The sequence below is a fragment of the Trematomus bernacchii genome, unplaced genomic scaffold (assembly GCF_902827165.1).
Source record: "Trematomus bernacchii unplaced genomic scaffold, fTreBer1.1, whole genome shotgun sequence".
In the NCBI taxonomy this organism is placed as follows: Eukaryota; Metazoa; Chordata; class Actinopteri; order Perciformes; family Nototheniidae; genus Trematomus; species Trematomus bernacchii.
Genome location: NW_022987656.1, coordinates 1,256,019 through 1,327,765, shown reverse-complemented (window position 1 = coordinate 1,327,765; position 71,747 = coordinate 1,256,019). Strand labels below are relative to the sequence as shown.

The 71,747-nt window shown below is 40.0% G+C and overlaps 4 protein-coding genes across 5 annotated transcripts; 2 read left to right on the top strand and 2 right to left on the bottom strand.

The window, feature by feature from the left end:
* Positions 1–28,488: 28,488 nt before the first annotated feature.
* wdr43 (WD repeat domain 43) lies at positions 28,489–45,399 on the bottom strand. Its single transcript, XM_034135245.1, has 18 exons — positions 45,003–45,399; positions 44,038–44,169; positions 43,275–43,396; positions 40,038–40,158; positions 37,893–38,011; positions 37,653–37,755; positions 36,195–36,259; positions 35,598–35,757; positions 35,410–35,496; positions 35,157–35,273; positions 34,232–34,381; positions 33,824–33,910; positions 33,612–33,643; positions 33,341–33,404; positions 32,577–32,690; positions 31,349–31,418; positions 29,556–29,617; positions 28,489–29,433 (listed from the first exon to the last, which is right to left on the bottom strand). The coding sequence occupies exons 1-18, from the start codon at positions 45,207–45,209 to the stop codon at positions 29,284–29,286; spliced, it is 1,962 nt and encodes a 653-aa protein (XP_033991136.1). The 5' UTR covers positions 45,210–45,399; the 3' UTR covers positions 28,489–29,283.
* Positions 45,400–46,630: 1,231 nt separating this feature from the next.
* trmt61b (tRNA methyltransferase 61B) lies at positions 46,631–50,165 on the top strand. Its single transcript, XM_034135127.1, has 7 exons — positions 46,631–47,813; positions 47,905–48,007; positions 48,916–49,106; positions 49,189–49,280; positions 49,605–49,789; positions 49,872–49,955; positions 50,039–50,165. Exons 1-7 carry the CDS (start codon positions 47,085–47,087, stop codon positions 50,071–50,073), a joined length of 1,419 nt encoding a protein of 472 aa, XP_033991018.1. The 5' UTR covers positions 46,631–47,084; the 3' UTR covers positions 50,074–50,165.
* A 1,038-nt stretch (positions 50,166–51,203) lies between these two features.
* spdya (speedy/RINGO cell cycle regulator family member A) lies at positions 51,204–55,404 on the bottom strand. 2 transcript variants are annotated; one of them, XM_034135129.1, is made up of 7 exons: positions 55,163–55,404; positions 53,869–54,143; positions 53,642–53,700; positions 53,454–53,539; positions 53,192–53,363; positions 52,647–53,008; positions 51,204–51,699 (listed from the first exon to the last, which is right to left on the bottom strand). In XM_034135129.1, exons 2-7 carry the CDS (start codon positions 54,107–54,109, stop codon positions 51,693–51,695), a joined length of 927 nt encoding a protein of 308 aa, XP_033991020.1. In that variant the 5' UTR covers positions 54,110–54,143; positions 55,163–55,404; the 3' UTR covers positions 51,204–51,692. The 2 variants fall into 2 exon arrangements, with proteins under 2 accessions (XP_033991020.1, XP_033991019.1); XM_034135128.1 differs by having other exon boundaries at positions 52,651–53,008.
* A 1,308-nt stretch (positions 55,405–56,712) lies between these two features.
* pcare1 (photoreceptor cilium actin regulator 1) lies at positions 56,713–60,866 on the top strand. The gene is made up of 2 exons (XM_034135158.1): positions 56,713–60,077; positions 60,743–60,866. The coding sequence occupies exons 1-2, from the start codon at positions 56,713–56,715 to the stop codon at positions 60,864–60,866; spliced, it is 3,489 nt and encodes a 1,162-aa protein (XP_033991049.1).
* Positions 60,867–71,747: the final 10,881 nt, after the last annotated feature.

Below are 71,747 nucleotides of genomic sequence, written 5' to 3'. Positions count from 1 at the left end.
GATTTTTTGGACGGACACTATAATTTACAGTTTTTTACTATGTAAAATCTGAATTTTCTTTAAAATAAAAAACATCTATATTGATTCTGACTTTTCTACATCCAACTCACAGGTTTATCATTACTTTGAGAAAAAAGATTACTAATTTAACCCTTTTAGAAGGGAAGATATGGTCATTTGTTCTGGGAATGTCATTTTCGAGCCTGAGACCTGAAAAACAGGCTAGGCAGTAAAAGCCCACTACCTCATAATAAAGAAGTTTAAAAAAACACCATGTTTGTGCCTGTACACATTATCTTGAGTATTACTTTTACCAACTCTGATGTTTTAAAAGTGACTCCATAACTCCTAGATATGTTTCGGAGGAGATTAAATTATAACTGGGGTTCAAGCAAAATGCACTTTTGTTTTGCAATAAAAGCAAAGTGCTTGTTGATGTCTTTTTAAAAACCATAATTCACATCCCTTTATGGACTTGATGTAACAAGTGGCCCACTTAAGATCACATTAACAGAAGTTGTTTATCTTGGAGCACTGAAGAGAACATTTGGAGGGGCCCGTCTGCAATGCATCCAAGTCAATTTCCACAGTTGGAGATCCATTTATTGATTCCAAACTTCTAGTGTTTACTGATATTAAAGCCCATTGGAGTGTAAACCTTTTAACAGTTTTTTCCCTAAGTCTGCCTCCCTATCACTGTTAATCAGGCTTTGTCTCCTGACATGGCATCAAACCGTCCTCAGAGATTCGTCGGTATAACAAAAACACTGAGAAAACTTTACCAGACTTTACCCTACAGTTAAAAAGGGATGCACACCGGAGCGCTTGTTGACATTCGAGGATTATAAAGTTGGCCAACTGTCACTGTTTGCACTGGTAGCAATTTCACAAGTAAGTATTTCCTCAGTATATTCGAGATGACTAGGTTTGCTACATTAGCTTGCTAGCTTACAGCAGGTCTGCAATAATATCGTAATCAATCATGCATTAATTGTTAAAATAAGCCAATAAAACATACATTTTAGGTAAGTTTCCAGTGACAGTGATATTTGGCCAACTTTTAAATCACGAAAGTCAAGAAGCGCTCTGTGTGCATCTCTTTTTTGTGTGCTTGTTCACGTTGTGTTGAGCTTATGCAGCGTTTTCTATTTGCGGTGGTTTGTGTAGTAAACACACATGTTTCCTCAAGTTGGTTAATGTTTTTCTAATCGTGCGCATGTGCTGTCAAGTTGGTGAAGATGGTTCTTCATTTGCATATTTTTCGACTAATTTGTGTTTTATATTTCCATCGTTTTTGAAACTGCAGCGCATTTCTCCTATTGTAAGTGTTTTTGACCGTTGTAGCACGTTCACAACTGTCGGCCACCGTACCTTGGAGTGTAAACCTTTCAACAGTTTCTTCCCTAAGTCTGCCTTAGGAAAGAAGGCTTGCTCATATTAAAAAATATATTGAGAAATACTGACAAAACATTACCATACATATACAGAAAAAGTATCCTACAGTTCTTCTTCTGCGAGGATTTTCTACTTCAAAGTAAAAATGTGCGCCGACCCTACTCAGCGCTTAACCTCCCTCAGAGCTGATATCCGTTTCACCTCCTTCGTGTTGTACTTGCTGTTGTTGTGATCCAGAAGTTTCCAGGCAGTAATAGAGGATACAGGGAGTGAAAGGCTTATTCCCGCTCCTGCTGCTCTACATGGGGGCTTGTCAGACTCAGTTTACAGGCTCGCTGCTGAGGTCTAGCCTTGAGCTAATAAAGGCGATACAAAACCTTCATGAATATGTAATTCACCTCCTTACTCTGAGTGCCTAAACCCATCTTCGCATCATGGTTAAATGAGAACTTTTTCCATTGTTAAAGGCTAAGCGTTTTATTTAAAAGTCTTGCTGCGTCTGAACTTAAATGAAACATGGCAGTGCTAGGATGTTCGTTGTCAAGCACATAAGACTTCATTCTGACCCCAAGGTCCTTGCCATTATGTTGAAATGTGATGTCCCTGGCTGTTCATCTCCTGTTTAAATACGCACAAAACACTCTGTCCTCTCTCTGCTCTCAGACTGGCGTCATACTCCAGCATAAATGCATCTAAAATAAATTAAACTGTAATTAAATGATTGGATGGCTCAGCTAGTAATCCCAGCCAAATGGTGACTTTGATATTGAACATTAATGTGATGGATACTCTCATCCTTATGCAATGTGCACTTGGTGTCCTGTGAAAAGCTTGTATCTCCCAAATGTCAGCTGTTCCTAATCTTAGAAGAAGGGCTTGTTTTAATCAGAAGAAGAATATTTTATTTATCCTGGGGGAAATTTGTTTTGTAGCAGTTGCTTTATTGTACATTAATACCATTTCTTTTTTTTAATGGAGTAATTAAAAAACAGTACCCTTAAATGGGGAAAATCAAGATACATTTCACGTACGACTTCCTGTTGGGTTTACAAACTCGCTCCAAAATACTTTTTTTGTTGCATCTTTGCGTTACATATATAGGGTCTGCGTTCTACGTGGAGCTGTTGAGCCATTTGGCCACGCCCATTCATGCAAACCCAACTTTATGTACGTTTTTACCAGGTTTGAATTATCTGCCCAAATTATTTTTAAATTAAAAGCATAGTTTGGATAATAATTTTGTGACAGAGGATAATAGATAAAGTAAATAGAATACAACTCTGTATATAAATAAGGTGTAATAGAAAGAATTTGCAATAAAAAGATAAAATCAAAATATATTTATACAAACATAAGAAGTTAAAGTTAATTGTGCACATTCTATTACAATATAACTGTGAAAATTGCTTGTCTTCGGAGAAAGAACCATCATGATGTTGTCAGGATTTGTTTTAGGTTTGGATGGAGATTATAGCAGATATTAGTCTACATATGGCGACAATGTTTTGATTACAAATTAGCAATTTTTAGTAATTTCAAGGGAAATTTTGTTGTACATTTTTACTATTTTCAGTCAATTCATAGGCAAACAGATTAACCAACCCTTAAGAAAAAGGGTGAAGAAAAAGGAAATGTGTATTACAACCTCAGGGCTTTTGGTTTAAAAGGTGTGTGGGACTGCCTAAGGTACACATAACGTTTGACAGCAGCACAACAGAAGATGAAAACATGTGTCAAACTCAACACAATCTATTGCCAAAAGCAAGGTCTCCAGTTTGTATATGAATAGCTAAGCCGTTTTTACAGACTAGGGGCAGCCACGACTAGTTTTTGTGACTAGACTTCTAGAAGGAACAATACCGGAGCATCTGATTGGTCGACCTCAGTGCTCTTACTGGAGGATTCAAGACTGCTACTAGATAATGGGGCACCACCCATAAAAACAATAAATAAATCCTAAAACCAATCCTTAGACGGATAGGTAGCCAGTTGAGGAAGGCCAGTTTTATTCTTCAATTAAGTATAGAGTGGCTACATTGGCAACTAACTGCTAACAACAGAGACAAATGTTTTTCATGCACATACAAACAGTAGTCTATTATGGCGTATTTCCACTACAGGGCCTCACTCGGCCTCGCTCGGTATGGCTAGGCCTCGTTAGGCCTTGTTAGGACTGGCTCACTTTATGCTGCGTTTCCATTACAGTTTAGTAGCTGGGGCAGTAACTATAGTAACGCAGTGTAGGCGGAGCCGTGACGTCATCTTCAGTGAGAACCACAGAAAAACAAAATCAGCCGTTAGCTGTTAGCACTCAAGCTCACAGCTCCTCATATCTGTTCAGAAACTAGACAAAACAAGTACAAACCACAGACTGCCTGTGTCATGGCGAATACAGTCGCTGGTTTATTTATGTCTGTATAGGCCGTTGTTGTGAGTGTGGACGGTCGGAGCATATACTGCGTTAGCTTAGCCGATCTCCATCTAGAAAACACGCATTTTAAATGTTTTGCCTGCCGTCTGTCTGCAGACTTGTCAAAGCATTAATTCATGGTTTTTACTAACCGGTATCAGTATGTTGTTACTTCGGCATAATTTTGAAACGTGTATTACAATTAAATCACGGTCAAATATGTTCATTTTGTTGTAGTTGTAGCCCCCTTGCCAGCGATTCTCTCTCTAGTTTAGCATATTCAGCCCGACTCAGCCTGGTTGTTGGCCCGGAAAGAACCTCGATTTTATGGGGCCAGCAAAACTGTGAAATAGTACCCGCAGCCGGTAATACGCTAAGTGGAAACACAACCAAAAACGGGCCGTGCCACGCTTAAAGCGAGCTACGCGCTGTAGTGGAAATGCGCCATAAAGAGAGGTAATAAAGACATGGATCAACTTTCTCAAGATCTTTGGGAGAGCTCTTGGCCTTTACCTTGGCTAAAAGCCTTTCTTGAAAAAATGTGCACTGATTTCTTTTTCAAATTGTGGCAGAGCTTCCAAGAAACAAAAAACGAAAAGGTTGTGAGAAGCTTAAGGGCAAACAAAAGTGAGTTGCAACAAATCAATAACAAAGTCTCCCGGTTTGCATCTTAAAAACATAGTAGAATCAGAATATTCATCTTAAGGCAGACTTCCGTAACAACCTATTCTCCTGTCTCCACAAAAACCCTCAGGCAACTCCAGCTTATTCAAAACGCTGCTATTATATCCTCACAAAGAAAACAGAAAGTATCACACTACTGTTTTATAGAATAGAGTTTAAACTACTGCCGTCTGTCCATAAATCTGTCCAAGGTCTTGTAAGATACATCTATTCATTACATCTGCCTCTTACCACATAGACCCCTGCACTATACCGTGTTGCTTATTTAATGAGTTTTGCCTCTGTTTATAAAATGTGTTATGAGTCTCTGCTTTGGGGGGTGTATAGCTTGCAGGGATTTTGGAATTGGACCCAACGAATGTGTCATAGCCAGAGTAATTTGTTGATTTCTCAATAAAAAATGTTGTGAAGTAATTGTAAGAGCAAATACTGCTTTCATTCATTCATATTCCAGCTTTATATTTGTGAGGTGTTGCTGATTTTCATTGTCTTTTTTAAGAAATTGTGATGGTATTCCGTATTTTTTTATCTACGGTATGTTCAAGCCTGGGGGGGATCCTGCGGGCAATTCTGTGACTGTGTATAAGTGTGCGTGTGTGCAGACCATTCTGTGACTGTGTATAAGTGTGCGTGTGTGCAGACCTATCATGCAATTGTCTTGTGTAAATTAATAAAACTGAATGCTGTTGTTATTTGGCAATTTTTTGAGGTGAGGAAACTCAGGAATCAGACGAACCGCACCAGGGAAACATTGACAACGAACTGGCAAAGAACACAAGGGAAGACATGGCATATGACAGGACAAATCACAAAGACACGACACAGCTGGAGAGGACAGGCAGAAACACAAGGGCAGCAGATGAACACAATCAGACAATCACACAGGCGGGAAAACACAAAGACAGGACAAACGGAGAAAATGCATTTGAAAATAAAACTAGGAACACTTGACTCAGGTAGGGGGTAACAAGTGATAAACAACTGCTTTTGTAGCAAGAGGCATTTCCTCCAATGGGCCAAAAACAAGTCCTAAGCACTCTAAAGCACATGTCGGTCTTTGTAGTGTTTAAAAACTGAAATCCATAGCAAAGTTTGGTCTCTTTTTTAACCAAAACATCTGCAGAATTATTCCCTATCTGATTTGTCATGGTTTAGTCAAGTCTGGCAGTATACAAGGTTATAAAAAAGCTTAGTGAATACTTTATTCTGATTGGTCAATTGTTGCAGACTAATGCAAGTCCCTCTGATTAAGGACCATGTTCAGCCTTAGCAATCTGTAAAAAAGAAAGAATCAGAAAACACTACAGAATATCTTTGAATATTTATAATTGTGGAGAAACTTTGGAAAGAAATAAAGAACAAGACAATGTGCGAGAGAATGAAAGAGTTTAAAATGCAATCATAAGAATCCAACTATTTTTAATCAATAAAGTGATGTTTAATTCAATATGTTTGTTTGGGAGAGCACTTATTTAGTTTTTATTTCATCCTCTTCAATGTTTGACATGAAAAGCAGACGTGACATCTGTACTTAACCACACCCCCCCCCCTGCCACATCAAAGCTGGCAAGATTGAATGTTGACTTTGTTTGCTTTGAGCCAATCATGAAAAAGATCATCGTTATATCAAGCCATACTGTCTTTATGTTGGTTCATATATCTCCCAATCCCCTGTACATGCAGAGCGTGATGGCTGTGAGCCGCTCTCCGCAGAAGTAATTTTGTTTGAACTAATGAGCAGAGAGAAGCGAGTCGGCCCGGCGTCTGCTTTTAAACGCCTTTGATGAATGACTCCTGTCCCAATGGCTCGTGCTGTCATTAGCTTGACACCAGATAGAAGTGAAGTCCTGAAAGAAAATGTAAAATTGATTTACCTCAATTTTCATCTGGAGCAAATAGTTCATCCCCTGTAATCCCACGCGACAGTGCACAGAGTGATTAGAAAAAGTGCCAGGCGTGCTTCCCGCCGCGCTCATGTGGAAAGACACCGTTCTAATCAGCAGTTACGCCATCGCTGCACCACTGTTAATGTGATATGAAACAGTCACCAGAGCTGGAGTCTAATCTGGGCCACGTTTCAATGGGACTTATTTGCAAAACTACTTCCATTGTAATGGTATTTGATTCGAGCATATGTTCTGGGCCTACGTGAAAGGCCAGGTAGGGTAGTAATAGAAAAAGAAGAAAGCTTGATTGCCTGAGCCTGGACAAAGTGCTAGTAGGATTACATGGCTATATTTATCACTTGTGGAAAGTCGCAGTACTTCCCATACATTGATTCATTTGTCCGCCACAATTAAATTCTCAACTCCGGTGTGTCTCACTCATTAACAACGCAACACAGAGCAACAAGAACGTTGTCTACAGTAGCCTGTTGTTATTTGAGGGGGGGGTGGATGCGTGGGCCACCCGAATAGGTTAAGGGGCCTTTGGCTTTTCTTGGGGGGGTGCGGTGCGGTGTTTTTATAACATTGTATTATCAGCCGTGGGCAACTCACAAGATTGAGAATGCCCACAATGTTTGGAATAATTTGGAATAGCCCATTTTCTTCACTTCTATACGGCCTTAGCCCAACACAAGAGAAATGTATTAAAAAAGATATAGATATAGACATGTATCAAGCATATTCTTTTGTTACTGATTGTATTACCTAATATTATTTTGAAACCCTCGTTTACCTGAAGCATCTTGTAAAAAGAAAAACGATATAACTGAATCTGAAACATTTTCATCGACCCCAGCAGAGTGCCATTGCCCCTGGGGCTCTCCATACCCCACTTCAAGAAACAATGTTTTATCGGACATCCCAGCATACGGTAACCATATCTTAATTTAAAGTTTTTAGAGAAAAGTTTTGCCCAGTTACAGTGCTATTGAGCATTGTTTACATGTGAGTCCCCTTAACTTGTGTAAATCATGCATAGCAACCCATTCCTGCGACTTTGTCTGACAATTGGTGGCTTTAATGTGCAAACAATTGAACACTTGTATCCTAAATAGCAACTGCAGGTTAAACAATACAAGCTTAATAAATTTAAATGAAAGTTATCCAGTTCCGATTGGTCCCCTCTGAAGGCCCTCTCTTGGCTAATTCAGTGCTTAAGGTAGGGCTTTGTGGTATTTTTACAACACTTGTGGATCCTTTTGACTCAACCCTCTTTAGCGAAATCTTCAAAGGCCTTAGAGACTCCTGATTCTCACAACCTTTTTCATACATATTGGCCCTGATCTTTGTTTATCATGCAAGTTCTACAACATATACCCAATCACAAGTGCAGTTTTACTGGCTCTGGATGAGTGGAGCGGAACAACCTCAGTCATTATGGATAACTCTATTTGCTACTTTTGCTGTAAAATATTTGAATTTAAATGTTAAGTATGTATGCCTTAGGTATGTACTTAGTTGGAAAGTTCTGGGCTGTAAACCATTTGACGTGGGTGTTTGTAGTGGGTAAGTTGTATGAGGAAGTCAGAGAAACAACAACATCAGAGGAGAAGAGTAGCAAACAAATGGAAGAGTGGTGCTAAATGAGAAGAGGATAGAATTCACCCAAAATATGACAAACACCATCATTGTTGTTTTTATTGCGCATTGGCTGTATTCACCATCTGTTACTTTTTCTCTGTTTTGACTTTATGGATTCTGGATATCTCAGCCTGAGGCAGAATGCCATTTAAATGTTGCAGGCAGCTCATCAAGACAAGGTGTTAATGTGGCCAACAGAGAGTGAGGAAGGCGGGACTACAAATACTCTCATGATGAGAAGGCTGCACTTTAGCTTTAAAAAACACACCAGCTACTAGAATCAAATTGTAGCTTTAAAAGGATACATTTAGCATTTTCTGACAGTCCTCCATCAGTCTATTGCAATGGAAAAATCCTTTGTCAGTCTTCTAAGCTGAATCTACCTCATGTGTAGTTGTTAAAGAATAAGAAACACTTTGAAGGAAAGTTCTCTAATGGAGCCTAAGTTCCATTTACCTTCTCACTTTTACTTTTATGTTCCCTTATTACTTTCGCCTCAAGCTCTTTTTCTCCTTCCTGTTTTCTTCTATCATCCAATTAGTCAAATCCATATTGGATTGAATCACCCAGCCAATAAGCCAACACTCCCTATGAAGGATCCAATAACTAAGTGTGTTTTATTACAATACACCTAATCAACTGTTCGCACATCCTGCTGCCTCCAGCTCATCTTGTTGTTGTGCTTGTCAATCAGCTATTGTTTTAGTCATGATTGCGTCACGACTCTGATGGACCTGTCACTCAATCTGTCAGTATGTCTACCACTATCAACAAGTATTTAACAGACTGTCATATCATTAAAGTTCGGGATGATTATTATATTATTATTATGACCAGTCAAGTACTAGAAAAGATTGTCAAGTGGCAACGTATTCTCGTACAACTTTGTTGTTCTTGTTGAGTTCTCAAACGCCCAGCAACACAAGCATTTATGTGAAGTGCAGAATCTGTCTACGCAACAAAATGATTTGGTAAGGGTTAGGAACAGACTGAGGTTTGGGTTTAAACACGTACGAATGAACCATTTGGGTTAGTGTTAGGGTTAGGCCAACTAAGGCAACAACAATTGAACGATTGAACTGTTCGCCCAAGTTCTAGAAAACAAAACTACTAACTTACGTTGTGTTAGTAAAATTATAAAAGTTAAAATAAGTCAACCTTGGATTTTGGTTTCACATTGACCTAAAATAGCAGTGATGCAAAGTCCTGTGTGTTTTGACATTATCCATCTAGCTTGACATCCACCCTAAGCTTACTTTTCGCTCTTTCTGCTACATGAACTTAGAAGCTGCTGAACACATACTGGTTTGCTATCACATGGGATACATATTATAGTATGTTAAAGTGTGCTTACCTCTTTAATGTTGCCTTGTATCTTTGCTATTAATGCAGAACTTTTCCCCACTGCGGATTTCTGATTCTGATTCATTACTTCTCGTAGGAATACGTATAAACAGTGAATGAAAACAGCCTGCAATTGGTTTACCTAATAAAAAAACCACAGAAATTACAATTGAATAAAAAAGGAAGTCATTGTAAAATCATAACTTGGAAATGAGTGTGATGCTGCTCTTCAGTGTAATGATTTTACAATATCAAGCAGCTCTAAAACATAAACAATTGCCATTTATAGGTTTTATAAAAGTGCTAATAAGCAAGCGTGCAGAGAAGTGGAAATACAAAATGCCTTGTTAAAAAGCATTTGGTTTAAAAAAAAAAAAACTGTGTTTGGAATGGAATGGAATTGATGATAACACATTGGGAACAAGAAAGGTGGTGTCGATAAAGGGCAAACATGACTGGGAGCGTCTGACAGAACAAGTTGTGAACCAGAGCTGTAGCCTGCTGATAAAGACATGAGCAAAGCTTTGGATGCTATGACAATACAACGCCATATGTATCATTTTTATTTGAGTGTTTCTTTGACATCCTTACTGGCTGACTTAAAAGACGGGCCGAGAGACGTTTTACTGAACCAATTTCGGACACCCGACAGCTCTGCCTATGAGATGTGTTTGTATAAGTAAAAATCAAATTTTCTGTTATCCTGGTTGACAACATCTGTCCGCCTGTGAGAGAATTGAGATGACAGCTCTAAATGGTATTTTCATAACTCAAGTTCAGCATACAAAACTCACTGGTACACCGCCTATCTAAATGATCTACATCTAAATGAGTCTGCGTTTGATTTATTTACACTCCACCTCCACGTCTGTCTTCTGTCTCATCTCCTGTGGGAGAGTGAAGGGAACATCAAGCATTAGGACCAGAGAGAGATGGTAGACCCCACCCATCTGCTTCCTCATTCTTTCATAAATGATACGACTAATTCCTTGGTATGGCCTATTTTGTACCCATATATTTGAAACAAACACAGATCATGCTACTGTCACTGTCAATTCCATGTTTTTCTTGGTCCATGTTGCATATGAAAGACATTTGCTAAGTTATTGTTGCTACACCTACCCCGTTGAGCGTTGTTGAATAACAATGGTGCCTAGATTTACCACTGAAACTTATTTAAACAATGAGTCTTTTATGTCAAACATCAGAGGTATAGAAATGCAGGCTATTGTAACAGCCACAATTAAAAAAACTTACTGTAGCTAGCTAGCTAATTTTACTTAATATCAACTCAAAAGACACGGAAACAAAAAACAGCATTGTTCTTCTATGTAAGTGTGGAGCTATAGGCCTTATATTTAAGTGTGCCAAAGAAAAATAAGGAGAACATTTTGAATTGGAGAGTATAAATTATGTTATTTTTGTGTCACCGAGATGGAACAATTTCAAACATCAAGGGCCATCACTGACAATTTAACTTGGACAGAACAGACCTGTGTGTGTGTGTGTGTGTGTGTGTGTGTGTGTGTGTGTGTGTGTGTGTGTGTGTGTGTGTGTGTGTGTGTGTGTGTGTGTGTGTGTGTGTGTGTGTGTGTGTGTGTGTGTGTGTGTGTGTGTGTGTGTGTGTGTGTGTGTACTTTTGTATGATTGTTTTGTCTCGTGGTCCCCTTGAGCTCATTGCCATTTTATAAGAACCCCCTCACTCATCAGTGATGATTCGCCTGTATTATTTCTTGTATTGAACCCTTTGAAATCATATTTATCCTAACTGCACCTTAGATGAAAATCACTTGTATAACTCACCCTTATTACAAATCCATTTAAACTTGACATGTACACTTATTGTCAGTGAAAACAAATAATATTAAGACCACTTCTAGCAGTTTCAACATCTTTTGTTAAGACCAGAGCTTTTAATGAGGCACTTGAGCCGGCTTGTCTTTCATAAGCTTTGATAGTTGTGTGGGAAGGACACCAGGGCTTATGAAAATTGATTTTAAAATGTTTTTGGTGTGGAAATATATTGCAATCCCTAATCTTTCTTTGTATCTCCTGCAATCCCCTCAAGTACCCCTAGGGGTCCCTGTAACCCTGGTTGGGAACGCATAACGACTACATGTATGCTAATGTTACGCTAAGCTAATGGCTTTAATAGCATGCATTTTTATGTATGAAGTAAATTCAGGAATAATTGTGTGATGATGTGCTCAACTGGGGGTGAATATTTAAAATAGTAATTCAGAGTGCCACAACGCACTCTGGCACAATTTAGTAAATCTGGAGCGCTGTTATTATAAAGTGTTTGAGTAGCTTGTTCTCCAAGCTGCTGAATGAAATGCAATAATTCACCACTCAGTAATTACTCATTATGTAAAATAGCAATCAATTGTAACTTTTTTTCTTCCATCTATTTTAACTTATCCATATAGAGAAAGAAACCGCTCTATGTCTTCCGATTTTGTGAAGAGGGTCAGATTTAACAAACAAAGGCGTCCTTGAATTACGCTAGCATATCCCACCTAACCCACTCTCAACATCCCCATGCACATGGCTTTGCCTTGATGTGCGTAGATACTATTGCTAAGCTATGATTGGACAATCTGAATTCAGTGATGGGTTTTTAATCAATGGTCAGATGCCCTGTATTTTAAATGAGAAACCACACTGAAACGACCAAAGGGCTTAATATGGATATTATGGAATTCATCTTAAATCATGATACTGCCTTAATGTTTTTATTATCAGTCAAAGTGATGAAACTGGAATCTCATTTTCCAGAGCAAGAAGCACAGGTTACCACCTGCATCCCTATTGCTGTGTATTTCACTTACATACCTGCACTGATTTGCATTAGGAATGTGAAATGTAAGATTATCATGTAAATTACAGTTATGGTGTCCATTCTGATGACCATCATCTGGCCAAATGAGTTGACATCCCCACATGTTATTCATATGTAAACACTCCAGATTGTGTTAGTATAAATGCAAAATGCTGTGCACGTTTATGGTGCCAACAAGAAGAAAAAAATGAGATTTTTCCTTGTAACGCAACCCTGAGGCCAAACTTCATCTACCCCTGTATAAATATTATCCTCTGCCGAGCATAATGTTGTGTGTGATAGTAACAGTTGAGGCGATGATTAGACCTTGGCGCAGGTCTGCATTCTATTGAGTGCCTTCTTGCTTAGCTTGTACATTTCTATCATGCTTCAGCAGTTTATGCAAAAAATGAAGGCAATTGAAGGTAAGAGTGGTTTCAATCAGCATTACTGCAAGGCACTGATGCTTGGTATCAAATTCATGCAGAGATAACCATAGACTGTCTTTAGGCGATGAGCAGAACTAATAGAAAGTCCCAGCAAGAGCTAGGCAGGTTATTGAACGCCCCTCTCAACACTCACACTCCCCCACGTTCACATCAAAAGAGTGACATGTTGCTGGAGCTGTCCTTGGAGCTGTTCAGAAAATCTTTTCATTCTGGTCACTGTGTAACTTGACCTTCTGTATTGTGGCAGCTGGTATTTTTCGGGGGGGAAATGGCCCTGGGTATTATGGTGTGACAGGGTTGCTCTCACACAATGTTGCACGCAAATAATTGTTAAGAATTATTTATTTAAACTCTGCATTGTTCCAACCCCAGACACATTTTGCACATTTAAAGCCTGAGCAATATTGACATCTAGTGGTTTCAACCTAATGAATGTACTGTTGAATACAGTAGAGGATTTCCCTCAAATATCACATCACAGTTCTTGGAATTGATGTATCTTATTACAAGTGAATTATAAATATGCTATTACAGAAAATGTGAAAAACAAACAGCAACAAAAGGATTACATCAAGTCTTATGGCTGAACAGTTTGAGGTGTGAAATAAAGCCTGTAATGTAATGACCTGTATACAGCATTTTGATAATAAAAGAAAATGAAACTAATTTAAATAAAAAATAACATCATAATCTAAGTAATTATTCTTATGATATATATATATAAATATTATGTTATAACAGTGGCATGTTGAAACATATAATCAGCAGATATAAACAACACTAAAACAGTGTTAGTGACTCTGAACCCCTTATTAGGGCAGCGACAAGTCTACCATTCTATATTTGAGCAGGTATATTGTTTGCTGCATTTTAGTTTAGCATGATATCAAGCTAATGTTAGCATATAGGCAAGAATATAAAAAACACAGACTGGACAGATAGCTTGTCATCAAAGCCTTCCTGCTGACATCTTTAACCTTTCCCGACTTCAAGTCCAGCCATGTTTAGACTGTTACATCCACTCATGCAGCTGCAGGTTCCTTGAAACACTAACCCTAATCCTAAAAACAGCTGAGGATGATGGGAGTAGGAATGTGCAGAGGACTTTAGAGCAGGGGTTCCCAACCTTTATTGTGCCAAGGACCGGCAGATACATTAAAAAAAAATCGCGGACCGGTTGTCAATTTTAACTGATTTTAATATTTACTCACCACCAGCAGGTAGCAACAGAGGCTAATTGTATGTAACAGCCTGAACAAATACTAGAACAATATGCATCCAAAACATATTAACAAAGTTTAAAAAAGAACCGGTGTTGTTTTTTGGTTTTTCGGAAAACCAAAAAACCGACGTTATTCAGTTTTTAAACCAAAACGGGAAAACAGATAAATCAACGTTTTGGTTTTGTTTGTATGATTTACGGATAATCCAGTGAATGCTGGGAAAACGAGGAGCAGGCGCATTATGAAGGAGATGTCCGGTCGCCAGTGTGTGTGTGTGTGTGTGTGTGTGTGTGTGTGTGTGTGTGTGTGTGTGTGTGTGTGTGTGTGTGTGTGTGTGTGTGTGTGTGTGTGTGTGTGTGTGTGTGTGTGTGTGTGTGTGTGTGTGTGTGTGTGTGTGTGTGTGTCACTGGCATTTGTTTTCAGAAGATATTATGATAGTGTCGTTCGTTCCGGTGCACTCCCGACAGCATAGCACTACATCGAGATTAAGATTAAACTAATTTATTTTGGGAACAGCCGCATATGCCGGTGTCGGACAGACACAAACACACCGAACACACAGAGCTGAGCTGAGCAGAGCACATACACACACACATCATGCGCCTTGGTGACTGACTGGACATATCCTTCATAAAACTAATAAAAGGGGGAGTAATCGGGCAGTTCGATGTGTGTAGATGTGTGTGTGGTTAACACGTAGCAGCCTGCAGTCACTCTTAAACTGTTCTGATTAAGTTAAACACAGCGAAGGCGGTGCGTAAAAAGGCACAGCTCTTTACCGAGTATACGTCCCGCTGCCTCCTGATGCTTCAGCCATTTCATGAAGTGAAGGAGGGTTTCCTTCTATAAAACAGCTGCGGGCAGCAGATACCGTGAGAGTCCCGGACATTAATTCATAGATCAAGGCAGACTGGTTTACTCTCCTGTTTTGCCAATCCGGTGCTTAAACAAATAGCTCTACACTCCTGGCCGACATGTCCTTAAAATGAAGTCCGAGTTTGAAATATATCTCAAATAATGTATGCACCACCATTTCCCCACATAAACATAACAGTCTGCAATCAAACGGTTGTCTCCTGTGCGCTCCTCTTCCTACTTGGCGCACCGGTAACATGCTCGTGCGCACAAGAGGCTGAGACCTTAGGCTGAGCCGCCGAATCCCTCGGAACATCATAAAAGCCATTTTCAACGGTTTTCTGGTGAAAGATTAACTAGCTACTGGATGAAATAATATGACTGGTGGCATAGGTGCGAAAATTAAACACTTTTTGAAAAAAATATTATGATAAAATATTTTTATATATTTATAATTCTGCAAATATTACGATAAACTCACAGCTATTTCGCGGCCCGGCAGTAACACCTCCGCGGCCCGGTACCGGTCCGCGGACCGGGGGTTGGGAACCCCTGCTTTAGAGCAGCAGGGGCCAAAATTCATAAAAGGCTATTAATTTGTTTTATATATGTAAAAGAAAGCTCTGACTAAGATAGTACGTTTCCTTCATTTTGAATGGGAAAACATAATGTTCAGGAACCAAGTGACAATTCACGTTCAAAAATATATCCGGATACAAGGAGGTAATGTTAACTTCTCACACAATGATGGTTGGTATTGCAGGACGGCCACATTCTTGATTCTCCAATTTCAGCTTACATTTATATTTGTATCTTTTTAAATACATTTTTTCCAAGGCTTCCAGGCAGAAGTTGGCGGTGACAAACGTTGAAAAGAAGAGTGTGGTAACAGTGTGGGCTGAGGTGTAAAATCAATGTAATTTTAGTGTCACAAAAATGCTCCAACATAGAATGTCAAGGGCCATCACTGAAGGTTTCACTTGAACTGGCTTTATGTGTGCCCATAAACACTTTTGAAAGTGCAGGAAATGACTTTTGGAAACATTTTAGCAGCTGTAGAAAAAAGAAAATGGGAAATAAATTGGGCTGGGAGAGTTTTGAGTGAAAACTAAAACTGTGAGTATGTGTGAGTACAATGTTGAATTATATAAGAAAGCTTCACCTCTCTTCCGAGCGCTGCCTGTGACATAAATATTAAGCCAATGTTCGGAATGAAAGTAAATATTGTCAAACTGCTCTTATTCATGACTTGATGTTGGTACTTCTCTGAATTACCAGATAAATTAGATGAAATATGTAAGATACTCTTGTCAGAAATGTCATCAAGCACTAGATGAGATAAATTCCTTTCCCAGGAGGCTGCTCTTTCTGATGACGTGCATAATTCTCCGTGGACAGCCGCTGAAGTTTCTTGCTTCTCAAGAGGCTATTTGTTATTCCTCGTCTGTGAGAGGGACTGACATTTCCCATTGGCAGTTGAAGCACATCCAGCGGTGCCCTCTGCCCCCTTCATCTCCTGTGGTTTGCTCAGCTGAAATGGGACAAAGCTCGCAGGGGCTTATAGAAATTCACAGGGGGAACTCTGGAGGAGCCACATCCAGGGGTTTTTGACAGATGTGTCATGGTATAGTGAAACGGAGCTCGCCTCTGGAGACTGGTGGAGCACCGTATAACATCAATTTACACAGGAGGTGAAATCGTGAAGATAATAGTATTTGAAATCAGCTTGTTAAAACGTTTTCATGCTTCCATTTAGCATACAGAAGCTGAAGGAGTCAAATATTATAGCCGTTAATGTATGGATTCATGTTTCAATAGGAATGACTTTTTAATAAGAATAGCGCAGGAGTACTCAGAGGCTCCGACTTGTGTTGGAGACTACATGTGGCACTCTACTGCACATGTTGTATTCATGCCCCATAATAGATATCTTATGGTCGAAGATTATGCCCACCAGATCTCATGGTGCAGAATAGCACGTATTACTGGATGTAGGATAGTGTTGCGACATTGGAAAACTAAAGGGGATATATCCCTTAAGGAATGCATGGACGAAATAGCCAAAATCTCCTCCTATGAAAGATTATGTTATAAAATGATGGATAGATTAGATATCTACATGGAAATATGGGGCCCTTTTGTGGCGGTGACTTGAAGTGCTGGAGAGCTCCACCCTTTCAAATCATTGAAATCGAAAATAAAGTTACAATGTGATGTACTACGTATTTGATATAATGTGTTGTATTATAGTATGTGCAGGATGGTTTGCATACCGCGTATCATGTATATCGTGTACCATGGATGATGCTCTACCTCTGTGATGTTCCCTTTGTCCGTCTTTTCTGTTCTTGTCCTGTCTCTGGTGTCTGGTTTGCTGTGGTTCTTTGATATTTTGATATGTGATACATTTAGCAGTATGTATGTATGTATGTATATATTTATTTTTCCGAAAAAAAATACAATAAAAAGAAAAGAGCACAAAAAAAAAGAATAGCGCAGGACTTTTTTTCCCCTTCGGTATTGTTTCCGATTTCTTCATCAAACGACATCACGCCAAACACCAGTCCTTCAGCCTTTAGCTTAGACCCCGTTTACACGAGGACGAAACGGGTTGTATCCGCATAGTTTCTCTTGCATATAGCCCATTTGTTTACACGAGGCCGTAAACAAAACGATAGAAACGGACCCCGCAAACGATAACGGGTCCCAAGGTGGATAGATCTGCAAACGGAACGCTCTGGGGGGGCAAACGGATCCGTGTGTAAGCCTCTATACCAGGGGTCTGCAACAGGCGGACCGCGGTCCGGACCCAGACGCCGACCTATACGGACCCGGACCTATAATCAATACATTGATAGGGGATTTCAATTTTGACAGGGCGATTCTATTTTAACCGCTGCCGACAGGGGGCGAAAGAGACGAGTGAGCGATACAGGGAGAGAAACACAGAAGAAGAGACGAGAGAGCGGCAGAGAGAAGCGGAGAGGAAAGTGAGCGAAGAGAATAATTAGCGATACAGGGAGAGAAGCGGAGAGGAGAGTGAACAGGTGTGTTAGCGGCAGACAGGGAGAGACAAATAATTACACATGGCGCTCTCCAAGAAGAGGAAAGTGGACAGTGAGAACAGAGTGGACGGACTCATTCATGTTCATCCTGCCCACTGGGAGCCATGGGCGTCGCAGCCATTATATGAGGGTGGGACAAGTCCCCCCCACTTTTTCAAATGATTAGTTTAGACCCCCCCACTTTTACTATGCGGAAAGTCCGTGAATCGGTCTATCCACTCGCCGCACTTTGTAGAGCGCTGTGTCAGTGCTTCACTATCAAATGAAATCCATTCCACTTGCTTATTGAGAGAATGCCCAAATCAATGAAACTCCGTACCATGTTTTCACTGCTACTTTGTACCAAGGCAGATTCTCACATAGCGAGCGCATGTTCAAGGAGTGTTGTCATAGTTGGACAGCTCAGATCTGTTGTATGAAGCGATGCCGGTAGCGGAGGTAAGGCACACACACCAAATGTTCAGGAAATGGTTAATACAGCGAAAATCAAAGCTGACGATCTCTTGGTTTGATATGTTTTCTCCCCCAGACAACATGGACATAAGAAAAAAAAATTCAAAGAAGAGGAAAGTAAGTCATCAGCTGGTAGCAGTTAATCAGTTAACAGTGATGGCGGCGTCTCACTTCTGGAGAGGAGTTTCGTCTTTATGTCATGATAGAGAGATACAAATACTGAATAGTTTAGATGAGAAAAGGCATCGAAATGCCAGGTTACTAGTATTTATCATGTAAACAGGGAACATGAATAACCCGATCTCTCTGTGCTCATGTAAACACCATATCCCCAATATGATCATAACCGGGATAATACTCATAAACGGCTTACTGATGTCCATGTAGAGACGCAGTCAGTGTGTTTTACTGGAGCCTCAGTTCGATAAGAGATTATTTTCTGAGTTCTTTAACTTAGGTACTCTCTCTCAAAATGGTAATGTGCATTATGTTTTAATTATACTTATCATTCAGAAGCTTTTTGTGTGTGTTTATGTTTTACTGAGTGCTTATAGGCTATTTCCATCCCAGTATTCAGTTAACTATTTATTTTCTGTGCACATTACATAGACTAGCTAATATTCTACCGACTGCTTGGGACTTTGAGTCTTCAAAATGTCCAATGTCACAGACTGGGACTTACTTTAGAGTCAGTTGTATTTACATTCAGTATGACTTGTTATGATTCAATGTGAAAGAGTATACTGCTCAATAAATAATTATCACTTCACCACCTCTCTTGACATCTAGGCACTTGAGAGTGAGTCAGAGGCAGAATACAGGGACAGTGGAGAGAGGTCCATTGCTGAGGTGAGTGATGAAAGGGAAATGACAGTTGAGAGTAAATTGTGATGTGGACTCTCATCCCAGGATTTTAAGGAAATCAGTGGGGATATTGAACAGGAAACATTTCAGTCAAGGGGCATCATATGACCAATATAGACAGAAGAGCAACATTTATTTGAACTTAACATCCGTATGGAGTCAGATCAGTCTCAATATTAATAAATGCTCACAGAAGGATTCACAAATGTATTTTGCGATTTATATATAAATGACTCTCCACAATATCTCTCAATGCACTCACAAATATTTATTGTTGTATATAAATGTACAAAAAATGGGCATTTAAACTGCTTTTTATTAATTCAAAGACAGCTCTGAATTAATAATCAAATATGTTTCCTTTCTTTACTACTGGATGAAATTACAAAATGTACGCGTCATTTTCCTCATGCTAGTATAGCCACATAAAAGTATCAAACCACCTGTTAAAATGCACCAGAATACAGGAAATCTATTTATTTTTTTCGCCCCCACACCCCCCGTTAAAAATGTCCCCCCCACATTCAGGATGCTTCCTACGCCCATGCTGGGAGCACATAACCAGTGTGTCTCATTTGTTCAGAGACCGTGGCGCTCATTAAAAGTGCCAAAACGCCACGATGAGACAAAACACAAAGTGTTTGACCAAACATTCCCTCTCAAGTCAGAACTGAGGTCACAAAAAATAAATATCGTTCCAGGGCAGGCTAACCGAGGCTAACCAATGAGCACCTGCATGTGTGTATGAGAATGGCCCTGACACCATTTCAGCCCAGATTTACAAACTCCTGGCAGGACAAGCTCAAGCTCAATTCTCGCACTGAATGAAAAAAAGTGAGTGAGGGACTGCAATATAAGAGGGAAAGAAAGAGAAACTTTAAAACTGTTCAATTGTTATGATGTGTAAAGACTGATATTGTTCTATAATCGTCTGAAACTGTTAAGTCATGATGTGAAACGGTTAACAAAGCTATTTTATTTATTTTCTCTATTTTATTTTTAAATGCAGCCAGAGAGGAATATTACACATATCCACAGTATTTTACTGTACATAGTTCAATGTTAATTGACAATAAATATTGTTGTTTATGAATTGTACTTTCTTTATTTGATTGGCAGTCAGTTGTTGATTACATGCAGACGTTGATACAGCTGCAGGCTACTTCAATATATCACACTAATTCATAAAGCAAGTTAGACATTTTGAAGTTCCGGACCTTTGCATGGGGAGATTTTCTCTAACTGGACCTCGTTGAATTTTAGTTGAATTGATAACGATGAAATAGCCCCGCCTCCCTCTCTCCACGTCTCCCTCTCCCCACGTCTCCTGGGCTGTCAGAAGAGGGGGAGGAAAAGAGAGGCTCCGTTTATTATTCTTATATTATTATATAGAGTCGTTATCAATTTGATTTAAAGCTCAATAAATAACAAAGAAGACCTCTGACCGGCACTTTTCTAATTTTGTCCGGAAGATTTCAACTTTAACGGACATGTTGACCGGCGAAACAAAATGTTAACGGAAACTCTGCCGCACGGTCCCCTCGTCCCTTGGAAGAGGCGGAGAGGTGGGTGTTTTTCATCTGCTGGTGGACTACCGGAGAGATTTACAGCAGGAGCACACGCCGCCCACCGCGGAGAATAAACAGAAGGGCAACCATGGCAACCATGCTCCGGGGTCTTCTTCGCTGCTTTTGGTGTATTTTGTGGCGGCAGCAGCGCCACTTACAGGCCCAGCATATGTACTACATTGTTTCCAGCGTTTCCAGCGTTTCCAGCGTTTCCAGCGGAACAGACACGTTAATTGAGCCGAATGCGTGTGAACGGAAGACTTTTTTGAAAACGCATACGGTGCATAAACGCAAACGTTCCCGTGTAAATGGGGTCTTAGTCTTTAGCTTAACGGTGGTGACGAGCGACCGTGGTGTCGTTTGTTTATAACTTAACGTTAGCTTTTCACTTCTGGTTATTAAATAAACGCCTCCGAGAATCATTTGTGAAAATGTTATTGCTGAACAAAACGCGTAAGTATCATAAAGTCTTTATTGCCATAAAGCTAATTTCTGCAATGCTAACTTTTGCGGTTGCCCTACGAAAAAAACGTCCTGCAGCATTCTATTGCAGTGTGGGACAGAAAGAGAGTTCAATACACTACTTGAACATAGTGAACATAACACACTACAAATATACTTATATCCCATATATCTCAAGGGCTCGCACTCGACACTGCTTTTCCCCAGCAATACAACCACCAAGTGCAAAGTCGATCGGATTAACGGTTGTTGAGGAAAATTGAAGCACATACTGTACTGCGGACAGAGACTCCTGGCGTTTTGGTTTAAGATAAGCAGTGAAACCAAAGCACAAATATATTCAGTAAAAGTTGGAAGTATTTACTGCAAGGTACATAAAGGGGTTTTCACACACTATGACCAGAAACAGATTATGCCATCTCTAGTGTGCACACCACTCTTTATATGTATTGTGCTTACACTGAACCCAGCTCTCAAATTATGTCTTTGGTTGAGCTCTATGTTTTTTTCTTTCTTACCTGCATTTCACAAAATGTATCAACTGCTGCCACCAAAAAAGATGAAAAGCAAATATGAAATAACAGAGGCCATATATCATCTTGAGTGCAGAGTCAGTAAGATAAAAGGTGCACTTCAGGTTTTAAAGAAGACCACTTAAAGCAGTAAGAGACACGCAAATCAGGTAGCATCATCTGTGTCTGAAAAGGGAATCCAATGGGAAGTGACTTAAACTGGAATTATTCGCAAAAAGGAATCCATTTGTAGAGAAGTCTATACGAAAATGACCCTACTTTTCACCTAATATATTACTACCCGCATTACATGCATTGTCTTAATGGCTGGTTGCAAGTGTTTTTCCTTACAGCATTAGACTTTGGCTACATCGCACACAGCTGCCTTTTCAATGGTTAGCAATAACCAAGGTCAAAGTTTACATCATTCAAATCTAGAGCGCAGCATTTGGTGGAAAGGGATACTCACGCAAAAGCTTGCCGTTCGGCCATCGCCTACCGGATTGAAGAAAAACAATGACACAACACAATGAACAGGTAACCCTGAAGTGGTGTGAAACTCTAATGGCGCATTTCCACTACAGCGCGGAGCTCGCTTTAAGCGTGCCGTGTCGTGCCGTGCCCGTTTTTGGTTGCGCTTCCACTAGGCCTAGTTACGGCCCGGCCCGGCCCGGGGCCACTTTTTCACCTCTTTTCTGGCCCGACAAAATTGTGGTTCTATCGGGGCCAACAAACAGGGCTGAGTCGGGCTGAGTATGCTAAACTAGAGAGAGGAGCGCTGGCAAGGGGGCTACAACTACAACAAGATGGACATATTTGACCGTGATTTAATTGTAATACACGTTTCAAAATGATGCCGAAGTAACAACATACTGATACCGGTTAGTAAAAACCATGAATTAATGCTTTGTCAAGTCTGCAGACAGACGGCAGGCGAAAAACCTTTTAAAATGCGTGTTTTTCTAGATGGAGATTGGCTAAGCTAACGCAGTATATGCTCCGACCGTCCACACTCACAACAACGGCCTATACAGACATAAATAAAGCAGCGACTGTATTCACCATGACACAGGCAGTCTGTGGTTTATACTTGTTTAACTTTTGTCTAGTTTCTGAACATATATAAGGAGCTGTGAGCTCTGAGTGCTAACAGCTAACGGCTGTGTTGTGTTTCTGGAGTTCTCATTGAAGATGACGTCACGGCTCCGCCTACACTGCGTTACTATAGTAACTACCCCAGTTCCTAAACTGTAATGGAAGCGCAGCATGAAGTGAGTCGGCCCTGTTAAGGCCCAACGCGGCCAAGCCGTACCGAGCCGTAACCGAGCGTGGCCGAGGCCGACCGTGTAGTGGAAATGCGCCATAAGTGAGTGGTTCCCAGCCTGTGGGCCTTGCAAGTGGTCCGCCAAATAAAAAAATGTTTAATTGAAATGTTTAATTTTTTTATTTTGTACAGGCTAAAGACACAAACATGGACACAACAATAACATATAGGAGATGACATTCCCATCTCAGACAAAAACAAAACAAAAACAGAAGAAATAAAGATACAGTCAGTAGGATCACTTCAACATTTCACAAACAAAAATAGGTTGACAACCAAATACCACCAAAAACACAACATGTCAAGCATATTTATTGTTCCTTTAATCCCACTCTTCGTTAGAGCTCATTATTTCCCATTTACTGGCGTGTTGAGCCACCCTTTAATTTTCAAAAGAAATTGTATTTTTAATCTACTCTTCAAACACCTTAAATTAAGATTACTCCTTTTAAAAATATGTATTTTAGCCAGAAGAATAGTTGTATTTATTATTTGCCGAGAAATAATTTGCAAAACACGATTTGTGTGGAAACATTTTATTTTAACCTCTTTTCCTTTATCTTTCTTGATCCTCCTTAGCAACGGTCATTACAGTCCTTGACAGCGGTCTGTTCTACTGGATTTACAACGTGTCACATGTTCTGAATTGACCAATCAGAACATTATTTAGCCTCCGTATTGTTTATGGTTGAATGTGGGCCCTGAGTTGAAAAAGGTTGGGAACCGCTGCTCTAAGCCAATGTTCAATGCATCAAATGGTCCTTGTAACAAAACAATACCAAAAGCAGTTGTGTATGAGTAAAGACGTGATGGCAAAAAATGTAATAAAAGATTGTATAACTTTGTTCTTCTGAGTCATAAATAGAAAAATGATACACATTGTGGATTGGATCAGAAACAGGTTTGGTAGAAGCACATCAACTGATTGTTATTTGAGGTCCCCTTGCAGTTGAATCCATCCATGTGATCTGAATTATCAACCACCATCATCACAGTGCAATTTATTTGAAGGATAGAGAGCATTGTCTCTGCCACACATTTTCAAAATCAAAGTTTAAAAATATTTATATTCATCCATTCAGTTTGGTTTCTTTTAATATACTCAAACTTTCTATCCTTTTCTAAATGTTTTCTAATATATTAGTCTTACTCTTTATTGCCATACCTGCATGCAATGTATCAGCTCAAGTGTAAGAATAACCATCTGTTGCTTTGTTCAAAGGTTCCTGGATTTAACTCATCCAGATTGTTTGGAATTATACTGTTTTTACTTTCTATACATACCCTCAGTTTCAGGTCAAGATGTCCCGCTCTGTAACACTGAGGTAAAATGTGATGACAAATCGTGCCTGCTTTAAAACATTGCACTGTTGAAAGGTTTGTACTATTATAGTCGCGCATTTAATTATGCATGCCGTTCATTATGCATTCACACTCATAAATGCATTATTCAATGTGCAAAAAGTCTGGTGTTGTTTAAAACAATTACTTTAGTGGAACACTGACATTTTATACAAGAGTTCATGAATGGTTAATCACGGATCCTGGTGACTCCGGGCAAACAGTCAGATCATTTGGAGAAAAGCGACATTCTTTTGCTTCCCTCGGCTGAACTTGTCTAACCTCAGTTTAACCCGGGAGCCCTGTTAATGAGCCAACATCTCTTCTCTCTATCTACAGTTATACAGGCCAGGAGGTGGTCAATAGCATGACAGGGTAACGTCTCTCTTGGGTGCTTTAATCAATACATTGTAAAGCTCCCCTCATCTTAGAGACCCCCGGGGTGTGTCCAAGGTCAAAGAAAATGTGGCAACTACCCAGTAAATCTGTCAAGTGCCATGGTGATTTGCACCAAGATGAAATGCCATCTTATCCAAATTAGGCTTGACAAATGTCAGTGAGGGGTTTACGGATGCAGGAAGACTCTAGGTGAAATTGACCAGTGGGTTGTATCAGAAATACGTTGAGTCAAAGTGAAGATAATCTCTGCATAGGAACGCAGAATTTATGTGCAACAAGACATGATTTTAGTATTCGAAGCAACCTGTTTTGTGGTCTGACTGAGAAGTATTGATCACGTTCGAGCAGGTTTTGGTGGTATGCAGCTAAACTGCCCATGTTGAGAGCAGAAAAGTAAAAACGCATTGGCCGGAACGTATTATCGGAAACCCATCGTATTTTGTTTGATGAAGATCTAGCTTTATAATTTGCGCCAAATTAGCTTGTAAATGGATGACAACAATACTTTTATATCGAAGCATTCATGTTTTCGTAGTCCTACACGTCATGTTTGTGCAAGCTATATGCTAGTATGCTGCTAAACAGCCAATATCGAGAAGAGGAAGTGCACATTTGCAATGGTTTTTAATAGCGCCATGTTAGCTAAAGCTAGCTACTGGCTACTTGTGAAAATCTGGTAGTAGACTTTGCCTCTCAACTCCACTAATCAAAACTCTAGTTGCTAACAGCACTCTGAACAATGAGTGTACAGAAAAATAAACTAAACCTGTATATCTGCTAGCTACACCGGAAAACCCCAAAATATTAGCCGTTGCGCCCAGAGGCTTATCATCGTTAAACTGATAACTGATCAGTTAAGAAAACTCACTGATACATACAATGTGCCGTGTTTGTACTCACGTCAAGCAATGATATGTCATGTAATTAGTAATGTGAATGATCTTGGTAGGTGCTAAAAAATATTTAACAAGAAGTAACATAGGGATGCAACATTTAGGAAATGTTCAAGGCAAGAACAGTCCAAAGTAATTTATGGGGAATTATTCATTATTATCATTGCTGACACCGTGGGTAAATGTCTGTCCATTTTGAACAAGACCTACTCCTTTGTGTAATTGCCAACCTTTTTCAATTAAACTGAATTTAATAGAAAAAACCCTGATTTCCCTGTATTTCTGTCTCTGCTATTGTTGGGTAATTGTCTGTCCATATTGAACAAGACCTACTCCTTTGTGTAATTGTCAACCTTTCTTTATTAAACTGAATTTAATGGAAATAACCCTGATTTACCTGGTTTCCTGTCTCTGCTATTGTTAGAAGTGAGTAGATAATTATTAACTGAACACTCCACTAGAGTAGCAAGAACTTATGCCTCCATCATGGATGATGCTGTGTGCACTAGAAAGCCTGGATGTGAGCAGCAGAGAAACAGCTATTTTCTATTTAAATCAAAGCTCAGTCATACATGCCCTTCACTCATGTCAAAGATTGCTTTCTGAGTAAACAAGTGCTACTTAAACCGAAAAGATGTCCAAGACATTAGTGCACTTTCCCGTATTCTGTGTATCACTCATGTCCTTTGATGGTTGGTATGCAGCCCAGGCTCCTCAAGAGAAGAACTAGGATCAGCAGGTGAGTGCATGATGGATAGCCGTCCTACACTGTATACAATGGACAGAACAGGAGAGGCACTTTGCTTGGCATGCGGAGCTTCCCACCTGTCTTGTCAAGCTTAATCACAAAGTGGTGCTGCAGGACTGAAAAATGTCCTCTTCCCCTATACCAGGCATAAATTCACTCAATTTTCCAAATTACATTCTGATATTGTACAGACAGGTACGTTAACAAGAACTTACGAGGTCAAATTATAAGGCAGACGTGAACACAAACAAAGTCAACTACAACAAAAAAATGATTTGAAGTTACCCTTACATTAAGAAAAGTATTCTTCATTACTTTATTGGTAAGTGTACTCAATTTATTGTTTAATAATGAAACGAGGAGTTGTATTTATGTGCATTTCCAGTACGGAAATCTGAACGTTGGATAAAGACATGTTTTGTTGAGATTTTAGAGTCAAAGGTTTTTCCAGAGGTAATTTTGGATACCTCTTTTTATCACCCCATAAATCTGAAAATAACGTCAGAAGCCTTTGCAAAATAAAAATCAATTCCAGCCATGTCTTCAGGACTAAATGTTCCATAACTCAGGCTATGAATGATATAGGCTGAACAAACCACCCAGTGACAACCTTCAGAAAATAGATGTAAAACCGGGGAATTTGGTCTCAGTGCTACTGATGTGTAGATGTCTCCTTATGAGGAAACCAGCCTCTACAGGTATGTATTGTACAATTCCATACATTCTACAAGACACCAGAGGAATAGCAAAAATATAACTAATAGACCACTATAAAACTTCCCCAGTTTATTACTTACATCAAGACAATCATTTTGTTACATATTATTTGAACTAGGAATTTAATTCTAACTTTTGGTCATTTTTGGAGAAATCTACAGCCACACGAAAACAAAGTGTAGTAAATGAAACCCCTCAAAGTGTATTCTGGATGTTCTCTTTTCACTAGTCTGAAAGAAGACAAGTTGTTAAAGCAAAATAGCCCGTCTCAAAATGTACCATTACATAAAAAGCAATGTGTTTGCCTGTAGAGTCTCATCTTAAACCCCTGTATGTAATACTGCTTGTTATCTACTCCCACCAATAATAGACTTTTTTCAAAGCAGACATTTTGACTCGTCATAGCAGCAGGAGACCGATTCCTAAATAAAGCTGGGCTAGGACTACTTCCCCTATTATCACTTCTTACATGATGCCCCAATTTAAAGAGCAATGTTAACACAGCAGTGCTGATTACACTGAGCTTTTACTGACGCTCATTTGAAGTCATTTACTTGGGCAATTGTAGTTCCCAAACTGTTTCTTTTGGGGTTTACAAAGAAAATACTTCAATGGAAGACAGATTGTTCCCAACTGAGGCAAGTCTTATGTTCTTGCTGCATGTTTACAGCTCAGGAAAAATTGTTATTGAAATCTTATGTGAGTCCTAGCAAGCTTGGACAATATACTGTGAGACAATATAAAGGTATCAACCATTAATCCCTGTAATTTACTGGGTACCATTAGGCGCATGTACATTATTTGATTTTAACGTCAATGCAATATTTGACTGGATGAGCCAAAAACATTCTCCAGTAGTTTATAAATTGACTATTCGGAAAATATACTGCCACAAAATATATCAATACTACAATAAAATAAAATTCCACTAGATATGTGTATCCACATCACCTACTGCATATGAATAAAAGCATGCAATTGCACTTGGTTATTCCTACAATTTAACAGGCAGACTGAATTACTTTTAAAAGGGCCCTATTCTGCTCATTTTCAGGTTCTTATTTGCATTTTGTGTCTATACTGTGACATGTCTTCATGCTTTAATGTTCAAAAAGCTCTTTATTTTTATCACCCTGTCTGAAACCAGAGCGCAGCCTGCTCTGATTGGTTAGCTGACCGGCTGTTGTGATTGGTCAACTGCCATTAGGTTTCCCACCCCTTAGCCTATCACTCTAGCCAATATAAGCCCGAGTGTGATGTCACTAGATTCCAATCGAGAGTTAAACCTTTGCAGACCATTTAAATGCAAAAACCTATACAACACACTGGAGAAAGTTAAAACCACAAAAAATCTGAATAGAGCCTTTCGGTAGATTATTTTACCTCTCACTGAAGCCACCCCACCTTCATCAGACAGAGCGAGCCGTTTGAAAACCCATTTATTCATCTATTTATTTTCACACGTTCACATTTTCTTTTACCGTCACTGACTAAAGGTCCAGGGCAGTGGACATGCAGGTATCATACGCACAAACATAACATTTAAAACAAGATGCTGAAACAAATCCGGAAATAAAAAAATAAACAAGAGACTTTACAGGAGTTCATTTAATCCCAAGCATTTCTGGGGAGGGGGTTAAGTGTAGAGGGAAGAGCTCGTACAAACACTTCACTGTACATACAGATTTACATTGTGTGGGGACATGATGTAGCAGTCTTCTGTACAACAAACAGCCTGCATCCCAGCTGCACCCTGCGCAGTGTTCGAGTCAGTAAGGCGGGTTCCAGAGTTCTTAGAATCAACACATCAGTCTTTTCTACTGTAAAGCTGCTCATACAATATACTCTAATAACTATTTAATACATAACATAAAATTTGGAATGCAGTTTAGGCAAAATGGAACGCCGGCAAATCATATTTTCCGTCTCTATGAACGCTAAGGTGTCAGAGCTGGGATGCAGACTGAGGGAACTTTCATCAATTATCATTCTGCAGAATGTTTCTGCTGCATCTGTTCCTCTGATGAAAAGACAGGGAGGTGGAAGGGGGGAAGGGGGGATGGGGGGTCTGGGCCACCCACGTTTCAATACCACGTGTCCCTTGATTTTTTTTTTGTAAAACCACATTTGGTTCAGATAATAAAATCAAAAGCGAAGAAAATAAAATGAAAGTATATATATAACGCTTTCAGGTCCGTTTGTGTATGATCGTGTTTCTTGTTCCGCGCCTCACTCCTCTTCGCTCTCGTTCCCGTGCTCCATGTCTTCCTCTCCGTTCTCTTTGGAGTCTCTCCTGATGTCGGGGTCGCCCTCTTCCTCGTCCTTGTCCACTTGTTCCTCCTCCATCTTCTCCTCCAGCACCTCGTCCTCTTCCCAGTTCTGAGAAGGACCACAACAAATGAATCTTAGTGCTCATTTTAAAATGCACAGCCTGATAACTGTCTGCAGTTTGGGTGTGAACATTAACAGTCTTTATAGACACTAAGATCTGAGTGACTTACATCAGAGTCCTCGTCATCACGAAGAGCTTCGTCACCAGAGGCCTCATCCTCGTCAGATGATTCTGAAAAGAAACAAATCCATTTGCTGTAAAACTGTATCCACTCCATCAAGGCTGGTACAACCTCAACATGAGAAAGCAAAAAGCCTTATGTGCTTTCACTTGTATAAAAATATCATGCGAGAGATGGCAGATATTTGCATTTCTATACAATAACGGGGACACCAATTCTGATACCACAATTACTCTGAATTTGCAGAAATACATAAAAAATACTTTAAAAAAAAAAGCGTCTGAAGCCTACACCGTACAACTCAATGAGAAGATGTTGAGTACCAACAGTCAGTGGTTGTGTGTGACTCTTGTTATACATCATAATTCAGTCTTGCATGTTATTTTTCAGGATAAGAAACGTTTGATAGCATTAAATTGTCGTTTATTCAATGAAATTGTTTAATAATAAATATACAAAAGATTTTAGTTTATGCATGAAAGAGGACATGGAGAATAAAGCTGAACACTACATAATGAACAGAGACCGCTCGCTTATGTGAACACTCGGAGCAGTTGAGATTTTTGTCTTCTTTTTTTCCCCTTAGAAATGACATCAAGCAGGCTAATTGACAATTCAAGATGCATTTCACCAACATAACATGTACAGACTTTCATTTCAAAGTCAAGTGGCAGGACTACAATAGGGATGAAACATGTCAACCGTAGAGCCTTTTCCTTTATCGTAAGATACCCATCAACTTAATGAGATTTGGAGTAAAGAAGAAGAAGTGTTGCAGCATGCTCCTTAAACATCAAATTCAAGACTTTCCAGGCGCTGTTCCGTCAAATTGAAAGGACCAAGCACGGCATAGCTTGACACACTGAGAATTTTCATAATGAGTAGCAAGGCTTTACGAGCGCTCGCAGACAATTAGTTTCTCTGTAACATGTCCAATTTCCTATCTGGGAGCCCCATTACCTGAGAGGCCTAAATCTAATCCTGTATTCTGACAGACGTTTCCGCAGCTACTCTAATTGTTCCGGCTCATGCCGCAGTATGGCACACCAGTGTGAGACTCATGCTACCTACACATGCAACAACCTGTACTATTAGAGCGCATTAAGTGTTGTTTGCACCTGAATTTAAATCACACTCATTGACTGCCTATACTGACAACTCCCTGTCAGATTCCCTCACTGGACCCGCGATAAGCCCAGCAGCAGCCTCATGTTCATCAGCTCCCTTCATGAACTTTTTTGTTGTTGAAACCTTTACATCCTGGCCCGCTGACAGGAGTATTGGACCTCAAAGCGCAGCTTAATTATTTAATGAAAGCCAATTTTCGACGTGGTCCATAAAGCATCTTATACAGTGCGGTAATGAGAAATGAGAGTGAACAGAGCGGGGCCTTGTTGTTCCGCTCAAGGGGGGGGGGGGGGGGATCGGAACGCTGCCGGTCAGGTTGCCAGGCAACAGGAGTCATGTTGGCGTGCGGTGCATCAGCAAGAGCGACTGGCCAACGTCTGCTTCATAACACTGATTCAGTTACAAAATGATACACGCCAAAGATAATCATAAAACTAAGTGTGCCATCATTTTGACCTGTTGCTCTGCATCAACTTTTAAGTAGTCACTTTGCATCTGAAAGCCACTCTTAAATTAGATGATCCTTTCATTTCAGTCACACTGAAGCATCACTGATTCATTGACTGAGGCTTAAGGAAGGTTTTAAAGAACAAAGGCTGCTGGGAACACAAGTCAAGAGTGAAGAGAACAAGGGACACAACAGAAACACTCACCTTCTTCATACACCAGCTTAGCCGTGTGGTCAACCTCTATCACGGTGTTGCTGCTGTCACTTGTCGCCACCTAGTGGTAAAAGGGAAGATTTCCATTAGAGATTCAAAGAATTGTAGACTTTTTTTACTCATCAGCACTAGTGCAAAATGCACTTTGTTTTCAAGATGTGTTAGAATGCACCTTTACCCAGCACTGCAGTTTTCTGTAGCTCAGTGTATATTATGGAATTGGACAGTGACAATATACATCCAAATGTCCTTGAATTCATTGTGTGTTTCTAAGGAAGCATGACTTTCCACCTGCCTTCTCAACAAGGTCAGACGCTGTCAACTATGCATTATGCAAACTGATAATAATCCCTGTAGTTTCTCGTCTTTGTAAAATCCACAGGTGCATTTTGGTTGTGATGCAAATGTAAGGGGCATAGAAAAATAATCTCTGTCCACTTTCATAAACAGATTGTTCTGAACAACTTTTAGCACAAGGCTACAGAATCAACTTTGCATTTTCAAAACTATTGTCCTTGTGGGACTGAGGCACCGGAATGCTGGGGTGGAAGCACAAGTCTTAACTCGAGGTTAGAAATAAATACCTCGAGTCAGTTATATATCGAAATAAACCTTGTGCAAAGGGTCGATAGAAAGTCCAATAATATGCTTAGATTTTGTAACATTTGCCAAGCTTTGTTAGTCGAACTTTATCAGGGTTCCTGCAGGTTTCACAAACTCAAATTTAACCTGTTCAGCCCGGACATTTCCCCCAAAAACACATTTAGACGCGATCGCAACACAAAAATGATAGGATTTGAAAGGTACTTCTAAGACCTTCTAAATCATATTTAAGACCTTTCTTATTTTTTTGATCATATTTAAGACCTTTTTAAGGCCTTAAATTCTGGTTATCAAATGTAAGACTTTTTAAGACCCCACGGGAACCCTGTTTTTACATGGGACCCTGTTCATTTCCCCTAAGGGGAGGAAGGAGAAGGTGCTTTGATTAGTCGGCACTCAATCGTTATTGGACGAGGTCTAAATGGTTTGATCAGGGGTCTCTAACAGATCCATCAGACTGGAGTTGAGTTCTGATACTGGGAACTACGTTATCATCGAGAAGGGAATCAAAGCCTTCCATACCTCTGAATTCACACCTTAAACATCCCAGAGTCATTTAAAAGCACTCGGAAAACTCAAAGAAACGGCCGTTGTTTCTGTAATTGTCGACACCTACCTGTGTCATGAGGAGATAGAGTTTCCCGTGCAGCTTGGTCAGCTTGTGGAACATCTTCACTCTGCTCTCGATCATGTGATAAAGCACTCCCAGCTGGGTAACCAGGTCTGGCAGCTGTTGGGATAACAGATGGATCAGTCAAGAGTTAAAAACATTTCGGCAGCAAAGAAAACTCAAACAACAACCGTGTGATGATGTGTCGAGCTCAACTCCTACATCAAACTTTTAAAGGGAGTCACATTATGCAGTGTTCAGGTGGGGGAAAGTGTGTTATGTATTGAACGTCGACGGGAGGTGGGCGCTAGTGGAGCACGCGCGTGGAACTCGCGCCGGAAGTTGTGGCACAATTCCGTTGTACACACCGACGTTAACAGCAGCCCCGTCTGTGCGCACGGCGACCGGCTCTGTCGTCCAGTGATCGAAGCGCCTTCTGAAAATGCTTCACAAGTCCGCCGGTACGCAAATGCGCTTAGTGAGACAAGTGCCGGTACGCATTTCAGATGTTTGCCGCGCATGCGTACCAGTTATGTGCAACCCTGGTTATAATAAACGTTTGTTAGCCAAGGAGCTCATTTTCTGCTATATTCCAATGTCCAATACAAATATTCGATTGGCTTTTTGTCGAGGGAGCCCTTGCAATGCTAATTCCTGGGTTGTTTTTCAAAGGTATGCATCCCTGCACCAAAGAAAACGCAACAATCTGGGGTCTGGTGGCTGCACATAAGCATTACAGACATAATGTGATGCTGGGAAAGCGGACTCACCGATGCCAGGTATGATGTGTGGTGCATGAGCACAGCCTTGAGCCACCGCACCATTAGAACGGCCCTGTAGGAAGGAACACATTCATAAGCTGTCAAGTGGAGCCCAGAACTGCATGATTGTGTATATCCACAGGATGGGGCTCATTGTTTTTTATGTTTTTAATGGATAAGTTAAAAAGCAGCAGCACAAACAGCGAGGTGTGCATTGGTCAAACACTGTCAACTGAAACCAATTAAATGCTGACAGTTGATCTGTCAGGCGCCAACTTACGTGAAAGGGTGCCCTTGGAGCCTCTTTGTGAGCTACAGGAGAGGAGATAAAGAGCCGATTATAAAAACTGCAGTAAATCATAGCAGAGAGTTAACAGCTTCACTTAACAAATGTTGACGGGGACAGAAGATCTGGGCAGGTTAAGGCTGAAGACAGGATAAAAAAGCCTTGGCATGTGTCAAAAAGGAATGTGAAAGAAAATTAAACCTCACCTCCTCCACCAAGGGTAAAACAGCAGGGAGGGGTAACCGAGCAACCGTTTTCTTGATCACCATCTCTTTACGAGTCTGTAAAACTTTCTGTGGTAGAGGAAAGAAGATTTGACACATTTAAAGTAAAGGCTTGTGTTTGAACGGAGATGAGCTGAACATCCAGGAAATTGTAGAAGCTTGTACAAGTTCGAACTCTGAATACTAAACAATCAGCCTTGGTGTAAAAATATCTATTTGTGATCGAGTTAAACAAATTCCAAATTGAAATCATCTTTGTGTTGGTGGTACAGAAGGTCTCTATAACTTTCTGAAAGGCAAACGAGGACAAATATGTGGGGAAAAACAACATAAGGCATTCACTTTGGTATTTCCATTTCTCAAAACCCGCGTTTGACTTCAGACTCTTACATTTAGGATGTTGGTGTCATTGCTCTCCAGGCCCTGCACCAGCAGCACTGCAAAGTTGTCTGTCTGTAGAGAGGCCGTCCCTTTAGGAGCCCCCTTCTCGCTGGGGACTGTAGACAGATCGATCTCACCTAGTCGCTCTACTGTTGAAATCTGTAGGAGAACAGATATATTAGATTAACAGGAATCTCAACACACGCTTAATGTATTGACTTTCCCAGGTTTAACACAACACTAGTTGAAAGCATGCAGAAATAAAATACTATGCTTAGGATGAATGAGTGAGTTGTTACTAAGTGGTAGTGCTTTGCGATCATGATTACCGATATGTTAAGGCTATGATGTATGTCTCGATATTTTCTCCTAAATATAATGGCTTGATTTAACCCGTAATTTTGTGTAATAGTTCCGACATGATTTTTTTGTTAAAATAATGAGTATAGAGGGATCACAGCCCATGTTTGACTTTCATTTTGAAATTCCACATAATAATATCCTGATACTGTCCGAGTGAGACTTTATTTGCTATCATTTTGAAGAAAACTAAAACAAGTCAGAAATGAACATGTTCAAGATGTGAAAAAGAGTGAACCAATGAAGACATATTGTGCCCAAGAACACTGATGTTACAGTTAAAACAGTGCCCCTTTGATCACATATTAAGACATATTTTACTAAAGGGTTTCTATAATGGAAACCCTGGAGCATTTTGGTTGAAAAATTGTGTTTCAGGTTCAAACCCCACTGCATGTCGTTGTGTCCCTGGTCAAGACGCTTCACCCCAAATTGCTCCTGTGGGGATTGTCCACAGTATCGAGTATCTAAGTCGCTTTGGATAAAAGCGTCTAACATGTAATGTGTTTATTTGTTTGGAGGCAGAGCCATAAAGCCAGCAGAGTGAGAAAGGTGCACTGAATACTGGACCCACCTCTTTGGTGTCCGTGTCTTTTTTCCTCTTCTCTGATGTTCCTTTGACTGGGGCCTGGTGGCCAGGGAGCCCTGGCACCAGCACTTTGCTCTTGTTGTTGACAATAGGGGTCTTCACCTGGAACACAAAACAGAATCTCAGCTTTTCATCTTCAGTCACAGGGTTGAAAATAGACCATTAAAAGGTCTGGAGATCATGCCCAGGTTAGCTTGGTCTTCTTGACTCATAATGAAAAGGAAGACTTGATTGTTACCTTGGATACGCTGGTTTCCATGGTAAGGGACAAGCTGGTCTGAACATCCCGGGTCAAACAGATGTGTCTCTCTGCGGTGTTGATCTCCTGGGAGGGCAAAGCATAGCAGGTAAGCAGACAGTTCGGCCGACCAACATTTCTAGGAAGATACCAAAGATGATTTAAAACAAAGTCTCCTGTGTACTCGCCACTCTCTCCATCACCGGCTGCAGGTGGTTCCCGTAGGCCAGCTGCACGGACAGTTTGTCGGCGGTCAGGGCGGCAGCCAGCAGTGGGATTGGCACAGGTGAGTCCTTTGTGTCCGACATCTGAACCGAACACGAGGGCGACAGCGGCTTCTTACAGGGACTGTGGGGACAGACGTTTAACAGGCCTTGAGTGCAGCTAGTATACGATGTTGATTACAATCTGTTAAATTACATTTTGTATTCAACACATATTTAGAAGTAGAGAGAAGTAAATGCTTCCTGATCTGACTCATGTTGGCAGCGCAATGTCCCTGATCAGCCATTAGGGAGCAAACGCACCCAATGTGAGCAAGTGAAGATATTACTTAAAGAGGTTGTGCTGTGCATCAAACATATACAGGTTTAAAGCGTTTGACTGCGCCAGCTTGCTTTGTTTAAATGTTTGGTTTATAGTATGGACAGAAAAAAAGTTGGTACGAGTAGAATGCAAAATGTCTTAGAAAGGTAATTGCTTTCCTAGGGGCTTGAATGGTTCATACTGTTACCTTGCGCTGCCATATGCTGCCTAGTTCTGTATACAGTGCTTTAAGGGCTTACCCATTTAAAAAGTGCTCAAACAGATGCAGCTGCCCATCCTTACACACCACTGCCAGCCTCACCGCCTGTGTAGAACAAATAACAAACACATTTGGATAAAGTAAATAGGTTGCTTAACAGGCCATAAATGTGTCTGTATAGCTCCAACATAATTACACCACAGGGAGGAACACTTTAGCAGAGCTTGAAGCAAGAGCATAAATCTCAAGCTCTTTTCAAATAAATGTAATGGCTACAATCCTAGTCTACATGTAGCGCAGCGTTAGTTTTGGCAGCTGTTATATATATGTGACCTGCTGCATCGAAATCAGTCGCATTGACCAGAAGACACATTTTGAGTTGTATACACTGTTGGAAAGAGGACATTCATAGCTTTCTAATGATATCAGGATTGTTGTTGTACTCCAAATATTAAGCAATATGTCACATTATATAATGACTGTCACCGAGTCATCATTTTGAGAAAAAGGCCTTCAAAGTTTCCTCTTCTCTGGAATCCATCGATCTGATTGATTATTAGTGGAGCAAATGATCAAAATAGTACAGAGGGAAGATATTTCCGTTTGGATTACTGGTCTGGGGGAAGCTCGCGAGTGTGAGTGTGTATACGTGTGTGTGTTTGTGTATTTTTGCGTTTGTGTGTATTGTGTTTGTTTCCCGGGGAAAACACTCACGAGAAACACCGGCTGTTGTTATGCTTGCTGTGACGTTAAGTTACTCCGTTCTCGCTTGTAAATATGCCGTTACAAGCTTCAAAGTTGTATTTATCATCTAAATTTGCCGAAACAAGTTTAATATTCTGAAAGCCAAGACTTTGTTTAATTGAAATCAGATGAAAACAAACTGTAACGGACCCTGCCGTGTTATCTATGATTACTGTACGCCTTACATTCATAATTTCAGCCGGAGGGAGGGGGAGCTGCGCTACGGAACAGCAGAGCGTGAGTGAGAGCTGTCATCTTCCCTTTACAAGCTTCACAAATGTATTTATCGTGTGATTTTGGAAATAAAAGTTTCATATTCTGAAAGCCAAGACTTTGTTTATTTAAAATCAAACAAAACACCCGAAAAACTATTTTTTTACGCAAATCCACGTTTATTTCGAAATGAGCCGTTGCGACTTCCGACTGATTTCGATAGAGCGGGTCACATATAGCCTTATTCTTTAGAAGGCCATGCTTATTAGTTTTAGTCAAATTGTATTATTCAGATTTAGTTGACAACTCTAGTCCAGTTTTAATTGTAGGACTAAACTTTTTTTTTTACTTTAGTTCCAATGTTTTCTCCCTTAAGTGTAAAATGTGTATTTTTTGTCATCAGAACATACTGAACATATTAGTCAATACCAATTATGTTTCTTAATTGCCAATTTCCAGACTTTATCCTGTCGTCTCATACAAGGCTTCTTTTCAGAATACATTTTTCCAAATGAATTAAATGTTATTTGTCCACTCTGACCTCTTCCTTGTTGTTGGACTGGACGAGGTCGATGTGTTGCGGCTCGTCCGTCAGTGTGAAGGAAACCACTGAGTTCTTGTCCTTTCCATCTTGCCGTACTTGCCTGTAATGAGACAACTTCCGGTAAGTTCGAGGAAATACACACTGCAAAAGCAGACCACGGCAATATATTTCAAAAGATGTCAGGTGAAACTGAAGAGAAAATGAAAATAGGTCTCTGGGTTTTCTTTGAGCACTCACCAAACACTGAGCAGCCGTTCGTGTGCAGCACCGGACAGGAAGTAGAGACCGTTGCTGTCTGGAGGTCGTGTGGTGGCAAAACGTAGGGTCGTCACCGCAGAGGAGTGGCCTGTGAACTTCTGCAGAGGGAGCAATGACAGAGCAGGACATTTTAATCACCCCTGCTGAAAATATCAGACCCAAGTTACACTGGTTTATAATTAGTGATTTAGGATTACACATTTCTAAAGATTTACACAACAAAATGGCCGATCACAATGTCCTTCTGTTTTTATTTCCATCTCCGCTGCTATTGCACTGAAACTGTACTTTGAACACTTCAAATATATTATTGACATTTTAAACTGTATACCCCGGTTATCTAGGCTCTTTGTTTTGTTTAAATGTATACCCCGTTTATCTAGGCCCTTTTTGTTTTATGTATACATGTCACACTGTGGGACTGCGGGAAACGATATTTCTGGATGTACAACACATGTAGAATTTTTGACAATAAAGCTGACTTTGACTTAGTGCAGGGGAAACAAAAGTATATTTAGTTTTAAAATGATGATGTGCCTTTAACCTGTTCCACTCTGAGCCTGTTTTTCAGGTCTCAGGCTCGAAAATGACATTCCCAGAACAAATGACCATATCTTCCCTTCTAAAAGGGTTAAATTAATAATCTTTTCTCAAAGTAATGATAAACCTGTGAGTTGGATGTAGAAGTGTCAGAATCAATATAAATGTTTTTTATTTTAAAGAAAATTCAGATTTTACATAGTAAAAAACTGTAAATTATAGTGTCCGTCCAAAAATTATTTTTTACAGATAGTGAAAACTACCCTTGGATGATGGGTTAGTAGACTAAAAGCTTTAGGAATCCAAAGTACAACATATAATAAGTACCCTGTATCAAGATTGATGCAAAACAAGTGAAATTTGACCTTTTTAGAGAGATTTAGCCAAAAACTGGGCCATCTGGGGTCATTTGGGTGGATTTGACCTATCTCTGGCCCCCCTTGCTCGATCTGGTTGGTTGACATACCCTTGTGACCGTTAGAGCCAATAGAATCGAAGGAGGATACTCACATAGACACACATTGTAAAGAAAAAATGTTGCTGCTTCGCGTGTGGAAAGCGAAACTAAACTGGAGGAATGTCTCCTTCTGGAGTTTGGAAACTAAAACGCAGTTGTATTGCTTATGGATTATCAGAAATAATTTCAAAGAAGGCACAGACACATAGGATGAACCTATGGATTAACTGCAGCATCGTTTTTTTATCGTTTTAATGCCATTGAAGACCACTTTTGACCAAGGTGAGCCATATTTACATGTTTAGCTTCTTGGCTCCACATGTGATGATGTACGCTTTCGTTGATAGCGTCGCGAATGTTTATCACTGAGTGTTGAGGTGGGCACCGTTAGATTCAGTGTCTCCAGGACACCAAAAAATAGTGTTTGGTTGTGCATCTAGGATAAGTAATAAGGGAGTTCTGAGTGAGTTTATGTGCCTTTGTCGGTCCCGTTTTTTCGATCGAGGCTAATTCAGAGGCTGAGTGCTAGCATTGTGGGGGTTTTTTGAAAAAAAAAATTAAAAAGATCAGTTAGCTGAGTTTCTTCCCGTTACATGGATATAACACATTCATAGTTTTATTCAATATTAAGATTCCTTAGACGTTGTTTCCTGCAAATGACGCGTTTATCCGCCCGGTACCGGGGGGAAGGCGTGAAACAGGTTAAGCCCATCACACTAACTTTGAATAAGCACATTTTTCCAAAGCCTTTTGAGGCACTTAAACAATTACCTACTCAAGATTTTAAGTGCCAACAGCCAGTAGAATGTTCTCATTGTCCCTAATAATCCGTTATTTCCAGTGTTTAAAAAAATAATAATAATACATTTAATGGCATATAATTGCCATTCACTACAAGAAATTGTTAAATAAATACACAGAAATAACTTGGATTAGGCTAGACATTTATAAAGGTAAGGAAAATAAAGATGAACAGATACCATGGATTCCTATTTATAACCATATTGTTTTACTTTAACTACATTAGGTCTGGATTTTTCAACTGTAAGAGTAACTTCTGAAAGCCCATAATATTTGAGCCTAGTCGAATAAATCAATAACTATGAAGTAGATCAGCTGGCACTCACCCTGTAAATCTCCTTGGTGTCCAAGTCCCACATCTTGATGATCTGACCTGCTGACAGCAGCAGTTTTCCATCAGGGCTCACGCTCAAACTGGTCACTGCTGCACGGTCCGCCTTCCACTTGCTGAGTAAACAAATAAAGACACCATGAGTACTCTTGGTGCCTGTGTTTATATTTAGTCTAACAGCATCTTTAAGGGATTCCATTTCTTTTAATCAACATCATTTTCCAACGCGCACCAGCAGCACCTGTTTTGAACTCCAGTATCCTCCATTGAGTTTTGTAATCTGTGTTTTTCTTTTTTATATCAAGGTGAATGGACTGAAATTGTACAGCTGTATTCAACAGCATACAATTTACTACTGCACTCCACCTGATCGCAGAAAGAAATGTGGGCTGTAGTGAGGATTCATGGTGACATTACGGCTCGTGATTTTACCTGGGCTGCCACTAAATCACAGAGAAAAGGTGTTTATGATGAAATACAGTGATAAACGCATGATGGTGGGGCCTTCAATGTTACGGCTTGTTGGTGTATTTCAGTGTTTGTGAGTAAATTGTCAGTTCATTAGATCAAGTGTTTTGTCCTGTTTGAATGCACTGCCTTGAATCAGGATAAAAGTAAAACAATGTCATTACAATTATAATGCTTTTTTACTAGAAAGTATGTGTTTTTTGGGGAGGGGGGACTAGAAGTTAGTCTCAAAGAGAACTAAAGATTCTGGACTCTGCCCCTTTGATTTCTGCCATTTTTGATCACCACTACAAAACATACACTGGAAGATAAAAAGGGAAGGTCCGCTGCTAAGTAAAGTGTGACACCTAGTGGTAAAATAAGGTATACTGGTCCCGGTCCAACACTAGTCCTGGCCCAAAAGAAGTCCATGACAGGGACCATAAAACATTCTGCATCATGACGGACGGAAGGGATGGAGTTCTGGCCTCTTCTGATTTGGCCAGCACATATTTATACTTGTGATTGAACAAACACCTTTCCTCTTTGACAAAATAAGAGTGTCATGTTTAACCATCACACATCTTTACCGGTTAACCGTTTCACTTAAACAAAATCTGACAAAATGGAAATAGATTGTCCACCCTAGAGGTTTAGCCTGAGCTAAAGTTGTTGCTAACCTCCGGGTTAACCCCCGTCACTTTAATCAGCAACGGGCAGGCAGGACAGAGAAACTTCACCCAGTCCTCGCGGCCAAACTAATAGATGAGATAGAGTCTTAACTTTACTGGGAAAGTGCATGTGAGAACAATGCATGCAGCATTATGGCTGCTTAGTCCTCTGGTTAAGTGAACCAGGGACATGTTTGGAAAATAAACTCCAGCTGGCAGTTAACTATGGATTTAACCTGATTTGGGTGTTGGTACAGTTTCTCCACTATTATAATTAGGGATGCTCCGATCGGGAATTTTGGGGCCGATCACCGAAATCAGTATCGGCCAATACCGATGGCCGATCCGATGGGTGGGGGCTAAGGGGATCTTCCATTTAAAAGTGATGTTTAAAACTCAGTTAATGGGACTCGTTTTTATATTGCTTCAGTTTATAATCGTAACGGATCGAAAAGTTCTGATTAATTTTTCAATACATGATGCGATTCCACAAACAACAACCAACATAATTATTACATTCAAATGAAGTACATTATTCAAGTTTACATTAACTTTGGATAATAACACGGGAGAAATGAAGCGCTCTCTTTTCCTCTCTCTCTCTCTATCTATTCCAGAAGAATAAACATATTTATAACTAGTTTAGCTTGTTCCAGAGGTAGATAAAATAGCTACGTGTGTTAGGTCTAACTCTTGTGTGTTTCGCTCCGCTCACCGGTCCGTCACAGCGAGCAGAGCTGCAAGATTTCTGCTTCACACACACGTTGCATATCGCTATTTTACTGTCTTTTTCGGAAAATACTGCCAGACCGGTGAAGCCATTTTGGCGAGCTTGTTTTGCCGCGCACAGAGAAAAGTGTCATGTATTTTACGTCATGTGATCGGCCCTCCTGATCGGCCTTTATAGAGAGCACCGATCGATCGGCCGAGAGTGAATATCGGCCGATACTGATCTGAGCAAGTATATTGATCACAGCATTATAATTGGTCTGATTAATCTCATATGATGGATCAATCATGTTGTATACAATACTGTTACTGTATTTAATGCAGCATATTGGGTTGAATACAATTAGTTGCAGGGTTTTACAAGAGAGCAAGGGGTGGATAAGCAGTTCAATCATTCACAGTGGAGTTGGAAGACAGAAATAAATGGTTTTGTTTTTAGCGGACTGCGACTTTTGGTAACAGTTTGGTTACAATGACAAATGTCACCAGCAGCAGGTCATGTCATCCGTCAAAAATTGATGTTAATTCTATAAACAGTCAAAGGGAAAGTTGGCTGTTGTCTGGTTCCTGTCCTCTCAGTGAGCCTGTGTCTGTACTGGTCAAAGATAACGTGAGCTTGAAAAGACGAGCTCTGTAATACAAGCTAATAGCTGTGATCAGACTGGGTTTTTATAGTAATAAGACCAGCAGAAGAGGCTCTGAAAAAATTACAATACAAATCTAAAAGAGGCATAAGATGACGCGTGTTCCTGGAAGCATTATCCTTAATAACAACAGAGAGCACATCCAGACACTTTCAGAGGTGATTCATTCCTATTCCCCATTTCATCTGGCATTGCGGCTCTCTGTATGCGATACGTCAGCCTCCACTTCAGAAAAGACAGTTAAATAAGACACCATTGTGGTTCGTGTATAAACTATGAAGTGGGCAAAATAAAGGGGAAATGTAACAAGATAACATTTTCCATGTTATTCAATTAAGTATTTGTTATTTTTCCAGAATGTAAAATGTACAGGAGACAAAAAAGAAGAAGTTGCAATTAGTAAGATAGGGACACCATTTCGGTATTAAACATTACAAAAATAAACTTACACTAGCAACATAATTTGTTTCACCCTTTTTAATTTTGTAGCACTTTGAGTTTTGTTTACGCAAATGAAAAGTGCGCTTATAAATAAAAAATATTATTATTATTATAATTTGAAGAGGTTAAAGTGTTGAAATAAGTATGCATTTGCTCGTTTCTGCCAATTCAAATTGAGTTAAATAATCATGTAAATGGATGATTACAGCCTTCAGGTTAGTTGCAAAATCACACAAATGGCTTTCGTTAATTAAAGGCTTTTTCTTATTCCTATAATCTTCTTATAAACCAAATACTGACCTTCTTGCCTTGCCCGTCTGCAGGTCCCACTCTACAATGTTAGTATCATCTGAGCCGCTGTATAATAAACCGTCTTCAGGGTGCCACTGGACACAGTTCACTCCCCCACTGTGGCCTCCATCCTGCAAGGGACAGAAAAAACAGTAGTTACTAGTTGTTAACAAGGTATCCTATTCTTTAAAACTAAACACAAATAAAAGGAATAAATATAGCTTACATAAACCTGAATAGTTATGGAAAATAAATTTTCTCTAACTCCTTCTGTATCCCTAGTAACATTTGCAAAATTCATATTCTCCAAAGGAAAGCCAAACTAGGTCAAACTAAGCAACATTGCTCAAATTCTAGTGAACAATAAATAAAAGCTGTTAAATAAAGAAATGTCCCCGGCCAGTGATTGGTTTTTGCGCAAATATTTTTCAACATGCTGGACAGGTCACCAATAAAAATGCAGTAACATAATCTTGATAAATAGAATTATGTTAACTTAATTGATCAAAGCCGATTAGCTTTAAAACAGATCCCTAGCAGTCATTGGCACTGCATTAGAGTCTCCTTGGCTCTGATTTGTTGTTTTTCAGTCAACACAGCTTTAACAGAACTATATTTTGATACAAAAAAATACTTCTTAGATTTAAAAGGTCCTTCACATGCCACAACAACATTTTGGCAATAAAATACACTTTTGTACTTGGAAAAGTAGGGGGGAAAACATAGGGAGTAGTTTACAGGCCATGATACAGGTTTTTGAAGTCTCACTCACCAGTGTACAGTGCAGTGCTCCCTTTGCTGTACTGTAGATAAGCACACTGCCTGCTGCTGTGCCCATTGCCAACAGGTCTGCCTTCTCCTCCTGCACTGCCTCCGATTTCCTCTTCTTCCTCTGAGGTCCCTCCTGAAAACACAGCATATTAGTCATGTAACTACCTAAACATCAATCAAAACATTTTGTATTATAAAAAGATAGTGCATGCTTGGATCACTTGGTTGCAATTAATTCACTTGCATTTAAATCTCAGTCTGTTACATCAATAACTGTTTTGATATTATACCAAAAATGCATTGAAAGCTGATAAAAGCAAATACTGCTAGTGCTATCAAATAAGGTTACTCAACAACCTACTGAGAGTAGTAGAAATAATTAGAGTAAAACATCCTGGACACAATAAACATATTCCATGTATTATTAAAAGCATAATTACTTGGCACACAAATTATTAGTCATAAACTATACACATATACTTTTGTGAAACGGTTTATAAATTGCCACAGAGGCAAAACTTTGTGAACCTCTCCACTCAGAAGTGTCATGGTGGCACACGCTACTGAGCTTTGGTGGGCTAATGCTAACTTCAATAACGAGTTTATTTGCAGTACTAACAGGTCTATATATGCTTAGAAAAATAATTGGTACGAGTAATGGAGCTGCTTTAAGTATTACTAAGAGTTAGTTCGCACTGAAATCAAAAATAAAGACATTGTCCTTCTTTTCTTCACTACCATGTGGGACTAACATGTGCGTCCTGCGCAGCTGTTGGAAGCTAGCTAACTGCAAACGTGGCTACGCTATATGTGTGTCAGAAAAATGAATGCGTCTGCGTTAACACATAGGCGAAGGTTCAAAGCTTTCTGTGAGAATTATTTTTTTTAAAGTGACACTTTTCCCCGTCTTATTGCGTGCACTTTTACAGGAAAGTAGCATAGGCAGCTTGCTTGGGCCTCACGTACCTTGACTGTCCGGCATGGTCCCCAGGCTATGCAGATACAGGTGGCACTCAAATGGGCTGAAGGCACGTATTCTTGGTGAAGTGTTTTGCTATCTGTGTTCCAAATGCGAAGCCTGCCATCCTGGGCACACAACGCTAAGTATTGTCGTGATTTAGGTGAAAATACGCAGGGTAACTGCAGCGAAGAGCTACCTACATCGGCCGCCATTTCTGAGCCGCTGCTTGCGTCTGCGTGCGTGGATTACACAGACCCCACGTGTGGACTGCTACGCACATGCGCGTTAGCACGTCAGAAGGACCGCCCCTCCCATTGGCTGCTGCCAGACAACAAGCAGGACTCATGCTGCCTTCAAGTCCTCCTCGTATAATAGATGGTCTGAAGTTCTTAGATTTTGAAGAACTATAAAACAAAGGGTATTATACATTAGAGTCTGGAAATGATGCCTTCTCTGCATATTTGGTTTCTATATACGCCGGGATCCGGAGTCATGGCTGATCGTGTTGCTGTGGTGTGTGCTTCATAATAAGGACACACTTTTTGCCCGTTTGCGGGTTCACTCCCTAAAACTGGGCAGTTTCATGAATAAGCCAACGTTGCTGTTCTGTGGCTCCATTAGGTTATTATGACAGACACGAAATGACATTGAGGTTGCGTTCGAATACTCCAAAAAAACAGCTCCTAAGTTCTAACCCTATCGTCTATTCCTTGACCTCGGAGTGAAACGTCATGGGGTTAAGGGATAGTGGATAGGAGAATTCAAAAGGATTTAGGAGAAGAGACTGCGGTACTTTAGAGAATCCGACTGCACTTTCACTATCCGACGTGTTTATGATGCGCCAGCGGACGTCATAAATGTGCGTCTGCTGCTGTGGGGAAACTATGGAAACTACAGTTTTCTATACAGCGGACTACAACATGGATGTTTAATAAGAACGAGGGACTACTGTAAACTCATCTAGAGACTCTGCACCGTGCTCTGATGCTGTTGTTTTATGCTTTATGAACGGGGACAACAGAGAAACATATTCTTCATGACCAAAGTTGGAATTGAAATAAAAAAGGAAAGTGAAACTTATGCTCGTCACCCTCTCCCTCCGGTCCACATTAATACAAATGATCCCAATACGTATGATTGTATGAAAAGATCTTAAAATCAATACAAATGTATTTATTATAACGGTTAGTCCTTAACATCTATCACTGTGTATATCACCATTCAAACATCTTTTAAAAGTTGAACAAACCCCACACAGCTCAGTAAAGACTGTGAAATGTTGACTTTATTTGATCATTTCAGTAAAAACTAACGTTCATATTTCTCTTTTTAATTATAATACTGATGAACGTTCAAAACAAAGCACTTTGGCAACTTACCACATACGTTTTAAAATGCTTAATAAGCACCGTAACTTTCATGATATCATTTCTCGTTCATAATCGGTTGTTTCCGTGAACGGCCGACTGTTGTGTGACGGCAAATGCTGCGGCCGCAAGGCATTGTGGGGCAGCATTTTCTCCTCTCCTTTCGGTTAGGGAGGTCCAGTGGTTACTAGACTAAAGGAGGTTATAAAGGAAGTTTGAAACCTCCTTTCCTTTTAATTTAGAGAATTCGAACGGCACTTATCATGGCTGCCACTGAGGGACTTCCGGGTCATTTCACTCCGTTAGGAAGGTTCCTAAGCTAAATGGACTATTCGAATGCAACCTGAGAGTTTTGGGACCATTATGAATATGAATTGTGTATAATAACGCCATCTGCTGGTGGACTTCAATTACTACACCTGTCGCTCAGTTATGACGTTTTTTTCACGTGTCTTTTCCGGCATGGTGACCTCCTTGAGCAGTAAACACAGCCGAGCATAGGATAAATGAAGACGAATTGTTGGTGGTTCTACTGTAAATGCAGTAAGTGGCATTTCAACTAGGATATAAGTTATAATCACTTTGATTAATAATTTATGATTCATTTATAATTTATTTAACAACTACATATGTCATTTTCTAGTGTTTATCTGCCTCTGGGTGGCATCTCCAGACATATCCTTTCCTTGTGATTCATTGGTTTTGCTATAATCTGAAGTAATGGCTATGCAAATGCCCTTTGCTGGACTCCTGTTGATGCACAGACTGGTGAGAATTAGCAGTCAAAGACAACTCGGTAGCAGATTCATACTGCATAAATGTAACAGGAGGCAAACAAGGACTTTTTCAACTGCCTTTGTAAATTGTAACGAGAACAAGGGAGACGACTCGGACCCCTCACCCCTGAGCTCCAACCTGACCTTCAGACAAGCCTTATTGTCCAAAAGGCGATCCCTGTCCCCCCTGGAGAGGATCAGCAGCCTGATGCCCCAGGAAGCCCTGAGCCCCGAGGTGATGCAGCTGAGGGACGAGCAGAACCAGGAAGACCCAGAAGAAGAAGCAGACATCCACATACAAGAGGAACATGAGGCTATCCCTAAAGAGGAGGACTCAGAGACCCATCATGCATCAGATGCAGCTATGGAGACAGACGAGGACAAAGGTTCGATACGACCCACCCTCCCTGGGGAGCGCTTGCTGGTGTTCGGGGAGCCGCTGGTGGCCGAGTTTCGTAAGAATAACAGGGTGGAGTTCAGAAAGATGTTTGGCCTTGAGGCGGGGGCACGTCTGAACAGCAACTGGGGGATGATCCTGCACGATAACATAGCCGGGCAGCCCGCGGGTCGCTTCCTGAAGACGGGCAGGGGGATTCCCATCCTCATACGGAGGCCCAGTCTCGAGGATTATGTGCTGTACATGAAGAGGGGGCCTGCCATCGCCTACCCTAAGGTACACATCTAGCATTCCTGTTTCAGAGTGTCTCAAGGTGGTATTGACCTTTTCTTCTTACAGGTTTGTCTCTTTCTCTCTCTTTCCCCAGGATGCAGCTACTATGATGATGATGATGGATGTCTCAGAAGGAGACTGCGTGTTGGAGTCAGGATCTGGGTCCGGGGCCATGTCTCTGTTCCTGTCCAGAGCAGGTCACCCATCATACTGTCTTTATCTCACTTCACAGGCAACATTTTCATGTCATCTCATTTAAGAGCTTGGGCTATTTTGCATTCATGTTTTTTCTTTTTAGACCAGTTTACCAACAAGTTTCATTGTGATATCTATCAGTTATCTTTACCCTTTTTACCTGTAGTGTTCGGCAACATTTTACAATACATATATTTTAGGGAAGTTTTCTCAAAATGTGTTGTTTCCTAAGGCAGATATCTCCAATTAAGTCCTGTTCTGGAAATGTGTGGAAATTAGAACATATCAAATGATAAAATGCCCTATTTGCATATTTACACATCACATTTGAAGTTAAGTTTCATGATGATATCTATTTGTGAAAAGAATGACCCTATTTACATGCACGTGTCTTACCTTTAAGCGACAGTTCACATCAGTATCAAAAGTAGATACTTTTCCTCTTACCTGCCATGTTACTAAATGTATTACAGCACAGAAGGAACAGAGCATGAGATATAAACACTAATGGCATCATCTTTGGCTGAAGTGTAACTTTAGATTGCTGATTAGATGTCAGTTTGTTCTGCACAGTGATACGTTAAGTAGGGGAAAGAAAATAGCTCCAATATAAAACTGCTCTCACCCAAGTCTGTGGATATTCTTGAGTAACCTGGTCATGATTTCTGGGAAGAGACATTTAAGTTACGTTTTTCAAATGTATTTTTTGGGCGCTTTGAGTACCACAAGCCAAGTGCCATATAGTTCCATTATATTGGAGAGAAGGCAGACATCTCTATGGCGAATATCCTCAACACTCATCATTATTAATATTATATAGGAAAACTATTTGAGCAATTCCTGGAATACTGTGTGCTATATTGAACTGTAGCAGAATTGACCTTCCCCTGTTTGTTTCTGTTTCTCCCAGTGGGCTGTAAGGGCAGCGTGCTGAGCGTGGAGGTCAGGGAGGACCACCACAAGAGAGCGGTGCTGAACTACAACCGCTGGAGGACAGCATGGAGTCTGCGGCAAAGGGAGGAGTGGCCCGACAACGTCCAATTTCACAGAGCCGACCTCTGCACAGCCTCTTCGCTCATCGCCGGTCAGGGGTTCAATGCGGTCAGTGTACAGAAACACCTGATTATATGTACTAACACTCCTGGAATTAGACTTTGTGACACCTGCATTGTGTGTGTTGCAGGTTGCCCTTGACATGGTCAACCCTCACCTGGTCCTACCTACTGTGATTCCACATCTGCACACTGGAGCTGTGTGTGCCGTCTACCTCGCCAAGTGTGTATCTCCAGTGTCTCACTCTCTCCTTTAAAACCAGACCTAAGAAAGTGCATTTGCTTCTTTATGTAAAAGAATAGTTTTGAACGTTTTTGAAAATATGTTTAATTGCTGTCTTTCTGAGAGTTGGATGAGAAGATTGATAACATGGGATATAGTAGTTAATATATGGCTGAAGGTATAGAGTTACAGCCACCATTGGGTTATATTAGCTTAGCACAAAGACTGGAAAAGGCTTGTATGAGTCTGTCCAAAGGTAGCACAATCAACCTGAACCTTTCATGATGGTCTCCCAATCATTGACGTTCCCTCCCTGTACCTCAGCATCACTCAGGTCATCGACCTGCTGGAGGGGCTGCGGTGTTTGGCGCTCCCTCTGCTCTGTGAACGCATCATCGAGGTCCCGGTCCGAGAATGGCTGGTGGCTCCGGCCCGGCAGAAAGACGGGAAGTATTGTGTAAGGAAGGCCCCGGTCCCGGAGGGAGAGCAGAGGGAGGAGACAGAAACAGGTTTGTATAATATGACACAAAGATCAATGTGCTCGTCATAAAGGATCATATTTTCCAGCCTTTCTTTACTGATATATTTCAGAGGAGACGATCACAGAGGAACCAGCCGCCTTTGGGAGTTTTCCTTACATTGCCCGGCCTCATTCTGAACAGATGAGCCACACAGGTACAGATAGTGACTCACATTTCTAGTCTGAGTCCAACAGTTTGATTTTATAAATAAATTCTCAATGTCTTTTTAATTTTTAGCTTTCCTGGTGAAACTGAGGAAGTGTGAGCGGTAGCTGGTCTGCCTGTAAGGAACCTCAGGCAAAACGTCCTTACACATCAACCAAATTGTAACTGTACATGAAAAATAAATGTTTTTTTAATGTAATTGGCTGTGTGTATATGGAACATCATTATGCACTGTACACTGTGACAAAAAACAGTAACTGACTGCCTCTATGTAGAGATGGATTAAATACCCCCTGAAGTAAGAGTAATACTTCAGTTACAAGGATATGTCCCGCATTTAAAATGTTACTAAAATAAAAGCAGAGGTGGAAGAAGTACTCAGATCTTAATAATAATACAGCAGTGTTCAAATACTCTGTTACAAGTAAATGTCCTGCATTCAAATTGGTACTTTGCAACAAAATAAATGTAAGGACCAAATCTTAAAGTACTCATGATCCAAAGTGGCCATTTTTGGAGTATCTATTGTTTCACTGGATTATAATTAGTGTTGCATTCATGTGTACATCATTTTAATTTGCAGCTGGTAAAGGATTAGATACTACATCAGGTATAATGGCATATTATAGTTTAATTATGTTTGTATTATTAATATTAAACTACTAAAGTAACTATTGTCATCAGTGAAAATGACAATATTTGCTGCCAAAAAATAGTGGAGTAGAAGTGTGAAGTAGCCTAAAATGGAAATAAATGGATATAGTAAAGCAGATTTACTTCAAAAATGTAGTTAAGTAAATATACTTAATTACTTTCCACCACTTCATAAAAGTATAAAGGGATTAGCATCAATCTACATAAATAACAAAAGGTAAAAGTACTAATTTTACACAATGGTAAGAGGAGCTTCTTATTACTTTATATATACACAGGAGGGTAGCTTGGGAATTCCACCAAGGGATCAACAAAGATTATCTCACTCAACAATATATTATACAATAATGTTTGTTTTTTTTCTAAATTAATGTGATCCTACAACATTACTATAGTTTTTAAAACGTGTAGTAGAGTATAAAGTACTTTTGAATCTGAATTGTTGAGGAAAAACAACCTTTAAAATTGTAATTCGCCACTGAGCTCACCACTGGTAAAAAGCTTTATTGTTTCTAAACAAATGTTATAAGAGACGTTGATGTTGAACATTAGAGCATAAAATACGTTTGTAATAAAGACAATATCAAATTGAAGCCTTTATTGAGAACTCAAGAGGCAGTGTTGGGTTATTAAACCGGCACACAACAATAGTAAAAACACAGCCGGGAGAATCCCAGAATGCAGTGGCTAACTTTCATCCTAAATGTCACACTTATTTTCCTTTTGCCAATTAATTTAACATCTGTGTATAAACAAGTGGTGGTCCCAAAGTGCTTTAGTACATAAATAAATAAATATATAAGTAAATAAAGAGCTCAGTGAAGGTTTAACAAATATTTACAATACATACATCAGTGTTTTTGCATGTTTCCATGAGAGTGTGACCATGGGATGACATTAGCTCGTCAAACTAGAGGTACACTTGGTATTTAGACCTTTACTTCATTGTTAAAGTATTATTGAGGAGAGACAACAACACACAGAAGCGCAGGGTCAGCGTGCTGAGGCTCGGAGGCTCTACTCCTCACTGATCCAGTCCATGGAGGTGTCGTTGGTGGAGCCGCAGGAATACTCAACTCCTAATAGAGAGAAGGTAGGAAATGCAAGTTAAAACAAAATCAACCTCAAATTGTATTAGGAGTCAATATTAAAGCAATATAACATGGTATATACAGTATGTACTAAATCACCATCTTTCCCAGTTTTACTTTCTTAAGCTATGTGAGTTACTTTCTCCAGCTCGCTCACATTTCATTTGTCAGGGGTGAAAAGTTTAAATAATATGATTTATGTGTTTATAGTTAGTTTAGGTTTTCCACATCTGATAAAGAGCCGCGTACAGCCGCTTTTCTACATCTCACCAGAGTCGATTTTTATTTAAATGAAGACTTTATTCTATATTTTGACTTTTCTGTTGCAATATTATGAGTTCATTCTTATTAACTTACTTCTTTTCAGAGACCACTTATGTTCTAGATTTGCACAAAGTTTTAAACATGAGCAAAATGATTGATGAAACATGTATGAGCTACTTAAGTCTAGGTTCATAAATTATTTAAAAACACACGTATGTATTACCTTAGAATTATGAAGTGCCACATGCATGTGTAAAGTTTCTTCCCAAAATTAGAGAGACAAGAGCAGACGGATGAGAAGTCACCTGTGTTGACTCACCAGGAATAACTAGTTGATAGACAGTTGATCTACAAGTATGATCTACACACAATGTGTGTCCCTCCAAAGCCCTCGTGTAAATTGAAATGTGTGAGTTATTTGTTACCAGTAATCTCTTTTTACACACACACTTATTTTTTACATTCTTAAAACAATTCATTTGAGAAATTGTAGGTTTACTCGTCTAGATATGCAATACATAAGCTCCATTAAATAACTTATAATACATATAAAATCAGCAATTATTTTTAATGTACAATTATTTTGGGAGAAAACTCTTACATTTGAGAATGTTCCCGAGATCCTTAGCTTTAGTTTATCTTTTCATTTCGCTTTTTGGGAAAATAAATACCTACTGGGAACCTCCTCCGCACAGCTGCAGAAGGAATGCTGCGCCTGGATCTTCGTCTCCATCGCCTTCCTGCGAGAGCCGGCCGCCCTGGGGGGGGTGATCTCCAGACTCAGAGCCGTGGTGAATGGGTGTGATAAGGCGGGCTTTGGGGACTGTGCAGAAGACGCTCTGAAAGGAGAAGAGGCTCCTGGGCCTGGATCTAACCTGGCGCTGCGGTCACAGAGGGCACAGGAGAACGGGGAGGAGGAGGGCCCGCGGGGGATCCGGGTCAGGCCTCGGTCCCCGTACTGCCGCTGGGCCCCGCTGTGGTGCACTGACCGCTCGCGCTTCCACACACAGTGAGAGGACACGATGGCCATCACCTGAAGGACAAAGATGGGGAGACACAAAAACATAAATACAGCTCCATCAGAAAAAACTGAGATTGAGCTTCTGGCTTTAAACCAAAGCTATAAAAATTGCACTGCACAGCAAAAACAAGACCCTTAAAAGATTCCCGGAGAAAGCCCATCTATCACTCTCCTCAGGCAATTACACTGGTGTACCTCTTCGCAGCAGCGCCTGCTGACGGCAGCTCTGTACCCCACGCGAGCCCACAGCTTGTCTCGCTGCTTGAGGAAGCGAGGAAACTGCTTCCTCCAGTTCTTGCCCAGCGCCCATGGAAAAATCTCATATTTACTCTCCTCTTCATCCTCCTCCATGGTGTTGGCAAGATACCTAGAGAAGGAGCACATGAGCGTGTTCACTTTTATATGAGAATAACAAGATAAAAGAACTAATTGTGCTGGTTTTTCTTTTGAAACTTACAGTGCAATGAAAAAGTTCTTCCTGGTGTATTCAGGAATGGTAAAGTGAGCCCGTTTGAAGTACACAAATGTCATGGCTAGAAGGTACTGAGGAATTAGGGAGAAAAGTTGTAGGCAGTTAATTGTAAGCCTCTTAAAGCTATACAGATATTTTGTCACTTTTACAAAAAAAATTACATGAGAATGTACCTTGTCAGCCATTTTACAGCAACAGTCCATACACAGAAAGTCATGGATCACGTTGTCATCTGTAAAAAAAAAACATAATCTTTTTAATATAAAAAGTGAAAAAATTGAAAATGGAGGGAAGGAAACAAAAAAACAATACGAAATGCCTACAATTCTTAATTATTTCCAGTTTAAAAGTAAAACACTGAATTCATAATATATGTTTTTTATTTGGGCTGCTAATTTACCAAGAAGTCTAAAAAAAGAGGCCATTTCCTGCCGTTGGATGACAATAGTTGGGGGCATGACCATTTTGGCATCCCGCCGCTGGCTGGGCTGGCTTTTCCCCGGCGGGCCCTGGCCGTCATGGCCGTTGGTTCTTTTGAGACGGAGTCCTCTTCTGATTTGGAGAGGGTTCGTACTGCTGGGTTTGACTCCGACAGTTACTGATGGAGTAGCCTGGCACCAATGGCTTGTGTGCTTCATCATGTTTTAGTTCAGATCATCTGTGGTATGGTGTGTTCTGAGAGGTACAAGGTTGAAAATGAACAGTATGAAAGTTGTTCTTAGCTAAAAACCAAAAAAAAGTTTCTTCTATCTGTTAAACAATAATGTTTTTAAATGTTTTCTTTATTTTAATAAGTATATATATTGTTCCTGCTTGTTGTCTTTTGCAGTCATTACAGACTACACCTGAACATATCCACCCTTTAACATCATTTTAACATGTGTGACATTGTTTTACCTTTAATGTTTGTCATTTTATTTGCTTACTCTATGATATGTTTTATGTATTAGGTGCAGTGATAGAAAGTACATTTCTTCAAGTCCTGTAATAAAGTACACATTTTAAGTACTTTTACCAAAGTATTATCAGTTTATGGTACTTTATACCTACCAAATCTTTGAAGCAAATGTTGTAACTTTTACTCCACTACATTTATTTGACAGATTTATTTACCACTTACTTTATAAATTCAGATTTTGATAAGCAATGTATATAAAACTTTCAAAATATGATTATTTGGTATAGATTAAAGCATCCAACATCACAGTATATTTAAGTAACTAGCCATGAGTGGGTTAACAGAAAATCTAGTATTTATTTGGCTGCTTTTGATTTAAAATATAAAAATATTATATATTGTATTTTTCCTGCCAGGAGTACTTTTACTCGTAATACTTTAAGTACATGTTCCTAATTTAACTTAGTAAGACTCTTGATGCAGTACTTTTACTTTAAATGTAGTATTTTTAAAAGTGTGATATTAGTACTTTCACTCAAGTAAAGACTCAAGAGTACTTTTTCCACCACTGATTATTACGTAGGTTTAACCAAGATCCTGAGGTTCACCCCATACATATCAAGCTAGCTGTCAGCCACCTAGCAAAAAAGCTAACAATTTCCAGCTTGAAAGAAGCTAATTCAAACTTTAGCTCGTGTTAAACTTTATTTCTGAACTTTCTCTGGGAAAATAACCTTGGCAAAGACAGTCTCAACGTTAAACACACAACTTAAAATGTCCTAATCAAAGTCCTTACCTTCGCGGTTATTGCTTTTGGAGTCAGTGAATGGAGCAGTTTAGTAATAAATGTATGTCAGCTTGACTTGAAAACTAATCAAAAGTCGACGGATTTCAGTGTTAACAACAGTGTGAGTGACACAACGGGGCAGAACAGAGTAGCGCCAAGAGATAATATCCCCGAGAACAGGAGAATATACAAACAACGTTTAAAAGCTAAACTGAGAAATAAATTGGTCCTCAGTTGTTAAAGTGACCAGAGAGGATGATAGTTTGGTAACGCGCTTCAGGATGCGCGCCAATCGTTCAGCAGGACACCTGCACGCGGAGACATGATAACCAATCACGTAGCTCTCCTTCTTCTTCTACGTCAATTAATGGCGAAACTACCTCAACCATAAACCATCTTAAAATGAATGAACATGAAACAAAATACAGGAATGAGATAAAGACACAAATCAGTTGAAGATAAAACTAAAATAACAAACTAATATAATTTGCAATAATGGTGTATTGAAAAACGCAATATTTATCTTTCTCTAATTTAAATGTTAATCATTCAGATTAATTAACAGTTGACACTTGGTTGGATTAGTTTGGTCTATATTTTATCATATTTGTTTCATATTTCAGTAAATGATATATTACTGCACAGAATGAAGAGACAGAGAGGCCATGGAATTGTAAGGATTTGAATGTGTGTTTAATGAGCATATACTGATAGAAGTTAGCAGCCTCTGCAAATGGAGAAAGCACATTTTTATTGTTATCCTTAAACGATAATGCATTTCATGGTGAGAAAGAACCAAAATGTAGACAATGAAACATATTTTATTATTTTCATATTCTTAATAATTGTTCCTTTTTTTCCTGTTCATTTGAATTCCTTTGTGTGACAGGATTTAAAAATAAAAAGGCCCAAAAGGAAATGTTACTATATGTTTTAATTTTTTAATTTTAGTTTAGATTACTTGCTGTTTTGGTCAACAAATGCTAGATATATAAATTAAAAGCAAACCAAACCTGCATATCACTGCAATTGAAAATAAACACTTTCACATTTATTTTGGCATGGCCCTAGAACTAAAGAGGGAGATATTGTTTTGCAGGCTATAAAAAGCCACCTGAGGCCAGCTCTAATTAAGCAAATGAGCTTATAGTCTTACCAGTAGATGAGTTTTACATGCTATAACGTGACATATGCGCATGCTGAGGAGTTCACAGAAAGCCCCACTAATCCGTTCAGCTGTGTGTCCTTTGTAAGACAGAGAAGGATGAGTTTCAGAGCACGCTTCATGGATTTTTTTATAAAAATGGCCATCGAGCTCTGGATTTATTTTGCCTATTTGACAGGTGGGAGAGATTTGTAAAATGGAAGTATCAATATTTATTTTTTGTAGCATCCTAGTGGAGAGGGATCTTGTCGGACTTGACAACCTCAGCCATCTGAAAATGTCAGATACAGCAGGTGGCTAAGTACCTTGGCTATTCTTTGCATCATTCACTTCAGTGCGGAGTTGGTGTTTCATCAAACACACAAAAATCGGCTTGTATTTGAAGATATCCAAAATGGGCTGCTCACCATCCAAAGGCAACCATTTTGGGGTTCTGGGTCCCATGAGGAAGGGCAGAATGCTTCCCCCTGCACCTCAAGAAAGCCCCAGAGATTCCCACTTTGATGATGCAGAGAAGCGTTATTCAAATGGTTCAACAGATGTGGATACAAAGGAGAGAAAGGCAGCTGGACAAACCCAGGTACTTCAGAAAGAAGCTCGTATAACACCACAAAAAAAGAGATATGTGACAGAGCCAGAAGCAGTAAACATGGATAAAGCGGGGAGTCAAGGAATGGACAACAACACAGTTTCACAGAAAAAGGACAAAAATGTTGACAAGCAGGATGCAGCAGAAAAAAAGCCTGCCAGGAAACAAAAGAAAAATACCAGAGGTGTTAAGGGGCTTAAAAAGAAAGACAAGGAAAAACCACCTACAGAACAGAAAGTGGACTTCCCAGAACCTTTGGTAAAAGCTCACCAAGCTGCTTATGCCTTTTTAAATCCTAGCATAAACAAATATGATCTTCTACTAGGACTTTTGGAAGAAGCAACCCAAACTCAGGTTTCTGTGCAGACTATGGTTGCTTTTATGGCTCTACGCTACGAGGAAATAATTCAGGGTCTTGAGGAGATGGCAGATGAGGGAGAACAAGTTTTTAAAGAAAATGGAGAGCATCTTTCTTGGCCAAGTCAAATAAAAAACCTGTCATCTTCCCCACCTTCAAAGTCTGGTTCTGCTAATATTGAGCCCCCACCGGATTTGTTGCAGCAGCTGCTTCAGTACACCACACAGAGAATGCAAAATGTAAGCCAGACTGTTGGCGGTATTGGGGAGTCTGCTTTGGAGGAGGCAGTGGAATATTTTGCATCTGTCTCAGAGCTTTTAGAGGAGAAACTAAAAGTTAAACGTACAATAGAGACCAGGCTAATGCGAGTCTTGTCTCGTATTGAAATGGCCTCTCTGCGCAAGCCTGGGCCAGAGGATTCTGCTCTCTTTAGCGAGGACAGTGGTATTGGGGCTGAGAGTGAATCCCTTGCTGGATCTGAAAGACGCCTTAGACGAGAGAGTTGTGCGTCATCTGGGACAAATAGAACGACTCCTGTCAGCCCAATGGAATACAGCTCCATGAACAGTAGGCAAGAAGCATCCAGGCAAAAGATTGGAAGTCAAATAAGTCCAAGTGTTTCCCTCACATCACTTAACTCACTGGGTTCAGCTTGTACCATAATGGCTAATAACAATAGAGACTCATTGCTAGGTTCAGTCTCCTTAGATTTTGGAGAGGATGACGACAATGATGACGATCATGATGATGATGATGAACAGATAGGTAGCTGCATGGTAGATGTAGGGTTTAGAAAGCGATCAAATTCTTCACCTTTAAACCGGGAACAGCTACAACCACGCCGTCTACCCCCAAAGCGAATAGAGAATCCTCAAAATGTCGAAATGACTCTAAGAATGAAAAATGCTATAAGTGGTAGGATACAATTTGTCCCATCACAGAATGCTGGTGCCAAAACCAAGGTAGTTGGCAGCCCAAAAACCAGTAGACGCCAGTGGACGGACGAAGAAAGGTCTCCGAGGAGGCCTCAAACCACAGCACCTACTCGGAAGGCAGCGGTAAAAAAGACCCCTGTGTCTAAAGAGCGACGTTCCCAATCAGAAGAATCCTTGCGGAGCAAAGCGGAAGATCCTACTCTGCTTGAACTAGAAAGGACACAGAAGGATTTAGATCAGAGGTTGCAAAGAATGGGTAAAAGCAAGCCAGGAGGAAACATGAAGACTGCCCCACCGAAACAAAATCAAGGAACCTCACCAGCACAATCTCCAGCAAAAAATCGCAAACATCCCTCACTACAAAAGAACAGCAATTCCCAACTAATTGATGACAAAGCAGTCCTTACAAGGCGCAACAGTAAAAAACTGGAGGCAGCAAGTGTGGTGGAAGATGATAAACTGAAGGACAAGAAAACATCTAAGGGTCCTATAAAAGCCACCCCACCCCCTAGCCCTCCTGCATCACCACGGCCACCTTCAGGCCTCTACAGAGGCAGGAAGTCAGTGAAAAGACTGATTGATACCTTCAGTCAAGGAATAGAGGATCTAGAAGTTTCTAAAAGTCTTGGGCCTCTCATAGGAGTAAGGAAGTGTGGCGTTCCTGTGTTACCGGGTTTAGGGAATGTAGAAGCCGTGCTGAGCACCGGAATAACCAGCTGTAGACCTGATTCCAGGTCATTTGAGAAAAACAATTATTTAGATCTGGATAGCCTTCCTCCACCTCCACTGGAAGTATTAATGGACAATTCCTTTGAACATGCCCAGAGTCTTTCATCTGGTGTATCAGATGAATGCGCTACAAAAGTCGGAAAGTCACCTCTATTAAAAAGGGTTCCAGTATCCCAACGACTGAGGGCCTCTGTTCAGTCAGTGCTGCCAAGTAAAGGAGGGCTTCCACAAACTTCCAAGGTAATTTCAGTTGATAGACCAGATCAACCCGATGCATCTACTTTGTCAAAGTTCAGCCAGCCAGATGTCCAAATGGAAGCAGACCCGGGAAAGGAAAATGATTCCTTGTACCAGCAAGAGAAGAAGATCGTACACCTAAGAAACTCTTCAGACTCAAAAGGATTGTCAAAAAATTATGTAGCAACAAACCTATCTTCCAGTCAAGAAGAAACAGCCGACATACAAGATGGAGGCAACCTTTCAGTGCCTGAATCTAACACTACAGTGCCTCCTTACACAGTGGTAAGGAACCAACAACCAGCAACACCACCCTTGTCTAGGGGGCGAATGTTACCCTCCACACCTTCTGCAACAAGCAGTGTACATCGAAGACTTCCCAGTCCCCATAACGTCAAAAGACAACCTACTCCACCTTCTTCAGCAAGCCCACCTGTAAACAGGAAACTCTATACACCACCATCATCACAGGGAAGACTTTCCAGCCCTCCTGTAACAAAGCAGAACTTTTTAAAATCAAATTCATCCTCCTCCTACCCTTTCAAAGCACCTTCTCCACCAGCTTCGCCAAAAGTACAAAGATGGTCAAGGGAGAACAGCAGTGAAGATTTAACTAGTAGTCGGATGCTCAGTAATGCACGTTCAGTCTTCGGCCCTTCATCCCCATCCCTGTTTGAGGCCCAGCCTTGTCCAGTTCCTCATCCCCCTCAAGCGTGGACCTCTACAAGGGTTTCTTTTCTCTCACGTTCTTTTGAGAATCGTGGGAGGTTTCCTGTGTCTGCTCAAGGACCTCGATCCTTTATCCGACGTAGCCATTCGGACCGAAGGCCAAGTCTGAATCAGCCACCAAGATTCCCAGGCATCTTGGTGGCTGAGACTTGTGGGAGTGAGCCATCATTAAACTCACAGGGGTAAGTGTTTATGTTTATATGTTACACTTTCTAAATCCTTAAATATAACTTCTCATTCAATCTTTTGTAGTGGTTTTATTTTACTTTTTTTATGGTAAAGTGTTGATTTCACTAGCTCACTGTTACATTGCTGAGTTACCTCAAACATTTCTGATGTACAGAGTTCACATGTAATTGTAATGACATGAACTTTTGATGCCGATCAAGAGGCTGGTGGAAGTTATCTTTAGCTTTATGCACATAACATATGAAGAGTACATTGGACAGTTTCGCTGTACTTAATTTAGACAGAAGTATGACATGCTCTTCAAATGTAAAGACTATACAACAAGGATAAAAGAGATATGTCCCCGTATTTCATTCTTTACACTACTGATTTTGCAGTTTCCATGTCTGTCAATAATGCATTATTGTACATTTTGAGTATATCAAGAACGATTTTGTCAACAAAATGTATAAAAGTGAAAGTGTCTTATTTTAAGGAGATCCAGCAGTGTCTCATTTTAATGAGTTTCACACCACGTTACATAACACAGTGACTCACTGACTTCAGGCATTTCACAAGCTAATCCCAGTCATGCACCCTTTCTGTTTATAAGTGACACAAACTCACTTTGGCCACCTCCCTAATTGCTATTGACAACATTCTCCATTCATTTTTATAGGCTGGACGATGAACTAACCAGATATGAAGAACAATGGGGGAGCCAATCAAACCTAAGAACTACACTACGCTCTGCATCACACCCGGACCTGTGTGTTGTTGGACAGGCCTTGCACATAGACTAAAGGAGCCAGTGGGATTATGGATTAGTAGGCTTAACCAGGGATTTAAGAAGACGCTGTTTACGCCACTGCAGAGAGGAATAGCTAATTATATCCACACATAACACACTTACACTGTTTATATCTAGTGTAGTGAAAAGGTGTGCATCTTTGCATGCATTCGTGTGCACTCTGCACATAATTATGCTCTTGAACTGTGAATGGGAGGCGTGTGGCATAGTGGGTTGTCAGTAGGTATTCGGATCAGGGGGTCACAGGTTCAAACCCCACTGCAGTCAGCATGTCGTTGTGTCCCTGGGCAAGACACTTATCCCCAAATTGCTCCTGTGGGGATAGTCCACAGTATTGAGTATGTAAGTCGCTTTGGATAAAAGGGTCTAACAAGTAACATCTAATGTAATGAATTATATGTATTAAGAGAGGAAAACATTTTATACACAATTGCATGTTTACATTATTTGGAACTATTTTAACTGGCTTCATTATAAATAAAGCTTTGGCATTTAGATATTACTAAATCAAAACAGCAGTGGCATTTATAAGAAAGATCACACGATTGATGAATCATTCGTTCAGTAAGTAATTTGTCTCTGTGGTCATATACTACACGGCAAGCAATAAATAAGGCCACCCTCAACCAGTATTTCAATATGTGTTTTTAACCATATTTATTTTTCTGTTTCATGTTGAATTTTTACAATGTTTTTTAAGAATACAAATAAAACACATTACAAAAAACTTCCTAACTTCGTTTTTTTCGTACCAGAACAATATCTTCAAATCCTTTAAAAAAGAATGCAAATGAAAAATGGTTCTTAGGACATCGTTTAAAGTTGGTTGCAATAATAACAGCCACTTGTGTCAGGCTGATGAAGGACCTGCAAGTGAAATGATTTCCTGTCCAGCACCTGTGACCGAGTGCTGGGCATGTTTTCTGTTTCTGCCTTTTGATAGAATCATGCATAAGGCTGCAGAGACAATTGTTTTGTCCTGTATTGAATAAATCATCAGTTTACTTCTGACTATTTTAATCAATAATGAAATAATACAACAATAGAACACAGTTGGCAACCTAACACTTAACGTGATTGAATAACACTTTGATCTAAGGATTAAAGGAAATAATACATAATGCTTGTTTCCCAGCAGGGTCATACATGTCGTTTCTTTCAGAATGTATAGCATTATATTTGAAATTGTAACCTACTGTACTGTTGCTACTAACTGAAAGTCCTATTTTTATCCCGTATTAGTTCAATTTTGCTTGCAGCAGTCATCTCACGTTTATAATGTTGGCAAAGGAAACCTGCAGAAATGAAACTTTGGCGTTTTACAACAGAAACTCCTCAGACTAATAAGTACATTTCTTATACGCAGTTGGATATTGTTATTTTATTGTTACTTTTAATCAGAACCAAAATACTTTATTTTTCTTTGGGAGAATTGGGTTTTGTAACAGTTGCTCCATTTAAGAATAAACGGAAAAAACATAAAGAAAAATATTTATTTAAACATAATAAGTTTAATTAAGAATGTGCAATTAAAAGATAACATCAAATAAAACAAAGATATTTATTTAAACATAAAAAGTTTAATTAAGAATGTACAATAAAGGAATACAAAAATATATATAATATACATATTTATGTTAACAGAGAGGTCAAAGTAAGAATGTGCAATAAAAAGATACATTAAAAGAAATATAATTATACAAACATAAGAAGTTAAATTGAAATGTCCATAAAGAGATAAAATAAAATAAAATAGAATAAAGTAAATTATATCAGATAAAAACATAAAGATATATAGATATGAACAAAACAATACTTTAATAAGAAGTTAAAGTAAAATGTCAAATAAAAGATATAAAAATAGAAAACAAAATCCAATAAATATAACAATTGTAGTTCAAATGTGCACATTGTAATATGATATATTCACCTAATATATATTTAAAACAATTCAGTAATTCAATCATTTCCGTCCACACTTTCTCCAGCATAGAATAATATCCTCTCTTTCACTACGTTTTTTTGAGACACTTCCGATTCATTTGCATTTTGCACTGGAGCACTGATGTTTGTGTGTTTGATTTCTGAGTTCAGCTTTCTAAAGAAAGCTGCAGAGATGATCAGCTTTCAATCATCCCATTGATGAATCCCCACGGTGGGAACACTGAGATGAATACAAACTATCAGCCTGTGCACTGACTTGACCCCGGCAGGCACTCAGTCATAATGCAGCTGTGTGTGCCTCCACACTCAGTCAGCGCAGCTCCAAGGTGCTCTCTCTTTTCAAAAAGCCCGTGTTGCACCCTTCTGCCTGGAACGAAAAGTACCAGACCAATTTTCTTCGCCCAACCTCTCCTGTTTGTTTACAATGACACACTGTGTTTGTATATTCAAAGTCCAATTCAGCAGAAAGTAAACAGGTATTATTAGCTGTTCTCAGTGGAACACACATTTTCCATATTAGAATTAATTTTTTCTCTTCAAATACGATGTTAATAGTTCCTGAATGTTGCATTTATAAGATGGCGTGAAATCATTTGTATTTATTTCAGGGATCTAAAATGTAGTTCAATTTTCTAAATGTTTTCTTTAATCTCTATGTAATAAAATATCAATTTATATTTGCATGTTTTGATTTACATTGTCAAATAATATTCATTAGATCACATTCATTGATCTGTAAATCTTAATTATTTGAAGAATTTCAGAACATAATCTGACAAATTTCGGTTCTTCTTTTATAAAAAATACAGTCAATACTTCAGTTCTTTTACTTTCTACTATAAATATATTACCGACTAAATAAGAAATGAACTCTTGAAAGGATTTATTTTCCCTTAAAGGGGACCTATCATGCAAAATGCACTTTTGTACGTCTTTTATACATGAATATGTGTCCCCGGTGTTCCAGGGAACTCACCAAGTGTCAGAAAACACAACCCTCTCTATTTTCCTCCATACCCAAATCTCTAAAAAAGGGGCTGCAACGGATCTGATACAGACTGATCCAGATTTGAACACTTCTATGTCGTCACAGAAGTGGCGCTACGGCTATTGGGCCAACTCTCCACCTATCAGGGGAATGTGGGGTTGGGCCACGGCCGGCCATTGCCGCTCGAAAGCGCTGGAGACGCTGTAGTACATATGCCAGGCCTGTAAGTGGCGCTGTAGTCTGCCACAAAAGCAGCGAAGAAGACTTCCCGCCCATAGTTACCATGGTTACCCTTCTGTTTATTCTCCGCTGTGGCTTTTTTTCTCCCTCCCCGAGGCAAGCGTTTGCTCCCGCTGCTTTAATTCAATGCAATCCCTCCCTGTCGAGGCAAGCACTGTAATTCTCTCCGGTTAGTCCACCAGCAGATGACAAACACCCACCTCTCCGCCTCTTCCAAGGAACGAGGGGACCGTGCGGCAGAGTTTCAGTTTCAGTTTCTTTCGCCGGTCAAGATGTCCGTTAAAGTTTAAATCTTCCGGACAAAATTAGAAAAGTGCCGGTCAAAGGTCTTCTTTGTTATTTATTTAATATTAATGAATAACGACTCTATAGGCCTATAATAATATAATAAAACCATAGACTGTATATATAAATAAAACATGGAGGACGGAGATATTTTTTTCTCCCCCTCTTGACTTGATCAGAGCACGTCTCCCCTCTCCTGCAGGGGGGCGTGGTCAGCTGCAGCTCACAGAATCAGACCCGTAGACAGCAAACAGCACATAGAGCGAAATGAGGCATGGCTAAAATGCATGATCTGTTTGGTATTTTGAAAACAGAAACGTATAAATATACCTTGTGGACGAAACTTCTGTGTAGCAATGCATGGAGTCACCGACTCAGGAAGGAGACACGGTGGGAGTTGGAGCTTTGATGTCAAACACTGATGGGTTTATTCAGAGTATTCGGCCGGAGGATTCACATCACAAATTAAAGAGTCAGAGGTTCCGACTTCACGGTAGAGTTGCCACGTCAATTCTGAAGAGCCTCTCTCTATGTTAGACCTTTTAACTGGTTCACAGAGAATCAACATCTCTGAAGGAGTAGACTAAACAGCTGGGAACACTGAGCCACCTGCGTCCGACACTCATGGCCTCAAAGATTTCACATCTTAGAGTCCACAAACACCGATAAGGAAGTGCCTCAGCGTTCTCACAACAATTACCATTCGTGCCAGACAAGTTGACCGGTCACAAACTGGTGACAACAACACATATGGCACCAATGCCTTTCCTTAAAGGAGATAACAGACGTCAGAGTAGATCATAAAACGTCACAGAGCAAAAGTTAGATATCTAGAAGAATTATTCCTTAACATACCTTATATAGGTATGGCCCTACAATATATCATTTAAATATAGCATGATAGGTCCACTTTAACTAACAGCCCTGTACAGTGAATGAGCCGCAGTAATGTGATTGGTGGATTATCTGTCCCCGGGTTAATTCATAATATCGTTATATTTTTGACCTACTATTGCAATCTATTTTCTTAGATTGTATATGTTTGTACCACCAGACACCACAGCAAATGTATTGTATGTGTAAACGTACCTGGCAATTAACTTGATTCTGATTCTGATTAGGTAACAAAGCCATCACATGCCTGCAGTGAGACCTGTTCTCCAGCAGAGGAGTGTCTCACTCCACACTCCCCCACTCTCCCGCCATCCTCCATCTGCAGCCATGTGGAAACACAGCTATGGGATGCACAGATGGAATGCAAATGGAATGCAGCGTAATCTCACTGTCTGTCATGAGACACTCTCTGATGTGTCAGTCAGACAATACACTGATGCTCAAATGTAGAAAACGTAATGATGGCAATACATCTGCATGATCTGAATCTCTCCTGGGCCACCGATACACTGCAATAAACAGATAAAAAATTGTGTGAATATATATAATAAACCATTGAACATTCCTCTGATAATATTCCTAATTTAAGCATAATAATATCACTTTTAAAACTGCACAGCTCTTCTATTTTTAATTCAGATAAACTGCTTGCTTTTCTTTTTTTATAGTATTTTTTGTATATACTTATATTTTATATTTGTTTCTTTTATGCCATTTTTTAAATTAAATTAATTATTTTTAACATTATTACATTTTCCATTTTAATGAAAGTGTTTATGTATGCACCCTTAAACCAATTGAAATTCTATGTGAAAAGCTGGAAATAAGTTGAATTCTGAACACTGAAAAAAAAGAATCCTCATGATCAGGAAGTATTGTTACAATACTTTTTCTATATTTATTTTTATTTCATTTAGTTTGATTTCATCTTTCCTTTTCAGTTTAACACCACATTTTTTTTTGGTAGGAGTAGACACAAAAATAGCAAAGAAAACTCCAAGGCAATCTATCTTCAAAGTGCCTTTATTGGAGCGCAAAAATATTACTGTAAAATTGATACAAAGCCTTGAGGCCAAAGTGCGACGTACTTTATTTTGACATGACTATCCCATTACCATGAAGATATTTTTTTTAAATGGATTCCTCCGAGATTTGATTCTTTAAATTCTTCTTATATTTGTTAATGTAGCCCAAGTGGTCCTGTTTTAGCCAAGCTAATGGCGCATTTCCACCATGGCGCGGAGCGCGCTTTAAGCGTGCCGTGTCGTGCCGTGCCCGTTTTTGGTTGCGCTTCCACTAGGCCTAGTTACGGCCCGGCCCGGCCTGGGGCCACTTTTTCACCTCTTTTCTGGCCCGACAAAATTGTGGTTCTATCGGGGCCAACAAACAGGGCTGAGTCGGGCTGAGTATGCTAAACTAGAGAGAGGATCGCTGGCAAGGGGGCTACAACTACAACAAGATGGACATATTTGACCGTGATTTAATTGTAATACACGTTTCAAAATGATGCCGAAGTAACAACATACTGATACCGGTTAGTAAAAACCATGAATTAATGCTTTGGCAAGTTTGCAGACAGACGGCAGGGGAAAAACCTTTTAAAATGCGTGTTTTCTAGATGGAGATTGGCTAAGCTAACGCAGTATATGCTCCGACCGTCCACACTCACAACAACGGCCTATACAGACATAAATAAAGCAGCGACTGTATTCACCATGACACAGGCAGTCTGTGGTGTGTACTTGTTTAACTTTTGTCGAGTTTCTGAACATATATAAGGAGCTGTGAGCTCTGAGTGTTAACAGCTAACGGCTGTGTTGTTTTTCTGGGGTTCTCGTTGAAGATGACGTCACGGCTCCGCCTACACTGCGTTACTATAGTAACTACCCCAGTTCCTAAACTGTAATGGAAGCGCAGCATGAAGTGAGTCGGCCCTGTTAAGGCCCAACGCGGCCAAGCCGTACCGTGCCGTACCGAGTGTGGCCGAGGCCGACCGTGTGGTGGAAATGCGCCATCAGTAGGTTCATATAGGCCAGTTAAGGTTATTTGATTCCCTGAGGACTCATGAGACATTTACAGTAATAACACATTTTGATGGTAGTGAATTATTTGTACGGAAATAAAACAATCTCTCCACAAGCCTCATAAATACATGATGAATTTGCATGCATAATTTCCCAGAAACTAGGGATGAATGAAAAGCATGCTTATATGTATGCATGTACTTTTAGCTTTTAGTGATCTTCCAGTGTTCTCTGGTCCATGTTACAGATTCAGTATTTTGACTTAGTCTCCATTGCATTTTGGAAAAGAGTGCCACTGGACATATGAAATAAAAAGTAGTGGGAACCAACAACTACTTGAAGTGTCTATAACTGGACCTTTGTCTGAATCCGAAGTTGTTAGGGCTAGGGTTGGGCTTTCATGTTGGGGTTTCCTTACTTCTTACTTGCTACCCCTTTCCCTCAACCTATCCTAAGGGAGTGCATGTACGTAGACACGTTGCGCCTCTCCACCTCTGTTCCTTACTTCTTACTTGCTACCCCTTTCCCTCAACCTATCCTAAGGGAGTGAATATACATAGACATGTTGTGCCTCTCCACCTCTGTCCTCTATCTCCTAGGGTCAAAGTTCAGATGGCTAGGGATTACTTTGACCGAGATGCGCCGGCCCGTGCCTTGCCTTGGACTTCTACACAACTGCTCATGTCTTGGTGGACTGAGTGGAGAAGTTCAGGAGATATTCTCCCTAAATGTGTGATTAGATTTAGCCCCTAGATTTGCTGCTATAGGCTTAGAGTGTCGGGGGACACCTTACCTCTTCTGTCTGTCTGTACCTGTGTACTCTCATGTTCCGAATAACCCAGCTTCCCCCAAATGTCTTTTTGGTGTCTATCTATGCCGGGATACTGAGTCGTGGCTGATCCTGTTGCTGTGGTCCTGAGTCCTGGATCCTGCATCCTGAGTCCTGGATCCGGAGTCCTGGATCCTGAGTCCTGGATCCTGTGTCCTGGATCTGAGTCCTGGACTTCGAGTCGTGGCTGAACCTGTCTCTGCGGTCCTGCCTGACTCTCATCATACTACTTCCCTGATGGCTCCCACAGGATTGTTGACATCCTCGTGGATTCATCTTCTTATTATAGACACATGCATTTCCAAACATTTGGTCTACCTATGTTGTAAATGTATTATCTCTTCGATTTACGCACGTCTGTCCGTCCTGGGAGAGGGATCCCTCCTCTGTTGCTCTCCCTGAGGTTTCTCCCATTTTCCCCTTTAAACTGTGGGGTTTCTTTGGAAGTTTTTCCTTGTACAATGTGAGGGTGTAAGGACAGAGGGTGTCGTATTGTCATACTGATATTCTGTACAAACTGTGAAGTCCACTGAGACAAATGTAACATTTGTGATATTGGGCTATATAAATAAACATTGATTGATTGATTGATTGATTGATTGATTGATGTAAAAACAGCCCATTGGAACAATTGTTGGTCGTTGTTTGGAAAGAAGTTGGGACAGTAAGCTTCACAGATCAACAAAGACACATTTGTACATGTGAAAACCCAATGGAGAAATTCTGATTATGCATTCATAAATAAGATGTGAAGTTTATTTAATGTTTCTATCAAATTGCCATCAGTTGATGTGTTCCAATTTTACCAAGACTTGAGATGCATTTAAAGCTCCCGAAAATAACAGTTTCATTTACCATCACATCTAAACTTTTTCCATTATGAAATCTGAAATGGAATATGGCATGCTTAAATCCCTGGAGGTAAATGTTGAGTAAAGTAATGTTGTTCATTATTTGTGGTTTGTTTCTCTGTTAATGAGATGCAGCTAAAGTGTTATTTACTGAATGAGTTCCTCTCGTAATTGCCTGCTCCACATCGTTATTGTATATTTGCACAGCCTGTCAGGAGGTGAGGACAACATTTGCCCTGCTCTCCAGGTCCTTCATTGGATTACACGGTTCCAAAACCTTACATTTGTTGTCTGGATCTGACTGCTTCAGGCACATAGGACAGCTAAATGAGAGACATCATTATTTGTAAGGCAAAAAGTCCATCAACCAATTCTAGTTTAAATGAATTAGCTTAGTAACCTTGACATTTATTTATTTAATTTGGGCTACATTATTCAATAGCACGTTTCCACTAACCTCTATTTTGGCCGATTCATCATTTGGCAAGAACCATGAAGAGTCAAATTTAAATATTCCAACCTATTACCTAGCTTAAGACCAAAACCGTTATGACTTGGGTCTTTTTTATTCAACCACCAATGAGGTAATGGTTTAAGCTTAGTCTGTCAGCAGGATTATGGAAAAAAACAACTTGTCATTCTATAATAAACTTGAAGTAAATGGTGTAGTCCATAAAGGGCATATAACATTTGTATTCTGCATTGATATGGTCAGAATATCATGGTAAATGGAAAATGTCCTGCATTTAAATAGCGCTTTTATAGTCTTTACGACCCCTCAAAGCCATTTAGATATACAAGTCAGCATTAACCCATTAACACCCAATTATAAAGAGGCAGAGGCTGTCATATAAGAGGCAACCTGCTCGGGACACATTGACATGTTGACCGTAGGTGCTTGGGATCAAACCAATGACCTTCCAATTGGAGGACATCCATCTATCCACAAGTTGTATGTTGATGTCTGAGCAATAAAAAACAACACATCTCCTTTGTGTCTTCCTTAAAAGCTTATGGACTCATCAAAGTCAGCAGAATGTCTTCCCAAATTGGGAAATGTGACCATCGAGGGAGCATGTGGATGAACCATTGGCCTTGGTGGACGTCAGCATTCCATTCATATTGCAGCAGAAAGCAGCGGAAAGCCACTCTGCCCTCCAACAAGTCCTCCGAGAGGGCACCAGCGTTCATTGCAGAGGCTCCTACACACCGTAGTAAACCAAAGCATCACTGGGCTTTATAAATCTCTGACCATCCTGCTGAGCTGGCCCAGATTCCTTCATTACACAAAATCTGAGACCAAAGCAAATACACAAGTCCACAGTGTCCCTCTTTATCCTATTTACACAGCCTGACTCCTCCGGCTGGCTTACAGCTACTGAACTCTCTGGTCCAGCGGGGCTGAGGGAGAAAACATGACCTACCAGCTGCCATGGATGCCTCTTATCTGGCCCCTCGTGTGCCCAGTGCTGCTCCGAACATGGCAGCTCCCAGATAATACCATCTGATAACCGTCTGGTTCAAATGGCCCCAACCTGAAGGTGAGCTCCAGCTGGGCCACACTCATGCAAACATGCAGGAAACATGGCCTCATAGGAGGGGGGAGCACTTTTGGCATCTCATCTGCATGCCTGTATCACTGATTTATAGAAGTTAAAAGCATTTCCGTTCATCTCAGCCTTTTTTATATGTTATGACAAATTGATGCCATAACATATGCTGCTGAAAATGCTGTTGCAGCTTTATGTAAACACATATTGGGAGGAAGTCTCTTAAATAAGCTGGAATACCTGCAGTGCCAACAGGAAGCAGTGATTAAATCAAGACAGCATGATGCATGTCTGTTTAAGCAGTGATGTCACTAATGATGAAGAGTTGTCTGAAAAGCTATTTATTTTCCACTGGTTAGCTGTCAATATGCAAAGAACTCCCAAACTTTAAAATATTGAAACATGTTCATTCCGCAATGAAAAACTACTTTTAGCTCTGTCTATATTTCTTCTTTTGTGAAGAACACTGTATTACATATTCCTTTTAAGTGGCAATACATTGCAATACACTCTTTATATTATAATCCTATTTGAACCTGAAGAAGAGACATGAAAATAACTTCATGGATACATAATTTAAACCTCATGATTCTGACAAAAATCATAGTACAATGTGTATTTTCTCAATCAAGCAATAGTGGCTAAAATCCATTCATACATGAGTAAATGGAGAGGAAGTGAAACCTTTGTTCTATCATGTTAGAGCTATTTAAAAAAGACAGGTTATTAAAATCATAATATACTTGTCAGTGTTTTTCAAAGTGTGTCAGTCTTGTGCTGTCATCATATTAATATGCCATATGCGAAAGGATTTAAAAGAGGGATCTTATACTTCGTGCTTATACCGCACTCTTTAATCTTCTGCAGATCAGCTGCTTCTGGTTTTGTTATCTGCGTGCCCTCAGGCCCCCACACTCTTTCATCTCTTAACAATGTAGCTCACACTGAGTCTCATGATGTTCATTTTTGCTGATTGCCTGCTTGGGAACATTCAAACTGGGTTGCCTCATGTATTGATATTTATGCAAATTAGTTGATTATTAGATTATTTCCTGCTTCAACATGTCGAATCGGCGGCGGAAGGTGTTGGCACAGCCGAAAAGACACGACGGTGTGGGACACACCAATCTGAGTAGGGCGACACGACACTCATCGACGGCCAGACATCTATCGACGCCGAAAATCGGACCGGTGTGTAGCGGCCTTTAGAGCTGTTAGGAACTTAAGACAAATTATAAAGTTGGAGAAAGTAAAAAATAAGAGTTGGG

Excerpts from the sequence above, each read along its gene's own strand:
- wdr43 (XM_034135245.1), bottom strand. The coding sequence starts at position 45,209 with ATGGCGGCCGATGTAGGTAGCTCTTCGCTGCAGTTACCCTGCGTATTT. Across the intron at positions 33,405-33,611 it reads CTCCAAGGGCACCCTTTCAC|GGCCGTTCTAATGGTGCGGT; the intron begins GTAAGTTGGCGC and ends TCCTTCCTACAG. Across the intron at positions 29,434-29,555 it reads GTGATGACGAGGACTCTGAT|AACTGGGAAGAGGACGAGGT; the intron begins GTAAGTCACTCA and ends GGTCCTTCTCAG.
- trmt61b (XM_034135127.1), top strand. The coding sequence starts at position 47,085 with ATGGCTATGCAAATGCCCTTTGCTGGACTCCTGTTGATGCACAGACTG. Across the intron at positions 47,814-47,904 it reads CTGCCATCGCCTACCCTAAG|GATGCAGCTACTATGATGAT; the intron begins GTACACATCTAG and ends CTCTTTCCCCAG. Across the intron at positions 49,790-49,871 it reads GAGGGAGGAGACAGAAACAG|AGGAGACGATCACAGAGGAA; the intron begins GTTTGTATAATA and ends GATATATTTCAG.
- spdya (XM_034135128.1), bottom strand. The coding sequence starts at position 54,109 with ATGATGAAGCACACAAGCCATTGGTGCCAGGCTACTCCATCAGTAACT. Across the intron at positions 53,364-53,453 it reads AAGAACTTTTTCATTGCACT|GTATCTTGCCAACACCATGG; the intron begins GTAAGTTTCAAA and ends CTCCTTCTCTAG. Across the intron at positions 51,700-52,650 it reads CTGTGCGGAGGAGGTTCCCA|GAGTTGAGTATTCCTGCGGC; the intron begins GTAGGTATTTAT and ends TCTCTCTATTAG.
- pcare1 (XM_034135158.1), top strand. The coding sequence starts at position 56,713 with ATGGGCTGCTCACCATCCAAAGGCAACCATTTTGGGGTTCTGGGTCCC. Across the intron at positions 60,078-60,742 it reads CCATCATTAAACTCACAGGG|GCTGGACGATGAACTAACCA; the intron begins GTAAGTGTTTAT and ends TCATTTTTATAG.